The sequence below is a fragment of the Oryzias latipes genome, chromosome 1, assembly GCF_053564925.1.
Source record: "Oryzias latipes strain Hd-rR chromosome 1, Olatipes_Hd-rR_3.1".
NCBI classification, from domain to species: domain Eukaryota; kingdom Metazoa; phylum Chordata; class Actinopteri; order Beloniformes; family Adrianichthyidae; genus Oryzias; species Oryzias latipes.
Genome location: NC_136237.1, coordinates 20,234,683 through 20,304,950, shown reverse-complemented (window position 1 = coordinate 20,304,950; position 70,268 = coordinate 20,234,683). Strand labels below are relative to the sequence as shown.

Below are 70,268 nucleotides of genomic sequence, written 5' to 3'. Positions count from 1 at the left end.
CTTTGCAGCTTCTTTGTCCTAGAAAAATACCACAAAAACATGTTAAACAAAAACAAAATACAATTTTCATCGCAATGGCTCTTTAATGTCTGAAAATTTTGAGAAGTGCAAGCCTGCTTTTGGCTGGTAGAACGCATGAAATAAATAATTTTGCGAAGCACATGCTCACCTTTTCATTAAAAACCAAGATTTTAACAAATATAGCAACTGTAGAAAATAGCCATGGAATATTTCACATAGCACTTCTTTATAATCTCACAAGGCCTTGATGTACGTGAGCATTATATTTGTCTTGTTTCTAAGAGGATTTTGTTTCTTTTAACAAAGTTTTTCCCAGTGTTTGTGCTGGCTGCCAACCTTTTCCATGTCAGAGTCATTCAAACATAAATCATTAAAACAACTTTAATCAACAAAGTGTGTAAAGCCTCCTTTCACTATGCTGCAAATTATTTGTTACTGTAGTCACAGGTCTTTTCAAATAGTGTGGACCATTTTGTAGAATTGCCCTTAACTGCAAAACTAAAAAGCTGGAACAACCTTTAGTGTTTCCATTTACACTTAGTCACATAAACACACAAATAACCAAACACACACACACACACACACACACACATAAGCAAGCCTGGAGCCCTTTAGCGAGACCAGTTGGGAGAGAGGAATGGAGCTTTGTTGGTGGAGGGCAAACATGCTTTGGATGTATAAAGGACCCTCAAGCATCACATTTGGGTTCAATCATTGATGTTTGTTTGGTTGGGGGGGGCACAATATATAAAACAGATGGACAAAAAATGGAAGGCGTATCATTCTCTTGGACTAAATCTGCCTGACAGAGTTGAATAATATTTTTCTCTTTAACCGCTAACCATAATCTCTCAACTTTTTTCCCCCAATTTAGGATGTAAAAAAAATCCTTTTTTTATATTCACTTTTTTTTCTAACATTGTTTTTGTTGAGTTTTTTCTTCATACGCGACAAACTTTATTTTGACATTTAAAATGTTCCCGTGTTTTTTCTCGTCTGTGTTACCTTCTGCTCAAATGAATAACATGCCAACCTCTAACCTGTCTGTAATTTTACTCTTAATGGACTTTACCACACACTAGAGTGTGAACGTCACATTAAACGAGTGTCTGAGGACATGCAAACAGAGTTAGGTTGTGAGCAAACCCTCAGTTGTCTCGCACCCTTTGTGACCTTTAACCTGTCAGGGAAACGGTGGAGCGAGAAGGCCTTATGGGGGGTATTGTTTCACCACAAAGTGAAAACACAAGGGCAGGTGCTCCCTACAGAGCCCAGTGTTAGGCGCCTGGTTCTGCTTTGATGGATGGGTTTCTCTGGGATGCCAGGCTTCTTTGGGGCAGAGTCCACAGCAGGGGAGGCACCATCTGGGAAAAGAATGCTAGGGCTGGCCTGAAAGGGGAAGATATATGCTGCAGCCACTGGTTCAAATGTCTGCATCTGACACCACACAGACAAGGTGCCAATGGTAGCTTTTCCCCCTCCTGTCTAAAAAGAGCTCATCCATTTTTGGTTAGGTAGGATCAAAAAGTTTAAAGGGTTACGTTTTTTCAATCTGGCCATCTTTCTTCTTTTCGTTGCATGTCCTTCAGCAAAAAAAAAAAAAAAAAAAAACTTCAGGGAGTAAATTGCACAGACTATCAATCTTTCAGTGGCGCCACTTTCATATACTTTGTCTTAAACAGTCACAGAGCTGATCTGTCTATACATTTTTCTATACTTGCTATGTCTGCAGGGCCTTGCCGTCTTGTCAAGCTGTTGGGCTTTGGTCTCACATACACACACACACAAACACACAGGTTTGCTTAGTGGCCGTCATTAGGACATCACAGTTACTGCTTTGAATGTTATACAGTCCAACCCTTACACTAATTCGTACCTCAATAAATAAAGTGGCCTTACAACCAGATACAGGGTGTCTGCATGCAAAAGATTAGCAAAGTTTTCGGGACAAAAATATCATGGCCGTAGACCATTCAGTGAGCTCCTAAAGCAAAGCTGTTCATGCAAGTTATTTTCTACAGGCAAGCTGCAAGTGACAGGTTGTAGTGAACACTTCTGAAATATGCAAGGATAAAGTAAGGGGGAAAATTCGGTGAGGTTCAAACCCAAAATCCTGCACAAGGGTCTCAGAAGTGGTGTTATCGCGTGGTAAGTTGTGTCCCTTGCGTAAGGCGGCATAAGGGCATCGTACAACAGCGCCACCTGCACATCACAAGTGCGCTCAACCTACATTAGCCTTACGAATTATTCCTTATAGATTTAACACTCACATAACAATTCTATCCTCTATTTTCAACAAGCCTTAAAAGAATTGCAGGACACACCTGGCTTCCATGTAAGATGCGTCTGGTCTTCTGCACAACCGTCAACAGACCCAGACAACCCAAAAACCTTTAAGCAGCTAAAGGCAAACGCTAAACCTTTAGAAGCTTTACCATTCACAATTAGTGCCTTCTTAGAGTTTTTGAGAGGATTCCTTTGATTTTGTAGAAGCCCATCATCAAACTTTCTTTTTATTCATGATGAAAAGTTTGCCTATCTACAAAATGTGTTTTTGTTTATTTATTAATTGAAGGGGCAGTGGATCCTGGGTGGGCCACAACCTCCCTGCTCCAAGCTCTCAGCAACTGGGAGGGGAAGGGGCGGAGGGGTTTGCTCTATGCCAACAGTCCCTCCGACAATTTAGAAGCGCAATTCTAACCCTTGTGCTATCTTATGACCCCACTCTTACATTGATGTGTTCTCCCTACCATGACAAAGGTGGATAAAGGTGGAAAGATTTCATGTAATCCATGGACACCAGTGAGGTTCACAAATTATTGAAGAAAAAAGGTTCAGAACACTGTCTAGTGGGTCTGATTGACCCAAATCCCAACGTTAAAGTGCCTAGGATAGCACAAGGGTTAATAAAATTACACACAAATTAGAACTTTGATAAGGCCATGAAAAAGGTTTTGGATTAAATTATAATTTATGCTACACAGCACCAGCAAGCAGCACTGTCTGTGTGTCATAACTGATTTGATGCTAGCACGTGCAGATTGTTGAATTCACTTCACAGCAAATAAAATGAAATGTCATAAAGAAAGTGAATATTTGCACGGAATTTTCCATATACATACGGCCAGTGCTGACCTATTTTCTTGGCCGCACAGACCCAGAGGAATAATTAAGTTTAGGATTACAGGAATACGGGTTAGGGTTAAGCTGCATTCACACAGAACCCAATTTGCGCAGCAGAGGCGGCCAGTTTCAATATCAGTCAATGGTAAAGACATGCTCTAAGGTTCAGCAGTGCAATTTGAACAACGGGCGTGGCACAGAGGCCTGGCAGCAGCGCGATTAGAGCAGCGCAGCGCAATTTGGTACCCATCTGAACAAAACTGCCCAAGAGTTCCGGAAGTTCCAGGCCAAACGGTTATGGTACCTACACCGGCTCCCAGGAGGCGAGCTGGCAGCCAGACAGACATCCGCTGCAGGATGGGGAGCCAGCCTGCTCAGGCCTCCTGAACTTTATGATATTTTTCTTATTTTCATCGAGGCATTAATAAAAAAGTTCCCCTGATTTTACTTTTGTTTTTTCTTTTTACCTTCTCTGGTTAATTTGGGACAGCAAGCCTTCACACTCGGTCGGAGAGAACACAAACAAGTAGAACACATTTGGGACTTTAACTTTAAGGTTAATATTAAATGTGTGCGGCCAACAACAAAATCCAGCCTTGGAAGCACTTAACCCTTGTGCTATCTTAGATGACCCCACTCTTACATTGATGTGTTCTCCCTAGCATGACAAAGGTGGATAAAGGTTGAAAAGATTTCATGTAATCCATGGACAGCAGTAAAGATCACAAATCATTGAAGAAAAAAGGTTCAGCGCATTGTCTAGTGGGTCTAGATGACCCAACGCCCAATGTTAAAGTGCCTAGGATAGCACAAGGGTTACAATGCATACAGGCAATGCAGCAACGTGCCCTCTTCTCTTCTTCCACACCTGAGCTGATGTGCACGCTTGACGGAGCACACCAGGGAGCTTGTGCAATGTGCATGCACTCCCGTGCCGTTGTGACTTTATAATGGAGCATCTTTGCAATGATTGACAGTGATTTAAAAGGAAAATTTCTCAGAAATGCAAAAATGAAATGATTGTTTTTTTACTACATCTTTCACAAGAAAAAAGCCACATGTTCATGTCAAGAAATCTAAAAACATTATTTTAGTCAGAGGGGGACTTTAAAGGTATTTCAATTTTCTTTCTTTTCAAACTTGAAAAAATACATACACACTATAAACTATTAGCTTCATTAGTTATGTTATAATGATATTAGTTTAAAAAGGTATTTACAAAGAAACAAACATGTTCTCCACTGGCCAAGGCCAGTAGTACAATGTTTCAGTTTTTGGATGACTGTGGTTACTGTAAGTTTGAAATGAAGCAACAACCACAGATGCAGATATGAGCAGGAAGAGCTGTGTGTGTGTACATGTGCATGTGTGAGTGATGTGTGTATCCAATCCCAAGAAAGTGGCAGAAGAAAAGACAGCACCACCCCATGTGGAGCTCATTTTGCCCCTCCGCTTTGTGGATAATATGAAAGCTTCGAAACATGTTGCATCAGAACCATTTTTCAAAATCTAGTTTACTGGTACAAGCAGGAATGTGAGCGACAGCTTGTGTTTTCACATGTACTGTACACAGACTGGAACACTGTAGCCCTTCTAGAGTAAAATGTGGTCAATTGAGAAAATGTTTATTGGGTTTATTGGTTTTATTGAATTCATGGAAAATAAACATGTTACAATGGCTGAAATTAAATATGGTCATGTAACAAAAGTACGGTACTTGGAGAAAAAGTTTGCTTTAAAATAATAAAGCTTTTTCAGATGAAATGTTTTCCCCATCAGTTTTAAAAACGGATGTGTGATTGAATTAATTATTTTAGAAGATTGTTGGGAGTATTCCCTAATATCACATATTTTCTGCACTATTGGTCTCACTGGATTATAAGGCGCTCCATTAATGATTAGTCCATTTTTTAATTTGTCATATGTATTGGTCGCAACTACAAGCCACATTAGGCGAGACAAAAGAGTCAGAGGCAAATCCGTCAGTCAGGCTTTATTAACTGCGTTTACAGTAACTCTAGAACTATTTTTTTACATGCTACACATTTGCCATGTTAGAAGCATTAGCCGCATTAGCCATGTTCGCGTACTCACAATACCGCTAACTCCCAACTTTGTTTGCAACATCTAAAAAAACAGACTGATATTGCTAAAAAAAAATATTACTACGACCACGCAAACCCCCAACTTTGTTGGTAACACATAAGAAAACAGTCTGAAACGCTACATGCTGCGTAAGAGTATTCACAAAAACAGCCAACCTTGTTTGCATCAGAATTAACCCACATAGCCTATGAGGCTCTCTGGAATATCAGGCACACTGTTGTTTTTGAAAGAAACTAAAGGCTTCTAAGTGAGCCTTAAGGCCCGTACACACCAGGACGAATATTCGCCAGGCGTTATTCGCCAGCGTTTTTCGCCACGTTTTTTGTGTTCACACCCAGGCGATTTTCGCTGACGATGAGCCGAGCGAACATGCAATTTCATTCCCTGACATTAGATGGCGCTTAATGTAAAACAGAAATACTCCTGTACACGAGGTGGCGCTGCGCAACTTTACGCTTCTTAAAGTTGTTTTTCACTCAGAAGAAGAGAGCAAGTATTGACGCGCTTCTCAGAATAATACAAAGAAAACATGAATATTTCAAGCACCAGTTGCTCCAACTGGTGCTTGGTTCGGGGATATTTTAGAATGTCCGTCATTAATTCTTCGCGGCTGTGTAGATGCAACTCGGCGTCTATCTTCTTCGCTGGTATGTGTGCTCAGCAAGGCAGTTTTGTGTTTGAGCGCCCCCAAGTTGTGTTTTACTGTAACTTCAGAGGCTCCAGATACGTGTGCAAAAGCGCCGTTCTCATTGCTCGAATAGATTTCGACGCAACGCGTCAAAAGAAAAAAACGAACCCGAGGCGGGTTTTTTTTTTGACGCTTTGACGCGTGGCGCTTTTTCCCGTCGGTGTGCACACTCTCATTGGTGCCCTTTGTTTAGTCACGAGGCGTTAAACGTCAGCGAAAATCGCACGCGAAATTCGTCCCGGTGTGTACGGGCCTTTATAGTGTGGAAATTATGATACAAAAATCTATAATGGTAATGGTAGAAAGACCATGGCTTCCTCTTACCATATAGACATGCTTCATAGGTTAATTGGTCACTCTAAATTATTAAGTGTGAATGTGAATGTGTATGGGTGTGTGATTGTGGCCTTATGTCAAACTGGCAACCTGTCCAGGGTGTACCCCGCCTTCGCCCATGAGTGGCTGGGATAGGCATCGGCAGCCCTGTGACCCCAAAAGGTACAACAACAGGTATAGAAGATGAATGAATTAATATAATGGTAAAATGGTAATTGGCGTATACTTGTATAGTGCTTTTCTCAAATTCCTCAAAGGCCCAAGGCACTTTACAGTCATTCACACACTGATGGTGACTCCGCTGCCAAACACTGGCCCCAACCTTTAACCACCAGAAGCAATGTACGGTTTAGTGTTCTTGCCCAAGGACACTTCGAGACATGGGCAGGCAGATTCTGCAATCTTCCAATCAGAGGTTGACCACCCTACCTAGCAATATTACCTATTCAACACCTTAAAGACAAAATAGACTGGGCCAAGCACAGAACCCCGTGGGATACCATGACAAACCCTGCTGTGTGAGGTAGACTCGTGTCATGTTCATGAAGGATTTCAGGTAGTACATGGGTAATCTCAAACTGAGATCTCCACAATCGCCACATCTTAATCATCAGAGTACCATAGAAAGAACGTGCAACTGCAGTTGTGATTTCAAAGGGACTAACATCTCTGAGAAATGCTTCCTGTTTCTTGTTAGATCTGTGTCACACAGAGTTCAGGTAGGCCAATGTCAAAAAAACCTCCAGTTTGGAACCACTTAATCAAGTGGCAGAGTGTGGATGCCTAGAACTCAATTTACAAAATATGCCTGATTATCCTAGTGCACAATGTTCTTCTTAAATTACATTACTTAGTCTGAATAAATTTACTCGTTCAGAACCGCAATGTTCTTCAAAAACGAAAGTAAATCCATATGTTGCTCAAGGGGTTAAGTCAATATAATTCCAGGTGTTATTTTTGGCCTTTAGCTAATCTTTTAGAAAATAACCAGGATGTTAAAATGAAACTTCTTGCATTAATCTGTATAGATTTTATAATTGTGTTAAAACGTTTGACACTTTGATAAAACATATTATTGATTTTGGAGAGAATGGCTACAAGAATGATACTGTTGTGTTGTTGTTGTTTTTTGTGTGTGTTTTTACTGCAGGGTTGCTATCTGGCTAGCCTGGAAATACTATTTTTCCAGTGCCAAACTGAATAACACATGACAAAATTTCCCAGTAATTGTGTTATTTGATGCAACTAAATTGTTATTATTAGGGATTATGTGTCATTTGATATCATGTAGGTAACTTCTGCATGTCAGGAAAGGTCTAAGGTCAGATGAACTGTCAAATCAGACTTAGATTATGATAAAACCATCCTGTAGTACATCAGAATTGATGCTCTCAAACACACAACAAGGCCTTTTAAAGCCCCTGGCGTTAAAAGGATGTTATTGTTTAGTTATTACGAGGCCACTATTTAAGTGTGTGCAGGGTTGTGTCTCCCCCAAAACATTGGGATAACTCTGGGTCTTTCTCCTCACAGTGGGGCTCTGCTGGTTTATTACACACTGCCCTGGGCTTGTTCCATCTACCTCCACCCACCATTAGATGCATAACCACAGCTAGCAAAAGCAAAAGAAAGTGACACTACTCTAAGTTGATGCCAGCATACGGTATATAAAAAATATGGGATATGTGAAAGGGTGAGGGTGTAGGGCACGATTCTGCACATAGAGGTTTGACTTTAAAACAGGAAAACAGATATGTTGTTGAATCCATTATTTCACATCTACACAGTATGTTTGTAATTAGTCATTTTACAATCCAGTGCTTTATGAGAGAGACAATGTCTCCTTTAGTAAATTATACATTAATGAACTTCCAAGTTTATTAAATGAGGAATTTACAAACAATTAAGGGTAAACTTTAACTGTAGGGAAGTAGCTGAGTAGAGCAAAAAATGTAGTCTGTGGTTTGTTTTCCCGTGCTTAAGTAGTATTTGTTTGTGGCTAGGACTCTAAAAAGTAGTTTTACTGATATAAGTAGATGTAGAGTTACTGTCAAGATTAAATCAATCCAATCACGTATGTAGCTTTTTGTTTAAACTGGATCTTTTTTATTCGACATAGTAAGTCAATTACAGTCTAATTAAAAGTGGTTAAATTTATGGCAAAAAATGTCTTGGATCAATCTTAGGTCAGATTGATCGTATCATTCTAAATTACCCAAAATCAAAAGTGAATTGAAACGGCAACCACAAATATTGAATCGAATTGTTAAAATAGAATCGTAACACCCCTATTTTATTGTGTACAATTCCATGTGGCAGACAGACACATCACAGCATGGCACTGATTTTGACATGGTTTCACTGTTGTTTGTCATCCACCGCTTCTTTAGAGCAATACTGGGTTCGTGCTTATGCACTAATTTTAATTTATTTAGCTGTGTTTTTTTTAGCTGAATCATATCAATTTTTAATAAAAGTCTAATTTTCAAAATGAAGCCATGCTAGACCCTTGATAATCATCTCATACTTTACCTCTGCAGCATACTCAATGGGATTTGCACAGTAAACAAACTTATCACTATGACTGCACATAAAGTATTCTGGTCCTTAATGGTGCTGAATTTGGTCAACAACCACAACTTTTTGGAGAAACTTAGAAAGTCAGAGAGGCTTTCAATCCCTGTATTTAGGTGGATTAAACTGAGTGTAGACTGGAGTATGGAGGATGTTTCGCAAATGGCTGGAGGGAACACTAAGTTCAGACAAGCTCCAGGAAAAGCTTGAGCTGTTTTCAATGAAAGTGACAACAATCCACTTTTTGACATTACATCCTATTGTTCAGAGCTGTGGGTGGGTCTGTTGGCGCAGGGCAAGCCCATCACCCTTCCCGTCATCCATAATTGAGAGCTCTCTGTTTACACCCTGGTAGCTTTCAGCACCTCACAACCCATACCTAACATTAGCGATGCAACAAAAATGGCGAGCTATATCAGAGCTTTCCAGCCATACAGTTTTAAACCACATTCCAGCTCAGATGAGGAAAAACAAAAGACGTAAATGGATCTATTTGTCTGTAAGTGGATTAATCAGAATAGAGTGGAGCAGGACGCTTGTGGCCCATCCTGGGTATTTTCTGCGTCACAACTACAAGCTTTTTCCAACGGCATTTTTCATCTGCACCTGATTCACAACAGTTTCAATAAAGAAATAATCAGAAACACAAGTTTGAGCCTGAGTTTCTTACTATATGTCCTCCATTATGAGTATAAAAAGCTATAAGAGCATATAAAAAAACACAATTGTCATCAGAGTGGGTCTTTAAACTATTTTATTGCGATTCCCCTATACAACGTCTAGTCAGTCTTTTTACTTAAATCTGGTAAGTCACTCTGGGCAGGGCATGGATAGGATAGGAGACTTGTGCTCCTGCCTTCAAGCAAGAACACCTCAATGATGCTTATTAGGGAGAAGCAGAAACAACAAAAGGACAGTTGGATCTTCCTTTGATTGTCCGATGAAGTCAAACCCAGTTCTGAGGTTATGTGTTGCTAATCTGAAACAGTGAAGTTAAATTCTCAGAACTTACAGTAGAGCAGGTTCTGTTTGTCGGAGCTGCTCAAACCTCAAACAGAATGTGTCCTTGCATTCTTGTTACAACTATGAGTGAATACCAAACCTTTATTTACACTTCAGTCTGTGTCTGGTATTCAAGGGTCACTGTGGGTCATTAGGGACCCTCTAAAACTGTTACTAAAATTAAAAGAGATTTTTTTTTGCTTACCTTAACTTCCTGATTGCTTTCCCTGTGCACTCATTCATCAAATTAAGCCAGCACACAGAGGAAATCTGTTTTTATGATGTATGACCAAAGATTTGACCACATTAGTAACTCAAAACAGCTTGACGGAGGCAACCTTACATTGTTAAAATGATCCAAAGTCATTAGACACATACAAAGATCTTATTTCCTACACATTTTTCATTTTTCATGTTTTAGGCTACAAAAATAGTAGTGTTACTCTACTTTCCCTTTTTTTAGGAAACAGTTTTTAAAAAGTGAAAAATGACTGAATAAGCTGCACAAATAATGTTACTTTCTTTCTGTGATAAGACTCAAGATGGAGATAGATCCTCAGTAGAAGACTCTGCTGTGTTTGCAGAAACGTATGTCAACATGGGAAGAAGTGGATGGACATCACTGCTGACTGGTTCCATGTGGGAACAAGCAGGGAAGGGTCACTCAAAAAGCACTGGTAAATGCAGAGTTGCTTGCTCTTTGCTCTGAGTTGTAAATATTCCCTGAGAACTCTTCACAGCCGAGCTTCAGGAACCATCAGGGGTCAAAGAGCAAAAGCCCATCATAAGGTCCCGCTCGCCACAATAATCCAGAGACAGACCTCAAACAGAAAACCTGTCAGACTGATTACTGTGCTGTTTCGTGATGTGTTGATATTCATCTGTAACCTGAAATACTTTATTAGTGAAGGGATTCACTTAAGAAAAGTATTGCAAAAAAAAAAAAAGAAAAATCAGAACTTTCCAAGAGTAAAATTTGGAATTGTTGCTGACAACAACCCAGGAGAATTCTGCACAAATGTACAGAAGCTTGTAGTATAAGGGGGCCCTGCATACTATAGCTTACACTGATGATTTAGTTCAATCATAGCCATACAGTCATGGCTGTATGGGCCTAAAAGCAGGTGGAGAAATGCCAACATGTGGTTTCCAGTCAAGATTTTTTTTTTGGGCAACCATTCTCTTTTTTTTTTTTTAGATTTCAAAAAAGGCAAATGCTGACTTTAAACTGAAAAAATATCCATAAATTCAGATACTGTGAATGGACTGTTTCACAGTTAAAAAACGCTTTAATGATTAGGTCTTCTGTTGATCTACATTATAACGAACAGATGGAAAATGAATGAAAAATGTTTTTGTTCAAGCATTACAAAGCACACATTTCCGATACTTGATTTCTACTTTGATGTGAGATTTGTTGCATAAACTCAATTTCAAATCCAGTCCTTGCAGGGTGTTTTTAGTTGAAAAGAACAATACTAATCAACCAAAAAAAGAAAAATCAAATAAAAGAAAACGTTTTAAAGAAAAATCCAATGATATTGGCACTAGAAATGATATTTTCTACAAAATGTAATATACAAACCACATTCATAACATGGCGTTAGTTATTTTAAAGGGTAAACCTGACCAACATCTGCTCCACAAACCCCATGCTGACTCTATTAGACCTGTGCAGCAGAACCATCAGTTATGCCAAGCAGGAACACTCAGTCTTTTGAATGCACAATTCTGACAAGTATAATTCTCCTCGAATGGAATACATTTCGGAAAATGATCATAGAAAGGAAGCATTTGAAGTTAACGAGCTCATTAGTGCACCTCGCGATGATGCTTAGAGTCATGTGAGTTATCAACTGGCTTTCCAGGGATAAAAAGGATAAAACACAACTGAGTGCTCTTAATACTACCAATATTTTAGGAGGTTTTAAAATATGTTTGGGACACAGAGCCTTTACTTGTTCCGTTGTTGCTCTGATGACATAAATTGCATAAACAGCCAAACATTTTTAAGCAAATTGTGGATTTGCAGAAAAGGAGAAATGGACTGAACTTGAATAAAATGTAGTTAAAAAAGCCAACTGGGACAATTTTTCAGAGGTTATTTGTTTGTTAAAGTCCCACTCCAATCCTCTTTTGATCTATTGGAAAAGCGTTCCCAGTGGTCTTTTAATTACGATTATGCCGTTTGAGACCAAAATGGAAAACAAAAACTGTCATTTTCTAGGACAAAGTTTCTGCACAGCGGTATGAGTTCTTTAGAAATTCACTTCAGAGATGATGTAGGCTGAACTCTTGGCATGAAGTAAGCCTGTCCCTATTTCCCATCATCCCTTTGTTGACGCTCTCTCCCTCTAGCTCACAGCCCCTCACACCCCTAACTTAACATTGCAGGTGCAACAAAAATGGGGAGCAATATTGGAGCTATGCAGTCGTACAGTTTTAAACCAGATTCCATCTAAAACGAGGAAAACAAAGACGTTCGTGGATCTATTTGTCTGCGAGTAGATGCATCAGAATGGAGCAGAGCAGGGAGATTGTGGCCCGCGACCATAGCTTCTACTTCACCCCTACAAGGCTTTTTCCAACATTATTTTTTTCATCTGCTCCTGATTCACGATTTGAATAAAGAAATACTCAGAAATGCAATTTTGAGCTTAGTTTTCTTTACACAGTATATCTCCTCCATCATCAGAAAGATGTCTTTAATGTTTAAAGGGTTCGCATTCTACTTCTCTGCTCTCACTAAGTCCCCAGCATGCACTTGTTTGCACAGATGAAGAATCTGAATCTTGAGGAAAAAAATTAAACTCCACTTGTCCTGAGGTCCAAGTCTGAGAAGAATCCTGTTGCTGCATGGAGCCTGGTGGGGTCTGGGGGCCGACAGGAGCCAGAGCAGCAGAGCAAAGGTGGGGAGCAGATTTGGTTTCCCCCCCCCCCCGGGTGTGCTGAGAGGAGGTCTGCTTCTCACACCAGGCCAAGCCATATTTCACCATGTGGTATGAACCTGCAGACCTGCCCAGAGGATTTCACCACTCCTAATGATGGAAAATTAACGCTCCATTGAACTGAGCTAAATGCCCCCACTGACATTTCCAAACTATTTACAGCACGGGTCGAAACACAGCGAGCTGAGGGATCACTCTGGCTATGTTTCTGCTGATTTAAGCCTAATGAGGAAAAGCTGTCAGACAGATTCTGTTATGATTTCATGCAGGGCTGGAGACGAAAAAGGGAGGAAGGCTGTCAGGAAAATGACTGCTGGTAAAATACTAAGAGCTACAATTAGAAAGCATTATGTCTCTCAGACCCAGAGTTTTTTTTTTTTATTTCCCTGAGAAGACAAATATGTCCACAAGGTTCACCTGACATGAGGAAACCAACTGTGCAGAATGGAGAAGAGGTCTCTGCGCAGACTCCTCCCAGTCATGTCTGGAAGAAAACCTCCCGTTAACAGTGGGTGCTGGCCAAAGGCGCGCGCTCCATCCACGAGGACCCACCAAGCTTTAGAACCCCTTCAAGGACGACCACCATGAGAGCCCTCATTTCCGCTGTGCTGCTGCTCACAACAACCCACTGCAGCCGCGCGCTTTTCAACTTCGACCAGCACGAGCTGCTGTTCAAACGGAACAGCTGCAAGCAGATCCCCGCCAGCCTGCCGCTCTGCCACGACATGGAGTACACGGAGATGCGCCTCCCGAACCTTCTGGGCCACGAGACCATGACCGAGGTTCTGCAGCAGGCGGCCTCCTGGATCCCCCTGGTGCAGAAGCAATGCCACCCGGACACCAGGAAGTTTCTCTGCTCTCTCTTCGCCCCCGTCTGTCTGGATGACCTGGACGAGCCGATCCAGCCGTGCAGGTCCTTGTGCGAGAGCGTGAAGCGCGGCTGCGCGCCCGTCATGTCCGCCTTCGGCTTCCCGTGGCCGAAGATGCTGGACTGTGAGCGCTTCCCGCCAGACGACGACCTGTGCATCCCACCTGTAGACAGCGAGAACCTGGTGCCAGTCACCGAGGAAGGTAAAAAAGCGTCCAGAAAATCACAGCAGAGGGACTTTAACAACCTGAAAAGGGGGAAATAGTTTGATGCCACACACTTTACTTTCCAAATTTCAGTAAATTATATTAAACTTGATCTGATTTATATTGTGTTTGTGTTTAGCACCTAGGGTGTGTGACGCATGCAAGGAAACTGATGAGAAGGACAACGAAATTGTGGACAGTTTGTGCAAGAATGACTTTGGTAAGTTAATCACTGAAGCATGACAATTTTATTCTAACAGGTTATAAAGACAGGAAAGAGAAAAGTTTATTTAAAAAACAAACATGTATCATAAACTTCAAAAAGTGATTTTCTTTAAGTTGAAAAAAATAACATCTAATATGAAAAATACACGCTTGATATTTTCACCCCTTACGTCTATTGATGCAAATATGAACCAAACCCCATTTGGTTCCAAAATTAGCTTAATTTACCATCAACTTGAAAGCAAAAACATAAGCGGATCTTTAATTCAGTCGCTGGAAATAAATTCAGATGTGAAGGGGTTAACATCAAACCTTGTGGACCATTACTTGGTCAAGGAAGTTGAAAACAGCATTACCTTTTAGTCATTAAAGGAAAAATCTATTTTTTAAGTACAAACTTGAGCAGGACGTCAAAGCTAAAAAGCCTATTAACGAGAAAATGGATTATTGTCTGAGCGTTTTTAGGAATTTGTGTGTGATTTGTGAGGAGGATCCCGTGTGTTCTTCTTGCCTTTCCTCCTTGTCCTGGTTTTGGCACAAACACAATTTGGCTAAGCTAAACGGCGTTTACTTATACCGTCCCCCATGCACACACACTGATGACGGCTCAGCTGCCAAACAGTGGCACTTATGACCAAAAAGAGTGATGTTGGGTTCAGTGTCTTGCCCAAGGACACTTAGACACATGGTGGGAACCGAATCTGTCATATTCCGAGCAGAGGTCAACCGCTTCTTCATCATAGCTTACTTTCTGTCAACAAAACCTGTACCTCAAACAATTCATCCATCCATCCATCCATCCATCCATCCATCCATAATCAGAACCTGCTGTATCCCTTTTGAGGTCACAAGAATAGTGGCGCAGACCCAGCCATTGTTGGGCGAAGGCAGGTACACCCTGAACAGTTCACTTGTCTGTTGCAGGGCCACACTCACACACATGCACAACTAGGGGCAATTTCAAGACACCTGTTAGGCAAGCTTTGGGACTGTGGGAGGAAAACAGAGAAAACCCACACATGTACAAGGAAAACATGCAAATTCAGAAGCGCAGAAAGGTCCCAGCTGGGTTTCAAACCAGCGCTGTGAGACAAGAGCACCAACCACTACTCTAGCCCAAATTAAATAAATGCCATTTTATTCAGGAATATGAGGTAGAGTCATGCTCTTATAGTCCAGAAATGTGGCCATAATATGTTATTCATGGTGTCTAACCTAACATCAAACTTTTCCATCTCTCCATGTTCGTGTCAAGCTATGAAAATCAAGGTCAAAGACATCTCGTACATCAACAGAGATACCAAAATAGTCCCAGAGACAAAGAGCAAGATCATATACATGGTGAACGGTGTGACCGAGCGCGACCTTAGGAAGATGCCGCTGTTGCTGCGGGATGGGATGCAGTGCATCTGTGAGGAGATGAACGACATCAACACTGCCTATCTGGTCATGGGCCAGAAGACAGAGAGCCACCTGGTCATCACCTCGCTGAAGCGCTGGCAGAAAGGACAGCGCGAGTTCAAGAGGATTTCCAGGAGTGTTCGTAAGATGCAGTGCTAGGAGTATGAGAAGAGATCATAAAATCTGCATGTCAGTGTTGATAATTAGGTTTTAGTTGTACCCTTTCCATTTTTTTTTTTGCTGCACATATTGCAGCTATGGGCCAGGTGTGTAGCCTTTGAGCACATCTGGATTGCTTCTCAAACTTAAGAAGATGCATATAAAACTTGTGATCAAAGTAAGGAAGCCTGTGGATTTGAAATTGTTGTAAAATGCAGAAAAAAGGTGAAATTCCTGTGGCGTTTTTCCAAGTTCAGCTATTTTTGTTGCACCAATGACCCCTAGTGGGCATTTCTTAAATAGCACGTCTTTTTATGAGTTGTGTTTGTCAATTTCATTTTCAAGTTAGTGTCTGTCTTATTCAGTTGGGGGGGGGGGCACAGAAATACTAAAACACATGGCTGGGGTAAAAAAAAAAAAAAAAGAAAGAAAAAAAGCAGTTACAGCTTTGGGATACATGGGATAATGGATTGTCACTACTGGCAGATGCAATTCCTGCATAAAAACAGTTTGTAAAACCCCAAAAGACACACTTTTGTCCTTTCTGGTGGTTCAAACAAGGTTTTTTTTACTTTAAATGTTCAGCAAACATATCTTACAGTAAAATGTACAAATGCTGAAACAGCTTCAGATGAGAGTCTGTGAAAAACCTTCTTTCCATCCTGTCTTCTCAAGCTAAAATGAGAGATAGCTGGCTATATGCTCTTTCTGTAAAATTTACTTATTTTTATCTCTGTTGTTTTTTACGTGCATATTTTTTTTATTACACATTTTGTTAATGCTTTTGATTTGCTGTGTTGACCAATAGGTTCTGTTTTTTAGGTATGAACTCTAAAAGTTGGACGTTTGGACGGTGGTGTTTTATAAAGCCGTATCTAGGCAAACTACAGAGAGATTGTGTGTATGTTTTACCATGTAAAGTATCTTTACATTACAATGTAAATATCAAATACTCTCATTAATTCTTTTTATTTGTTTTCAGCAAATAAAAGCTGCCGACCAAAAATGTGTAAATGTGGTCATATGAGACAAATAAGGAGGCTCTGAATGATTTTAATACTGATTTTCTAATAATCTCTCAAAACATCTGATTCCCAAGTTTAAATACTTAATTACAAAGGGAAAGAAAGTAAATAAAAATTCCTAAGTTACTCATTTACCAAATACTTAAATTACTTTAGAGTCTCACAAAGTGACCTAAAAAGGCAAAATTGAAGAAAAAAAAGTTTCAATTTTTGTACAAAAAAATGTCTTTTGAGAATAGTGCCATGTTTTTCAGTCCAAAATGACTTTCGAGAAGGTTCACCACTGGCTGCCTGTTAAAATTTGTCAGACATCATCAGAAAAAGCCTTAAGATATTAGTCAAATAAACTGAGTTATGAATAAATGTGAAAGTAAATCAGGTTAGGGTGTAAGGACAGGTGGGAAAACACACTTCCACCTAAAACAAACAAACTTCCTCTTCAGTGTTCCTCATAGAAACAAGTATTTGGGCTTAAATACAATCTCCATTAAGTTAAAAGAAAATATATTTCTTCTAGATGTCATCTTTACACTATAGGTCTGCATTGCTCCTGTTCAAAGATGCATGACAACCATGTGATCTCAGTTTATCACCCACATTTGCTTGTGTCACATTGAGTTTGACCTAAAAAATACCTGGGACTCTCCACTGGCCAGTACACACAGTGATCGTTTTATAAGAATGAAAATGTAGTGAACTCTACTCCTACAGTCTAGACAGTAGTTTCAGTTTGATCCCAAATGTTAAGAGGTTTATTGTAGTTTGAAAGTCAAATTTGATCATATCAAATAACTTTTTAAAAAATTGTAAGGCAAAGAGGATTCAAATGTCCATCAATGGAATAAAGATGGAATAAAGACTGTTACTGTAGCTCTGTGCATTCCGGAGAAGATTGGCTGTGCTGTTAGCCGTATTTTTTATGTGTGTGTGTGTGTTTGTGTATATGCTGTTAGTCGTACTTTTTATGTGTGTGTATATATATATATATATATATATATATATATATATATATATATATATACACACACACACACACACACAACATCAACAGGACTCTAGGAGCCTTCATAGGAAACTCAATGAAGCTGTTGAAAACCACCATTAAAGCCAATGGCAAGCCACTTGCACAAGTGTCCATCAAATGTGGGAAATACCAAGGTGATGCTCTGTCCCCACTGCTGTTCTGCATAGGTCTGAACTCCCTCAGCCAAATAATCAACAAGACTGGCTATGGATACCAACTCAGAAATGGGGACAACATCAGTCACCTCCTCTACATGGATGACATCAAGCTATGTGCAAAGAGCGAGCGTGACATTGACTCCCTGATCCACACCACCAGGATCTACAGTCCTGACATTGGGATGTCATTCGGGCTCGAGAAATGCAGCCGGATGGTGACAAAGAGAGGCAAGGTAGTCCATACAGGAGGGTTCTCACTCCCAGAAGGAACAATAGCAGACATTGAGGACAGTTACAAGCACCTTGGAATTCCACAGGCAAATGGCAACCTGGAGCAGGCAACAAGGAAAGCTGCAACAGCTAAATACCTCCAACAAGAAGGCAAGTCCTGAGAAGCCAGCTCAATGGCAAGAACAAGACCCGGGCAATAAACAGCTACGCATTGCCAGTTATCAGATACCCTGCAGGAATAATAAGATGGCCAAAGGAAGAGATACAGACAACGGATGTTAAGACACGAAAGCTCCTCACCATGCATGGAGGGTTCCATCCCAAATCTAGCACCCTGAGACTGTATGCTAGCCGCAAGGAAGGAGGCTGAGGACTAGTGAGTGTAGAAGCCACTATCCAAGATGAAACATCCGAGATGCATGATTACATCAAACTCAAGGCCCCAGCTGACAGTGTGCTCAGTGAATGTCTCAGGCAATGGAGAGCAGAGGATTCAGTGCTGGAGGACAGATCCTCATGGGAGGACAAACCCCTGCATGGGATGTACCACCGGACCATAACTGAAGTGGCTGATATCAATAAATCTTACCAATGGTTAGAAAGGGCTGGCCTACAGGACAGTACTGAAGCGCTCATCCTGGCAGCTCAGGAACAAGCCCTGAGCACCAGAGCAATAGAGGCTTAGATCTACCACACCAGACAAGACCCAAGGTGTAATCTTTGCAAAAGGATATATATATATACACATATATACACACACACACACACCCGCACACACACACACAAACTAACAGCACCCCCATATATATACTGTGGGAAGTCCCACTGGCCACAAGTTTCAAACACAAACAGATCTTTGGTGCTATAAAAACTTTGGCCATATCTAAGATAAATTGCAAAAAATAGTGTAGGCATTGGCTTGAAAAACAGAATACATAGTCTTTGCTTTGCACGATTGTACTGTTATGCATGTATTTTTAACTTTATATTTTTGGGCAATTGTATATTGCAATTTTATATATATAATTGCAATTATTAGTGATAAACCTCTGCAATTACTATTTTCCTCACTTTTAATTATTAACCTTTTTGCATTTTAACTATGATGAATAAAAAGAATTGAAACATTAAACCTAATGTAGGACTGATAACAGTATACATTTCAGTAGAAATGTGAGGCCAGGGTCATAAAACTACAACACTTCTCTTATATATTTTAACAACCTTTTGATTTAATGCTTAAATAGGTCTATTACACTACCAGCACATTTAGACGGTAAAATCACTTAAGTGAACACAGCAGTCAGTCTTTGTTGCCTGAACTAGAATCTGTCAGAACCTAACTGCACGAGAAAGGGAAGGTGCGTTTAATGTTAGTTAGGGAAAGTAAATACCAAACCCAGAAAGATCCTTCAATTCTTTGATGTTTCCTCGTGTCAGGTGTGTTGGAAACTGTGAGAAGTCCTCCGGGAAATTAATATTGTTTTGAAGTCACATGTGGTGCCAATCAGGCTAACAGCGCCCCCACGAAGGGTCGGATAACGCAATAAAACCAAAAAAGTAGGATTACAGTGTAATTCACAGGCGGAATATAAAACACAAACAGTTAAGCTAGTAAAAATTGTATTTATGCTGGAGAAAAATTAATCTTTTTTCTTTAAACTGCGCTCTCTTCCTTGAACAGCTCAAATGAGCGATGAACTTGAACGCAGCAGTTGCGTTCCTTTTCAGAGCCGTAATTGGGACCACTTATAGAGTTTTATAGTTTGTCAAATCTCTGCCCCCCAAAAAGCGTGTAAACCCATTTTTTTTCCCCCACCAATGGCGCTCGTCAAAAACGTTTGTGAGATGGCAGGCATGGCTCCGTTTTGACGAAGCTGAAAAAAGTCCGCGGGGAAGTTCCCTTTAGGAAATCCCCGACACTGAAATACCAAAATCTCCGACAGAATTTACCCTCACAGAGTATTTCTGAACACCAGCGAGCACAGGCAGAACAGAAGGCGTCAAATGCTGGATTTTTAAAAGCGGCTTCTGTCAAACCGAACCGAGCCGAGCCCGAAAATGGATAAGGGCAGCCTGAAATCTGACTACGACTCAGCCAGGGAGAAAACGCGGAGCTACAGTGTGCTGAATACGCTGTACCACGAGAAGCGCCAGGAAATCGAGCTTCTCCACAAGCAAATCAACGTCAAGGACAACATCATCGCAGATTTAAAAGCCCGGCTGGGGCGGTACGAGAGGATCTACATGACGGTGGGGGATAACGAGTCCGTGCTCGTCGGTCCGTCCAACTCTTTAGTGGAAAGTCTAGTGAAGGAAATCGTCAAAGCGAAGCAGAAGAGGAAAGACGCGGATGTGAGGGCAGCGCGACAGGCTGAGGTGAGACATGCAACTCTGGGTACCTGAACGCACCATCAACACGATGGCAATTATGAAGTGGAAAATGACCTTTCGAGGTCATTTTCATGGAGTAAAAAGTTATTTCATATTTTACAATATATTTGTTCACTTCATTAAACAAATAAGTAATCATAAAAGTATATATATATATATTTCTATTTACAGTAAATGTCAACCAATAAATGATTTCCAACATTTGCTTTACACTCCTTTTGGCTGATTCTCTAGGAGATCCAAAGGCTGAATGTGCTGCTCAGGGAAAAAGAGCTGGAGCTGGAAAGAGTCCGGTGTCAGCCGGACCATGAGAAAGACCAGGAGATCCAAAGACTCCGGACGGCCCTGGCAGAAAAGGAGCGGACCGAGGCCACCAGATCCGTTCTCTGCACATCCCTGGCTGAGGAGGCCGACCAGCTCCGGGGCCAGCTGGGGGCAACGGTTAAGGTGTGCCAGGAGCTGCTGAGCAGACTGGAAGAGAAGAAGGGAGCTGGAGAAAGAGGAGGAGAGGTGGTGGAGATGCCCCAGCAGCAAAAGGTGAAAGAGGTGTGTGATATGGTGGAAGGTCAAAAGCCGACCAGGGTGTCCTTGTCTTCAATCAAAATTTGATGTTTTTGTGGAGGCCAGCTCTGTTATAAGTTCTCCACTTTCCTCTCCTTAGCCATCAGAGTTGTCAGACTCAGCTTCGATCAAATCTCAAATTCGTCAGCTACAGGAAGAGAATCAACAGCTAAAGCAACGTGTTGAATATGTAAGTCTGTAAGAAGTCCATGACTTTCGTCTTGAATGGTACAAAGAGGATTTTGATGAAAGCGTCTAACATGGAGTCCGGTTGGTTGGTTTTAAGGTGCAGGGCCTGAACTCTCAGTGGCAAAAGTACGACTCCAGCAGAGAGGACTACATCCGGGGTTTGTGTCAGAGGCTGAAGGAGAGCAGCGGGCAGGGGCTCGTGCCGCTTGTGGGCCCTGTCAGCTCGGGGCTGCTTCAGCAGGAGATTTGTCGCCTCAACACCTCACTGGAGGAGAAGATACAGGAGTGCACCCAGCTGGAAAGGGAGGTTGAGGAGGTCAGGAATCGAAGCCACGAGCGAATCCAAACATTGGAGCAGCAGGTTGGCATTGATTCTTATATTTATAGCAGAATCTTAAATACATTTAAGGTGTATTTTACCTTTTTTGTTAATTAATTTTGGAGTTTTAAACTGAAGGTGTTTTCTTTTCCTTTAAAGGTTCTCATCTACGCAGAGGACTTTAAGTCAGAGCGTGCTGACAGGGAGCGAGCACAAGGTCAAATTGAAGATCTAAAGGAGAAGATTTCCCAGTTAAAACAGCAGCTACACAAGCAGGTGACATCACCTTCCTATTTGTCAGATAAGCATTTTCTAGATGCTCCATTCAGTCAACGACACAGATCCTGAACGCTGTTTTCATTTTACAGCAAGGTGCAATCAGGGACAGCAGAGACGTGGTCCCCTTGTGTCGTGTACACATAGGACACCGGATCTCCTCCAAGCGGAGTAAAGACTCTCCGGAGCCGCTGTTGAGGAGCTCTGCTGAGAGACAGCAGGCGCCTGCAGCTGCAGCTGCAGCTGCTGCAGCGACGCCAAGCGCGGCCTGGATGAGCCCGGGCCTGTCGGAGCTGCAGTGCCCACAGTGCCTCGCCAGGTTCAACGACACAGAAGCTGCGGAGTATCTGAACCATTGTGAGGAGTGCGCTCGACTATAAGCGGAACTGCACTGGCTCAAGAATGCCTTCTGACTCTTTTTGAACACTGAATAGCTGCACTACAATGCAAACAAATGTATCTGGATGGGGATTCCAATTCAGAGACGTTTGACTGTAAAGGAACCAACGGAATCAGTCAACTTCCTTGAAAGGGTTTTTATTCTTAATGACGTAAAATCCAACTGTGTTTCTTGGGAAGTCTGTTCATTTCAGTTGGGGGAGTGTGTACACCCCACGCCGTATTCTGATTTCTCTTACTGCAAACATTTTTGGCAGTAGGAGGAGATTTTATGTCAATGCAATATCCAATCCAATGAGATATACATATACCTCAGTATCTCCAATTACATAAAAAAAACATCGCACTTTTTTTGACATTCAGCCCAAAAACCAAATGTTGGATTGTAAGATTTAGGGAATTCGTGCATAAGCTTCTCTTAATAATTATATTTTTGAATCTAGACACCTAATTGTTCATGTGGTGCTATTTTATTGTGTTGCTCTTTTAAATTAAACAACTTCTCTTTAAATAATTACTAAAAAATGTATTTTTTAATAGTTTCAAAGTATATAAGTAAATTGGTATTTATTCTGAGTATATAACTGGAAGATGGGAATACTGCAATCTTTTGCATTTTTGATCCCATCAAAGCCCTATAAATATACATAAATATTCAAATTATTTGTAAAAATACGTGTGTACATATTTTATTCAAACTGACTACAGTCCCATATTTTAAGATGTGCATTATTTTTGTAATAAAAGACTGACAAACCTTTCTTTTGGTGGTGGTTTTGGTTTTTTTTGGATTTGGTCGTGCAATGTATTTTTCTTCTTTCTTTCAAAGGTCTGCAAGCCTCCAGCTGCAACCAGAGAGCATGCCCTTGCCACAAAAACGTTGGCGCTACTTAATCGGCGCCCCTGTGCACGTCTCTTTAGTGTGTCATGTGCGTCTCACAGTGTGGAAAACCCCCTTTCCCAGTGTTGCTTGAATGGGCTCGCTGTACTGTGACAAGCCAGATTCCCAGCTGTTGTGTGTAGCTGAGGTAAACAGCATGAGGGCACAAAGAGGGGTCAGTTCAAGTTGCACCCAAGGCTCCACGGCTGCCAGATCGGTGACTAAACGGTGGATGACTAAAACACCATGCAGTCAGACGCTGAAGCATCATTTTGACGGAAATGTTGTTTGCTCGTTCGTTGTCATGGGTTTGGTGTAGTAAGTGCAGGAAGTTGGACATCCCCTGTTCAAACAGGAAGTAAGTAGTTGCAGCTCTGAGAACGCCAAATAACAGCACTAGTTTTTTTGGTTCATCACATACCTGCCACACTTTTTGCTTTGACTTATTTTGACCTCATCAAAAGCATTTTTTTATTTTATTCAAGCGCAGAACAGACGGAATGACGTAAACAAAAATCTTAAGGCCAATCTTAAAATGTGTTTCTGTCTCTACTTTAACATTGAACTTGAGTGAAATTGGGCTCAAATGACTGATTTGTCAGAATATGAAAATGTCATCTGAGAAATTCCTGGATTTGTCGTCACAATGGCCTGAACATCAAACCTGCAGTCTTTAGAAACTATGAATGTCTGTGCTGTAACACTGACTTCACTCGTACAGATATGACTCACCTATCAAAAGGTTTGTTTTTATCATTCAGGTACAAAATGTGTTCATCCTCTCTGGTTTAGAAAGCAGAAGGGCTTTAAAAGAACTTTTATTTTTCCTGTGGTGATTCTTCTTACATCTGCTTATGTCAGAATGACCTTATTCTGGGAAATGTCTCTTGCCATAACTTAAAAAATATTTAAAATCAACCTCCCCACCCCTTAAAAAAAACAGTATCACATGATAACTCAGTAATCAGGGAACAGGGGAAATTATTTGTGGCTAAATCAGTTTCCACTGTTAACATGTAGTTTACATGACAAACTGATGATGCAGCCTAATTTTCCCACAGATGAATTTTTACACCTTTTGGCTTTTTTGAGGTTAATTTTAGTGCCTTTAAGCAAACCACAGACACTAAGGTCTAAAAAAGGGCAAGAGCTGTCTTCTTGGGATTCTCCCCCCCACATCCCCCGCCAGCTCACACCTACTCATTACAACAGGGTCTAAAAGTGACTGAAGTTCCACACACAGACACACACAAGAGCTCTACCCACCCATCTCAGAGTGGAAAAAAAATAGGTCACGAGTCCCCCCACCCGAGTGTCTGGGAACTTTTCTAAGAAATAATTAAAAAGAAATATGGCAGCAGAACATCAGTTCCTGTTGGAATCTTGCTTTCAAAGCATCAGGATGTACCAAAGAGGTACATATACTTAAAAAAAAAAGACAGGGAGAACTTTAAGTATCCAGACAAATACAGAAAGGATATCGAACGACCTTTAATCTTCTGTGTATTCCTAAAAGAATGGGAATTTCCCTCCATGCGAGGGAATTCCCAAAAAAGCAGACAAGTTTATTTGAACTGGATTGTTGTAGATTCGAGCAGATCATTTCAGTTTAACTGACTGATGAAATCAGTTAGGACATCTTTATTTTTCTACATTGCTTGGTAAAAAAAAAGAAAAAAAAAAGAAGAGTCAATAGTTTTTATCCATCAAAATGAGCACTGTGGCAAATGTGTGCAGCTAAAAGAGAAGGGGGATTCCCTTCCTTAAAATTGTTTGTGATCCTGGGGGGCTTCAGGCAGTTTTTGATGAAAAGAACGGCGTTCTGATTACAGGCTCAAGGCATCAGCAACATCTTTAGATGATCCGCTGCCAAAGCTGTGCGCACATCTCTTTTTTTCACCTTTAAGTCATTTTTTTCCCTATTATTTTTGCCAACTTAAGGTGGACTTTGTTAGTTCATTATAACTCCATCACTTTTATGGAATTATACCATCTATTATCAGTTTAGCTGACTTATTTAACCCAAACGTATGATGTGAGGACAAACTATTTTAATATTTATCTCAAGTCTTACGTGGATGTTTCACATCTCTTAGGGTGTTTTTATATAAACCCCATTTGCCTACTTTGATGGGGCATTTGCCTAAACACAGCAGATCCGATATTACATCAGCACTGACTGAAGGCAAACACACGGCTCATAAAGCCAGTTATTCATACCTGAAACAAATGATGATTCACAGCCGGTGGCTTTTATAAACCAAAACCTTTGTCCTCATACCAAGAAAATTCATCATAGTAACCCCATTCCTCGTGCAAAGAGCTCATACTGAAATCCTAAAGTTAAAAATAAAATTAAGAGTTTTGGAAAAAAGACCCCTTCCTTACTTCCTCTTCCTCATTAAGAACAAGTTTAGTTCTCTACAAATTCTGAGTTTTACTGTAACAGAAGCGCCCTACCTCTTTTGTGGCGTTTCGTTTGAATTAAAGAATGTGGCTTGTCTTCTGAAGCGTTTATAGGTGGGTATGAAGTGCATTTGAAACTTCTTTAATCAGATTTTAGTGACGCACTAAGATAAGAACTGTTTTAGTGCCAAGCGAAGGTTACTGCTCACAGAAAGCATTAAACTGCATAAAAATACATTTAATCTATATATATAAAAAATATTGTCATTACAAGACTGTACACCTACTATAAAGGGGCATGCAGCATCAACCATGCAGACAGTGCTGCTCATTTAACTGTGAGAAGATCAATGAATTTTCTGCTGGAGTTCTATGGTAATTGTACACAAAGTAGAGCAATGTGTAGAATGTAAGGGCAGCAGTCCAAAGGCTGCCGTCTACTGTTTGACGTACTTCGCAACTGAAACTGAACCTCAGAATCTCCTTGACTCAGTTACTGAGCCACCTTTTTACTGAATATGACTGTTACTTAATTTCCCAAAAAGGGCTTGTACATTAGAATGTGACTCAACTTTCTAGCTTGTTTGAAGCCAGACGCTCACAGAAGCATGTGCAGCAACTTGTATAAACCCTGCCTCTACTTTCAATTTTGATAAACTCCCTTTTTTGCATGATGCCTGTTAGCTTGCTCAACAGCACTGGCAGTGTGAGCAGTCAGCTCAGTTAACATTATCTAAATGTACTTAAGTATTTACATCTTAAGCTACCGGTACTTTGTGTGATTTTCTTCCCCAACAAATGAAAAATGTCTGGATATTGCGTAAGAATCGTGTCCAAATTTCTTCACTAACCCAGTACGCCATTTTGTTGGGGGTGTCCCACTCTACAATTCCAAAATCCAGTAGCTTGGAAATTTCCCAGATGTCTCAGAGAAAAACCAGTAAGCACTAATGCTCATTAGATTAGCAAATAGGCTATAGACTACAACGTATTGTGTTTGAAACATTTATTTTAAGAAAATCTATTTCTAAAAATCACTGAAGTTTTCATCTTCAGAACACAGTGGATCAAAGTTTTCATATTTATAAGGTTTTTACTATGCGTGACATCATATTTGCCCTGTAAAAATAAATAATAGAAAGTAGCAAATGTCTGAATTGCATTGGATAGGTTGTGTCCAAATTTCCTCATTACCATCTAGCTACCAAAAGACTATGTAGTGCAGGACAATGGTGCCCTGAATTTTAAAAGCAATTCAGACACTATGCTCACTACTTTTTTATAAACACCAAAAACGACGTCACAGATTTCCCAAAGTAAAAGATGAATAAGAATGAGCCTTGTTTTTATATACCCACTGTGTTCTGGTCATAAAAACTTGGATGGTTTACAAAAATAAAAAAAACTCCTTTTTTTTCAAAAATGATAAATCATTAAAATGCAATGCATTATGGTCTAAAACAAGTGAGCATATCTCAATTACGGAGACTTGTGGGAAATTTTTAGAGCACTGAATTTTGGAATTGTAGACTATGTCTATTCCCTCCCTACTCCCTAACTACTAAAAACTGATCTGGTGCTCCAAGTAGTGGGAAGTAAAGGAATTTGGACACAACCGGAGATCCGGACAGCCCTACAAAATGGCTAACACACTATATAGGATACTAAGTATTGAAGGAAATCGGACACAACCATAGTCTTTTAGGGGGTAAGGTGAGCGAATTCAGGCATAGCAAAGGTTGGCATGAAGCTACTAGCTACACACAGCTTCCTCAATTCTTAACCAAAGAAAATACCTGCTTTAATCAATGCAATAAATAAATATTCCTTTGTTTTTATTTACGTAGAACAGAGAATTATGGGGTTTACTTTATAGCTTAGTTTGAAAAATGTCAGTGAAAAGGAGATCAATCTATGTGTGAAGGCACTGTTCTGCACCAGGCCAAAGAGCGGCTGTTGCTAGCCTAAAGACAAAAGCTTAATATGTTTTGTGAAAAAGTCATTTTCCATCTCATTTGGTTCTTTTAGTAAAATTCTAACTGCTGGATAGAGAAAAATAAATAATCACATAGTGAACTATTGATTTAAATGTATATTTCTTAGAAAGCGTAAATGCCTCTTGACATTTTCTTTCTGCATATAGAAAAAAAAATAGGATTTAACACAAGACACATAATTCCTGCCATACTATTCCATCTTTCAAAAAAGAAAGACAAGATTTAATATTACTTAACAATATGTTAAAAAGTAGCCAGTTTGGCTTCAGTGTTAATACAATATACACTCTATGACAGACTGATGGAGAAAGGATAGTTGTTTTCAACTTCATTCTGAAAGGATTCTGATACAAGCCGGCTACAGATCAAAAATAAAGGGAAAAAAAAACGCGACTGATACACTTTTACTCAACAGTTTGTTAAACAGCTTAAAACCAAACAACATTGTCAAGTATCGGGGCTTCCTCCCTTTTATAAAACGGGGTGAAGGGTGTCAGTGACGGGTGTTGGGAAGGTATGGGATTCCCTTGTAAATTGTGTGGATCAGATGTTGTGCTAAGAACGACGGGATAGTAAGCCACAATATCTCAAATAAATCTTTTAATTCAATATATTCTTTTAATTTTTTTTGCAGTCTCCATTATTTTTTCCTCTCTTTTCATTTTCTTTTTTGTTACCCAGAAGGAACTCATCCAGACACAGTATCTTTTGAATGAAGATGAGAATTCTTTTAGACAATGGCTTCTTCTTTTTTTGTTTTGAGTCAAGAGCTCAAATTAGACTAAAAGCACACAAGCACGCAAGGGAATTTGATCAGGTTTAAAGAAGGTTTTTTGTGATTCCTTTTGTGTCATTTCACTTTTTGCACGTGGATCAGTCCAGTGGATCTGTGTCATAACCACATAGGGAGAAGAACAAAGCAAGGCAGCGTGGGTGTTTGAGCAGAGCGGGAGCAAGAGTTCTGGGATAACAGGTGGGAGGTGAAGCGACGGGGATGAACAGTCGAGGGACACGAGTCTGTATAGCATTTAAGGTACTGATGTGAGCCCTGATGGTAGCAGACTCCTTCAATGTGCAGCAAATGTAGCTTTCTTCAAACTGAAGTTGGACCAGTTGATGGAGAGTCTTTGACGCGTCTGCCGGGCAGAGTCCAAGCAGAACCTAAAACAGAGAAGGCAACATCATAGAAATTATCCTTCGATATATCTGCTACGCTCCATTTCTGTTGCTTTAAGTTCAAATCGATATCTTTGGCATTTCTAAAGCCATAAAAACCTTTTTTTTTTGTCATCAAATAGTACTTGTAAAGCAAAATGTGCCAAAAGAATTAGGAGAAAGTTTGTTCTACACACCGTTTAAAATACTCCACCTCCCTCTCTGTTTCGTCCATTTCAGTGCTGTCCAGGTCAATGTCTTTGGGCAAGAATACATCGTCTTGAAAAAAGAAAAACAGAAAAGTTGGATTTCCCTTGATGGAGTTTCATAAAGTTAATCACTCATGCATGGCTCATGTCAGTGGCTGAGGTTGTCAATTTTGGAAATATTTCCTGAATCTAGACCAGTTCCTCATTGCGTGTGCAGTATCACCACTCAGTAGGTTTACCAAAAATGCCCAAGACAGCAGCAAGAAAGCGGATGTGATGGTGGCCTGGTAAGCCAGTACCAAGGTTAGCATGTTCTTGTCTAAATTCCTTAACAAGTAGAAACAAGAGGGGCAATTTGCATGCCATAGTATACTGATCAATGAATGCCAATCATACCAACCTATTGAGCTGTTCATTTTGTCTCCCTTTTTCTTCTTGCCTTTCTTAGACTTTCCCTTGGGCTGCGGTGACTCTGCATTGGGGGCCTTCCCGTTCTGCTGTGTCTGCTCTACGTGAGAAGCTGGAGGGGGAGAAGGTGAAGGGTTCGAAACTGGGGGACTTGCCCTGCCTTCCTTTGTTTGGGGTTGTTGTTGCTGCCTTTTTCCACTGGCACTCCTGTTACTTTTTTCCTCCTTTTGAGCCTGAATGCTTGGAAGAGAAGCAAGAGTCTCGGTGGGCCTTATGCGCTTCGCTTTGGTGTCCGACATTGTGGCTATACCATTTTCTAACTTTGCCGTCTCATCGCAGGACTTGGGTAACTCTGAGGCTCTCTTTAAAGCCGCCTCACAAGGAGGGCCTTTCAAAGACTGTTTGACCTTCATTTTACAGCTGATTTCAAGAGAAGACGTGCCATTGTGGAGGGAAACTGCGGACTTGGGGAGGTTGGTCTCATTGGAAAGGCTCTTTTCGATGGGCCGTCTTGGGTTGTGCTGCATGTTGGGTTGGGATAAGGGGTCTAACCTGGGTTCCTTCTGGTCTGGGAGACGTATAAGGGTTTTAAGCAGCTGAGACTTTCCGTTCTGAAGATTATCTAGGACATTCTGAGCCGTCTGTTTGAGGGGTTGGGGGTTGTTGGGAGGAGGAGCAGTGTTTTCCTTTGCTTTCTCTTTCTTTTTCTTCTTGGCAGCGCGGTGATGCTGCAGCTCCTGCAGCCGTAGCAGTTCTTTTTGAAGTGCTGCCTCTTCCTCTTCCTGCCGCCGCCGCCGCTCTTCCAGCAGCTGTTGCTCCTCCCTCTCACGGGCCTCTGCCTCTAGACGAGCCTTTTCCTCCATCTTAGACAAAAAAATATATATAAATATATATATTAAAAAAGTCTTTCACAGCTGTTTTGAGCTCATTTAAACTGACGTGGTGATGAGGAGAAAGTTTAGGTAAATGTACCTTTTTTTGTTTATGCCGTGCTCTTTTGGCTGCCTTCGAACTGGAAGCAGGTTTACTATCAGCACTGTTAATGAACTGCAACAGGTCCTCCACCCGCCTGTGGTCCTCCACCCCTCCATCTCTTTCTATTGTTGGTTGCTGCTCTTCCCGTTTGGGCTGCTCCTCCTTACGCTTGGTCAGGCGCAAGCGTAGCTTTTCCCGCATCTCTGCATAGTTCCGACTAGTTGGAGCGGCTGGTGGCTGTAGAAATACAGTGAATACAAGTGTGTCACTATCAGGAGATGTATGCGTTGACATACCAGTTTTCCCGTGCTCTGGATTATAAGGCGCACAGTTGCTTTTAGGAAAAATTAAGGCTCTTATGGAGGGGAAACTACGGTAATACTTGGAGCAAGTTTTACCCCTCCATGTCCAAAGAACTCGCAGTAGCAGCAGTCGCAGTACTTTCCCTCCTTCTGGTTGGTTGAGGTGGAGGTGGATGAGCTGTGCTCAGAGCAGCTGTCTTCATCCTGACTCTCCTCTCCATCATACGGCCGGTGCTCATAGGAGCCGTTTCCTTCACAGCGATGACCCTCACAGTCAGGATCACTAAAAAAGTAACAAAAAAAACAAAAAAAAACTTTAAAGCAGCCCTTACTGTAGCTCCTTCAACTCACTCTCACACACAAAATAAAGCAAACTCTCCCACTAAGAGTTGGTCTACTTGGTACCTGCAGATACTAGGAGCAGCGCTGACAGAGCCATCCACTGAGGGTGCAGTGGGCTCCATAGGTGGGTGGCAGAGGTCCTGACCAGGCTCCACAAAATCTGGAGCGGCCATCTTAGGGAAAGGCTGCAGGCCCATGGTGGGGAGGTGTGCAGTGGGTGCTGGAGGTAAGGAGGGGCCGGAGAGAGGAGGAAGAGAGGTCAGTCCTGCAGACCCACTTCTGGGAGAGGCTGGAGGGAGTTGCCTATGGTCCTCTTTAGCCAAACTGTGAAAAATGTCATCTGTAGAAGACAAAAATGGTAAAAATTACTTATTTTTAAACGTATATTTTAGATTTATTTACAAAGCTCAAACGTGACATTCGTCTATTTGCAGAAATTTCCCCAGTTGAATACAATTTTCGGTCTTGAATAATAACCGTGCAGCAACCGGAGCTAAAGGATACATTTCTGTAAATGTGACATTTTTATTTCCAAAAATAATTTTAGAAAAAAAAACATATTGACCTGAATTTGATACTGATGTTCTGAAAAATCAGTCACTCTTGAAGAGTAAAGTTATTGGCTTTTATTGGATGTTTTACTTTAATACACTTTGAGTACAAACCTAAGCAGGACTACCACTTCCTATATTACCTATAGAGTTGGTTCTTTTAGATGCTACGTTGGTGGGTGGGTTATTACTTGACTGGACAGTGGTGGCAGTGCAGGACACAGACGACGTGGCAGCAGAAGTAGCCATTACTACTCTGTTGGTTTCCATGAAGGCATCCTGGAAGTTGTAGAGACACTTCTTCTTGGCGGCAGTCTTCTTCAGTTCTTTGGCTTCTGAAGAGGAGCAGGACGATGATGAAGACGAGGACGACGAAGACGAAGAGGAGGATGAGAGCGATGAAGAGAAGGATGAAGAAGATGGGGGTAATGGTGTGGGCAGTGAGAGGTGCTCCCCTTGGGGGCCAACACATGACGTGGAGGGGAGGGGCGTGTCGGTGTGGGGTTGTCCAAGCATGTCACCTGTTGATGGTAGCAGAAATTGAATGCAGACGATGCAAGTGTAAACAGAGAAGTGGCCCCGGTTTGGCTTCGGGAGGCAGCTCACCCTGAAAACATTCGGGCAGCAGCGTGGATGGATTCCAGCTCTTCATCACAGCAGCATCCCACAAATTCTCAAACTTGAGAGACAGGCACTGAAGTGAGCTGTTCCAGTCGCCCGTCCCGCCAGAGCCACTGAAGCAGTTCTGGTAGACGTGCTCTGGTAACGACGTGCTGAAGGCGGGCTGCTTGGACGCAGTGTGGTTTGATGAAGGGTTTGGAGACAGAGGCTTCAACAGGAAAATGTCACAATTTAGTTTTTATGTGGGAAAAATACAAACAAATACAATAAAAGCAACATTACAATTTTAGATGCGTTTAAAAAACTTGTAGAAATAATTTTTCACAATAATATGATTTTAAAAAAAAGTAATAACCCAACTTATTATGCATAAAGAGTGACACTTACCTTAGTGTGTGTGAGAGGTGGACTGGATGGATACAGTGTGGGGTGAATTAGGGGCCGGGAGAAGTTGTGCAGGGGCATGTGGCCGTGAATGTGTGGGTAAAGGTGGAGGGCGGGGTGTGCTGGGGCAGTTTTGCCATCGGGGAAGAACTGGTGTCCGACAGCGGGTGGAGGGATTGCATGGAGTCTGCTGGGGGGCAAACAAGACGCAGAGTCCAGGGGAGAGGCGCTGGGGTCCTGGTTGCACACGTGACACTCACAGGCATGCTGTAGCTCTTCTACCTGATGAGGATCATACGTGTTATTAAGAACAATGTGGTTTTACAAACACCCTAAAGAAACAATTGAACGAAAACTGTGGTTTGGGTGTTTTTAACATGCTAATGTCGCACTTTTCTGTTGATGGAGGAGATATTTAAAGAAAGTTAGGCTTACATTTGCATTTCTTTATTCAAATAGTTGTGAATCAGGGGCAGACGAGAAAATGCCGTTTGAAAAAGCTTTTAGTTCTCATGTAGAAAATAAACTAGGCGGGCCACAAGCTCCACTCCATTCTGATGCTGCCCACAACTCAGGTGGATTTCTAATGAACTACTGCTGCTGCTCTGCAGAAATTATGTCCTGGAAAATGACAATTTAAAAAGAAATTGCCTAAAGGCAGCATAATTATAATCAAAGACCCCCGGGTAGGCTTTTAAAATAGATCAAAAGATGATCAAAATGAAACTTTAAAGATTAGACAATGTATTTTTTGTTGTTAGGACATGAATAAAGAGGGTAACTTTTTTATTTGACCCTAAAAAGAACTTGTTTTGATTTCAAGGCTAGCATGTTTTCAGTTGGGCTTTTCTGCTTAATGTGTATTTTTGGAATAGTAAAAACAAGAACTCTGACAATTTTTGGATGTCACTCACTTCAAAAGTTCAGAGATGATCAAACTAAAACCAAAAGGAAAGTTCAACATTGGATACCTGCTGATGGTTATAAGACAGAGGAGAGCAGTCAGATTTTCCAGGGCAATGTTCGTCCTGCTGCCCCGGGGGCTCCTCTCGACCATCACAGTTCGTTTCCTCCTCGTCACCCTCTGAAGAGCTGCTGCTGCAGGTAATGTGCTGCGACTGTGATGCCAACGCATAGGGGGGAAAAAAAAGGGAATTAAAAAATTAGCAGGGCTTCCTCAAACTAACAGTAAACTGCTCTCAATGAATGTAAAGTCTGTTTAATCATCCAGAAACTCAGCAGGGGAAATTCACAGGCAGTCTCGGTCGATTTTTGCAACTCACCACGGCCTTCAGCGCCACGCTTTGGCCATCTCCGTTGATGGTTTTAAGGCCATTCACAGCAGCTGTGACAATGCCGTTTCCCTCATAACTGCCCATGGGGTAGATGTCCCCAAACTTATTAGACAATGGAGGCACTTCGTCATCGTCGCTAATGCTGTAACAAATCAAATGAACACAGTAAACGGATTTCCCCCCTTTTTTTTAGTAAAAATTATTCTAAAGCCGACTGCGGTGGTGATGTAACAGCTTACAAAGTGCTGACATCCCCTTCAGGGAGAATGAGGCGTGGATGCTGCTGGATGGTGATGGGAGAGCTGGAGTTGGACCCAGATGCTGAACTTTCAGAGGAAAGGCTGGGGGGGTGCACCTCTGCCAGGTAGTTCCGTGGGGACTCCCCTTTCAAGGGAAGCTTAATATGCAGGTCTTCGGAGATGGGCGAGTCCATGATGCCACATGTTAGGATGTGGGAGAGACTGCAGTCATCACATGTGCACCTAGTGAAAGAAAAACCACCAACAATAAAGAAATCAACACTAAATATTCGTTCAAATTCCCATAATAACATTTAAAATAAAGTTTTAGAAAATGTTTACAGGAATAGAATTATTCCAAATTTATCCAGATAAACCTTTTATTCTGAACTCCTGCCTAATCTAATAATCTTTGTTTATAGTTTGCAGAACTGGAAAGAGTTTGTCACTTTATGATGTTTTGCTGTGATTGATGTGAGAGGAACACATAGGAAAAAGGAATTTGGAAGTCTATATATCCATCTATTTCATCCATTAAAAGTTTGTTGCACCTGCTTAACGATCAATAAAAGATCTAACTTAATCATAAAAAGCGTAAATGACTCAGGAGAGGGAACCTAAAGCTTTAGAATGACTTCTGAGAGTGAGGACATCCTACCTCCTTCTGTAGTTGCAGTTCGGACAGTCTGGAATATTTAGACGAGATGACAGCATTCTCATTGTGTCCGTGAAGTTACTGTCGGCAGCTGCTGGCCTCTTACTGTTGAGTGACTGGAGAAAAAAGCAGATGTTACAAAAGTCCAAAGCCAACGTAGGGGTGCTTTTACTTTAGAATACTCTATAGGCCCGGGTTTAAGGAACCCAAAAAATAAAAGGCTTCCACGCAGAGAAAACACCAGGAAACAACCAACAGTTCCTCCCAACAGCTATTTGTTTATAATCATAAGCAGGTAAAGCGGCTTCTCTCACTTAAAGCTTTTCATTAGGCGAGATTGTTTGGATTTACGGCGTAAAATGTTTTTTGTTTTGTTTATTTCGACCAAGTTCGCTTAATTTGGTCCGGATTGAGTTCAAAACCTTGTTTGGTCTTTATTCAGACTGCAGTCCACCGGAGTTTTCTGTTACGAACCAACGCTTGTAAACAAAACCATGTGACTAAAGATCTCCTCAACCATTGGCCCAGTATTACAAGGGTGGGGCAAAAAACAAGCAAAGGAATAATGGAAGTCCTGGGCTATGCAATCCTTGTCGATAAAGTTCCTATATTCAAACGTTATATTTCGATGACCATTCTTGAATGTCTGTATCAAAGTCAGCTGCAGCACCTGAGGAGACGACAGCTAAGAAGTGTTTATGACATATAGATTGTTGGGAAAACAATGAGAAGCAATGTGTAACATGTTAAAAGTTCTTTTAATGAGCCTGCATTCATCCGACCAGATTTCATTGAGTTGCCGTGTCTCATCGTCATGGTTACTTCATTCCTACTCTGTTTACATCCTCGTTATTTCGTACCTGCTCCTCCGTGGACCTTCGATGCTTGAAGAACTCCCAGTCTTCCTTTAATATTCGCTGCTTTGACTTCAAAGTCTAGAGATGAATCAATACAGTCTTAAAAAACTTCAAACAGAAAGCGAGGTAAAAATGTCCAGATGGAGCATTAAACGCTCACGTTTTTGCTGATCAAAGACTTGTGTGGCTCTGTTCTTTGGTTGGAGACACCCTGACCGTCCACCTTGAAAAGCAGCTGCAAAACAGATAGTAACTATAGCAGGACGCACCTCTATTCACAGAAACCTTTGTTTGGCTCATCAATTAAAAAATAACTATAGATACCTGTTGATCTACATAGTCATCAATCCGCTTTTCACATTCCTGCCATTCAGCAGCAACAGAGGACATCTCACGCTGCAGCTGGTCGTAGTTCTCTAACAAGGTCCGATACGTGTCTTCATTGTAGGAATCGTGAGAGGCTGTACCAAGTCTGGGGGGAAAAAATTCGAAGGGATGAGAAGTTTAACTACAGGTGTATTAATAACTATTGGATAAAAAACAGAAGACAACTCAGGGATAGAAATCTGCCTTACTTCAGCTGTGCAATGAGTGCGGGTAAACTGCTGTGTAAGACGGGATCCGAAAACACTAGACTCTCAAAAAGGTGCTTGTTGTGCAGCTCCCATGTCACCTGAAATTTCTGGAGATGCTCATTCTCCTGAGGTAAAAAAAAAACAGAGAATAGAAGAAAAATTAACTATATGCACAGACGATTTCTTTAGATTAAAATAGCTAAACTAACCAGGGTAAGTAGGAAGCTGCTGATGGTTCGTGCAGCTTGGCAAAGGGCACTGTATTCTTCTAGAAGCAGCGAAATGAACTGATGGGCTTGAGGGGGACCCTGAGCGGCAACCACGATCCCAGACAGTCCTGCAGATTTAGAACCTGCGGAAAGGTGCTTCAGTAGCCTCATCTTCACTTCCAAGACATACTCTCGAGCCTGCTGCTCCAACCGCTGGTAGAGCTGATATGGATCTTTTAAGCACAGTCTACAACAGGAAAAAAAAAACATAGATAAAAAAGAAAAGAAGACAATGAGAAAATTCTGACAACACAAAAAGTTTGATGGCTCATTTTCAACATTAGTCAGCGAGTGACTAAAGAAGTTCTGATTTGACACTTTATCACTTGTTTTCCTCTAAAACTTGAAAAAGAGCTGCTGCATGAAGTCAAAGCTTCTCCATTCACACTCATCTGATTGCTGTAAACATTTCGTTAAGTTCCACTGGTGACATTACCGGTCCACAAGTTCTTTCATGCCTTCTTTGTCTCTCTCTAGTGGCTGGTCGTGGTCATCTGCGAGCGGCGTTCCCGTCTGACGGTAGATGCAGCGTACCAGGTATCGAACTTCTGACCAGTGGTTCTGCAGTTGCTGTGACTCCCTCTCCGACTCCACTGAGATTTCCCTGTGTTTTTCACCAACCCACAAGATTCCAAATCAACACAAATTTGAGGTAAATGCAGCTTTGCTTCCATCGAAGGAACCTAGGCTGACCGTCTCTCGTTGCAGGCTTCACAGCTACAAACGGTGTCAGAAGGCATTTGTGCGCTGAGGTCCGAGGCAGGGAGCATGGGTAGTGTAGGTGCACCAGTGGTCAGTCTGTCTGCTGCTCCCACCTCTTGGCCCAAGTTTCCATTACCCACAGGCATGTGCAGAGGAAAGTCCTGGCCCTGCGGAGAACAGAAAGAAAACAGCTGATGAGACCATTTGACTAGAGTATCTGCAAAAAAATAAATGTAAATAAGTGAAGTATAACTTTAACAAATGATAAATTTTTGATTTTCTCATTATCCTAGATCATTTTTAAAAATTCAGTTGAAGTAGTTTTGACTCTGTAGTCTGATTGGGGAAAAGGATTTTTTGGGTGGCTAATTTAAAAAAAAAAAAGCCAATGAATTAAAATATTTTTAATAAACTGTTTTTTTTAATTTTGCAATTAAAAAAAATGAATCTTAGGTTTTTGAGGTAACAATGCTTTATTTTGATATCTAAGAACAGCAAATGCCATCATTTTATTCAGAGAGAAAGCTCTGCAGCTTTATATGAACTGGATTTCATTAGATAAAAATAATATTTTTGCCTAAAAGCTCTTTTTATTTATTTGAGTCAACCAATAAATAAAGAATTGAGCAATTGAAATCATTTCTTCTGTACTAGATGAGGATTTCTTTTACTAACAAAAGTGATACATCTAACACATGCATATATATATATAATACATATAACTGACTTTATATTAAGTGATGTGTTGATTTTTTTTTAAAGTTTAATTAATTTAATGAATATATTTACACAAGTTCAGTAAAGTAAAAGTTAATTGTTGCATCCCTACTGTATGCCAGTAAGTTTATGTTGAAAGTGTCAAACAGGCGTGTCGTGATAAGCTTGACAAATGATGGGATTGATAGGATTTATTACATTACATCAGGCTTAGTATGACTAGTATAGTCAATTGAAAGTGTTTTCTGTATTGCTATTTGCTTATTAGCAAATTAAAAAAAAGATTTTTCTGAATTTGTATTTTTTTGTTGTTGTTTTGTAAAACACAAGTTACCGAAACAAAATCATTCATTCATTCCTCTTCTAAACCGGTTTTATCCCTTTCAGGGTCATGGGGCTGCTGGAGCCTATCCCGGCCACTCATGCGAAGACAAAGGACGTCTTGGACAGGTCACCAGTCTGTCATAGGGCCACATATTGCACACCCATGGAAACTCACATTCACACTTGGGGACAGGTTAGAGTAGGCAATTAACCTATGAAGCATGATTTTGGACGGTGGGGAAAACCCATGAACGGGGGAGAACAGAAAGGTCCCCATTGGTGTTCTGTTTTAGGTCCCCCAGCCAGGCCTGGAACCGGGGGCATTGTTGCTCCATCTCAACAGGCTTTTCTAGTTGTAGCAGCTCTACTACATGAAAGAAGTCTCTAGCCACAAATCAAACACTCATTTTAGCTGCTTTATTTGCAATATCATACTTTTACTCATAACTGAGGATAGGAAACAGAGAAAAAAGTAGATGGAAAATTTGCCGTTTGACCACAATCACTCCTTTGCTTCTAAACAAACCTTCCAAGATATTCTGCCAGGTGGAGAAAAGACTCACTTCTAACCCAAAGACAAGTCAGGACCTTCAGTCATGTTGCTAAACATGAAGAATTTATAAACACTGATTACTATATGACAACAATCATTTATAGTAGTAGTGCTGTCGATACTAAATACATTTATTTTATGTGACTCATTAATTCCTTCATTACAGTTGTATTGGTGCTGAATATCCATGAGACTCACATAAAACACTAACAGCAGCTTCAGTCCATCATGCCTTTCATGATGACAAAGTTTGAATTTCACCAGGTTGTGATAAAGGAGCTCCACTCAATACTGCCACCTTTTGGCAGTAGTCACAAACTGATAACATTTACAGACAAAAAGTTGTTATTAATGCAATCAAAACCAAAATTTTCTATTGAAATATTAATCTTTTCTTTGAATTGTTGTCCAACAACACATTCATCCCCCATCGAATTCCTGCTGAACCACCAAGTTCTTTCAAAGCTAATTTTGTTGACATTCAGAAGTTGCCTTCCAACTGCATCAAACAAGGACAGAACAACAATGTAATGAGGATCTGTTCTTTACACCTTGACAGCATGGCCAGAAACTGAACATCATTGTAATGACACCAGTAAAATGAACTCATCAGCAATCCCTCTCTGGTGGAAAATCACTGAAACTACAGAATTTTGACCAGTAGAACTGCACGATGAGGAAAACTTGCGATTAGCGATATTAGTGATCAATACTGCGTTGACCATGTAACTTGCGATACATAAACAAAGACCAAAACATATAAATACACGATTTCCATTTCACTGGAACAGTATGATTCAAATAAGAGTCAACATAACTTCAATTACACTCCAAATGACCCTCGTCTACATAGGAGGCAGGCATCTAACATCAAAAGGGTCCACCCGATCGGTCAAGTGCATAAAGGGGTTTATTTGATTCCTTAAATACTTCAAGCTGCCATAATATTGTTTTAGCACATTTAAGGTAACCATTTATAGCAATTTTTACAGACTTTAGCAATATACGTATTGCACAGCTTGATATCGCGAAAACGATAAATTTGAATTTATTGTGCAGGCCTGTTGACCAGGAAACGTTAAAAGGTGGAGAGAGAGAAAAAAACACTAGGTTTTACTTTGTAGGTGTTGAAATGTCTTATTTACAAAATATCACTTTAAACCTCTTAAGAATAAAGAACTAGGCACATAGCATTTGTTCAACTGAACCCATCATTTATGAGAGACTGGAGCAACTGGTCCAGAGGCAGTTATTTAGTTTGGGAAACCAAAAACTATGTGTGTGTGTGTGTGCTCAGCTGTTGGATCAAAAATCCAACAGCTGAGCGTTTGGCGGTCACAGCCATATTTCTTTACCAGCTCCACACATCTTCATACACCGCAGACTTACAGGTAGTGACTGCTCCAGCGTGTTCCGTCTGTCCTCCTTCTCCACAGTGCGCCTACAGTCGGTGCACACCCACAAAGGCAGCTGGAGAGCGCTGGGCGTGTTGGAGAGCTGGGCTGTGCCGTTCTGGCCCAAGATGCCTGGCTCTGAAGGCACAACAGAGTCTTTCCGCTCACACCTGCACAAGAGGCAGCGATCGCCGGCTGTGTACGGCGCCCTCTGGTTCAGGCCAAACGTGAAAGGAGTCTGTGGTGAAGCATAAAATAAAGAAATTAATTAGTGAGGTACAATTTCCATTTAATAAAGGAAGTTTGTTTTAAAGCAAAAACATTTATTTTTGTACATTGATATACATTTCTAAAATGTAATATTTGTAAAGGATTTTGTCCAAAATACCATTCATCTGCCAACACCATTTTCCACATTTGAATTTTTCTGCTTTGTCAACTGAAGTCAGACTCCAAGAACAAGCAGCTGTCTAAACAAGCCAGATTCACATTATTAAAGTTACTGCAACACACTTCCTTCAGACACAAACAAGAAAGCAACTTGCACACATTTAACATAGGCTGTATTCAGAGAATTTCATAGAAATGTGTCAAGAAATCACTCAAGGTTTTTCTGACTAAATCAATGCTTTGCAACAGCCTTTGCAGCCATTCAGGACTGCATGGGTTTGTGCTGCTCCAAACCACATTAAGCATCAACGCCATGAAAGTCTGTTTAGTAGAGACAATTCAATATTTCCACTAGTATTTACCTCTTTTATATTTTTTTAAGATTAATTTAATATAATCAGCTCTATTCGCTTTATTTTATTCTATGCAATGACACAACCGTTTTGGCAATATACTGCATTTTCCGCATCTTATTAAATAAATACTGTTATGATAATAAACATGCAAAATAGCTCGTCAAATTAAATTACCTAATAAATTAATAAACTGCAAAACACTATGAAACACACAAATAAGTTGGGCAGACTTTAGCCATGGACCCTAATATCGAGTTATTTGAAGGGTCACTCTATTATAGTTACAATTTTGTTCCATACTTTAGCAGGAGTAGCGATTACATTAAAGGTTATCCTGGAATTAGGGAAAATGTTTAATAGAGCAAATTTTGACCATTTTTTTTTAACAAAATGTATATTTAAGTCTATTTCTATATTAAAAAAAGGACCATTAACTTATATTTCGGATGACATTACCGGTACTTCTTATAAACAAAATAAAACAGTACAACATGATCGTGTAGAACAATTTACACATTTAATCTCAGGTAAGAATCTATAACTAGGATACTTAAACATTAGCAACAGATATCATTCTATTTATTGTTACTGTGCTTTCAAAAAAGTCAAAATTGCTTGAAAAGAGTTAGGCTAGGAAGATAATGAAATAAAAATACGTTTTTCAAAAATGATCTTCATATAGTTTCAGGTGTTTCCTTAACGTTAAAACAAATCATGCAAAGTTATTTCACTAGCAAAAACGGTGATGAATAATAGCAAACAAAAGGAGACAAAAGGATAATCATAACCATTCGCACTTTTTGAAAATCAGCTTTTCTGAGCACTGCTCTCCCTTTATTCAATGGTTTCTATACATGCTGATGACAGTAGCTGGAAGTATTTTGGGGATCCTCTAAATTAAATAAAAATGATGACAGATTATATTGGCCGACATAAATTCTGGGTATTTGATTTAATCTAACTATGTTAATTTTTAGCACAAAATACTAGACTGACAAAATCCTGAAACATTCGGCAAAGATTTACTTTGTTTATATTCACTTGTTCTCTGCTTTAAAAGCAGTTGTTGGTTCTGTCAGACAGCCTGTGTGTAACTCTTTTGTGCTATAACGCTGTTCTGTGTAGCAGCCAATGCCGTTGCATTCTGTACCACCTTAGTACGGTCCGAGCGGTGGTCACACAGCAGTTACACAAAGTTCAGATCTATCTCAGTGGGTGCACTTGAATCATGGAATGAAGGCCTAATTTTTGGAAGTAAAGACCTGATGAAGTAAGATCTCAAACTGAAAACATTGCACAATAAACATTGAGGCTAACATGTTAATCCCCCTGCTGGCAATGATAAAAGGCTGCAAGTTCAAGTTCATTTTGCTCTTTTGAAGGCCAACCTGATCGTTTGAATCTGCTATAATTGTGTTTCTTGAAGAAAAGACGAGCCGAATAACAGCACAGTAAAGAAAAAAGAAACACACCACCAGGAAACAGACTTTGATAGAGTGTTTCGCAAAAACAATGAATGGGATTTTTTATTTTTCCTCATGCTCATAATTCCCACTGATTCAGCATTAACCTGCTGTAGTTATTTTCCTACAATTCTTTAAGCTTGTAATTTATTTTTTAGCATTGCCAAGCTCTAAGTGCATTTCTCTTTAAACAAACAAAGGTGTGCATGGGTCTGCAATATCTTAGAGACACAAAGTATGCCTAGAGCAGCAAAGCGTACACTTAAGTGTACCAAGTAAAATCAGGAAAAAGATTGGAAAAGTAAAAATTGTCAATGTTGTGCACTGAAAACACTTAAGCTCCAATCCGTTTATAGCATTTTTCCCCATTTTTACCGATTAGTGCTCATATTAGACAAGACCGCCTCAAACTGGCAGCTGTGTGAGTAATTTGATTTATTTTTCCCCATTCATATAAAATTGCTTTTACAGAGATTTCAAACTAAAACACTTTGACCAAAGTAACATGAAGAACTTTAAAGTATAAAATGAAGTTTTATTTTGACAGCTAATCATCTGTAGAATGATTGGCTCTTTGGAATAAAAGCCAAACTTAATTTTAGCACAAAAACTTTTAATAGATGTGTGTTTTTCCACAACTTAATTTAGAAACAACCTTTTGGGAAAATCTAAAGTTTTGACACCACATCCACCTTTTTTGTGCAGACCAGCTTGTATCAGTGACACTACTCTCCTTTGCTGAATGCAGCATAAGTGAAGCAGATCAAAATGAGACAAGATGACATCGTGTCAGACACAGTCTTTCACAAAAAGTTTGTTTAAAAAGAATATTTCTGCTAATGACATCATCTTGGGAAAAAAAATCTAGCACAAAGCAGATTTAAGATTACCTGGAGGACTCCGGAGAAGTCAGCATTGACGGGCCCTTCTGTAAACTGTGGAGTGACGTTGTTGTTCACTTTGATCTGAAGAATAAAAAAATGAAAAATCTCTGTGATTACACTGACAAAAAACTAAACCAAAGTTCTATTTTTATGTTGAAATAACACAAAAAAATGTATGTAACAGAGTTAATATGTTGCCAGCAATCATAATAAACACCCATTCCAAGGAAAATGTTATCTTTGGGTGTTTTCTACAATATTCTTTTGTCATTTTTCTGAAGATGGAGGAAATATAAAATGAAAATTAATCTTTAAATTGCATTTTTGAGCATATCCTTATTAAAATCATTGTGAATCAGGAGCAGACAAAAAAAAGCAGTTTGAAAAAGCCTGAAGCAGCGACATAGAAGCTAGAATCAACAAGCCACAATCTCCCTGATCAGCTCCATTCTCACGCATATACTTGCAGACGACTAGATCCATGTACGTCTTTATTTTCCAGCTGGATAGCTCCAACATTGCTTGCCTTTTTTTTTATACCCATAAAGAGTAGGCGGGGGCTGTGAGGGTCTGTAAGCTAGCGGGAAAGCATGTAAACAGAGGAATGATGGGAAGTTAGGGGAGGCTTATTCCACACCAACATTTCAGAGGCGACTTTCTAATGAACACCTGCCGTTCTGCAGAAACTATATCTTACAAAAAAATAACACAGGTTTTTTTTTTTGCTTAAAAAAACAGCATAATCACAATTACAAGACCACTCAACACGCTTTAAAAACAGATCAAATGATGATCGGAGTGGATTTTTAATACATGCAATAACTGCCATATAAATGCCTTGATAACAAAATGCTATTATGGCACAGGAAGATAAAATTTACGTCTTAAAGGGAGGGAAAAAACGGCGATTGAGTCCATTTGTACGCCTTAAAGAAAACCGAACAATGTGTGCAATAGCTGCACATGACATTACTGATTGAACTTGACAACAACAACAAAAAACTAAACCCAAATTCAATTAGCCTATTTCATTTGAGGCCAATCTACAAAATTACTCTTGTAAAACTGTATTTTATTTCATCTATTTAAATAAAAGAAACGTACTGAAACTGTATCTGTAGGCTATTGGAGGTGTTTCATGTTTTACTTGATACACATGTTTGGAAAACATGCTAGTCATGGTTACACGGTTCGTACAGTAACAAATTATTCACCTTTATCTTCATTTGTAGTCAAATATGAACATAACTGGCAAAACAGCGCACAGACTCAGTCATATGGTCTCATATTGTGGGTGCTGTTAGCATTTGCTAGCAATAATGGTTTCTGGAAGGTAGTCTGTAAACCAATTGTGTGAATCTATTGCTACTCCTGGATAATCTTGGCTTGACCAGCGTAATCTCCACCTACACGGGCTGTATTAGCACAAAATAATGCATCCTGTTGACCAAGCTGTTGTTAAGATAGTCACAAACTCCCGAATTACACCTAATGATAGGTGAGACTGCGGAGAGTAAAGTTAGCTTAATGTTTACGACTGTTTTCCAAAGCACATCAACTAGAAAAATGCTACCTAGCTTAGCCTTAGCCGAGTCAACTTTTAATTTAAGTATAAAACTGTGCTTATGACTATTCGTAATAAGCACAGTTTAATTACTCGTTTCCCACTCAGCTAGCTTAGTTGCCTCTTCGCATGATTGTCAGGCCCGAATAAGATGGGTTATAACAGTGCTAGCTTTGACATCCACCGGTTTCCATCGTATGACAATTTACCTCTCCGTCAACAGCCGTCATGGAGCCCATGTTTCCGCCGAGCGTACTCCCAGATGTTAAAAAGCTGACGACAGAAGCAGGTGTTGGTGTTCCTGCGCAGCCCAGGGCCGGAGCGACACCGGCCTTGCCGCTGCTGGTGTTGAGGACGGCACTGCAGCTACTGCCACCGCCCCGCTTGTTCTTCCTGCGTTTAGCCCCCCGTTTAGCATCGGTTGGACTCATTTTCTCCACAAACTTAGACGAGACAACCCTCCGTTCTGATTTGCCGGAGTCTCAAGTGGAATGCTTGGTCCTCTCACTCAAAGTGTGAATCCAGGATAGCGATTTAGAAACTCCCAAAAAGACAGACACTCAGTCCCACCAAAGTGCAAACTGACTTCATAGATTCCAATATGGCCTCTATTCGGATTGCTTCAACCAGGCTCAGCTTGCGCAGACGTGCTCGCCCCACCCAAGCGGTCATGGGAAATGGTGTTTCTGGAAACAACTACAGGAAGACAATTGAATCGGTTAGTTCAAAAGGGGCCCAAGTCAACAATTCTTTTTTTTTTAACTAGAGATATAATATGTTCAGTGGCGGTTCTACCCTGAATTACTCCCCGGGCGAGACCCTCCTCTGGCGCCCCCCCAATAAAGTCACTTTGTCCGTTTATTGTAACTGAAACTAAGAAATTGATATAAAAAAAAGATGTTTATCAGAATTCTGCACTGCATTATAACAGTTATCGGAACATAAAAATAAAAAAAAAAGGCTATCAGCATGGCAAAAATACAGTTAGGAAATATTTAATCAAACACAAATAAATAATCTAAAATAAATATTATAAACTACAAATCACACTAATAATACACTAGAATAAATGTAACTGCAGCACTAAGAACAGAAAACACTAACTAAAACCTAACCTTTGTGGCCTTCCTTGATGCAAGCTTGTCAATAACGTCATCATATGAAATCTGCTCCCCCCCCTGCATGATTGATATTAACAACAGCAGGTTAGTGAGTTGCTCCTGAGACTTTGGTGACCTCAGGTATGACTTGATCAACTGGAGTTTTGAAAAGCTAACAGCAGCAGCAGCAGCAGCAGCAGCAGCAGCAGCTGCAGCTGCAGCAGCAGCAGCAGCATGCTACCATCACAGCTTATTTAACATTATGAACTAATATACAACAGTAAAACACAACAAAAACTTTGATAAGCAGAGCAGACAGACACACGAATCATAACTAATGTTACAAGTTAAGGCAGAGCAAACACTTAAGAAGAAAATCTTAAAAATGACGTTATTTACAATATGTGGGCCTACTTCAGTTTTGGTCATGATAGACCAAACAAGAGATTTTTCCTCTGCAACGTTGTTGTTGTTGGAGGGCAGGTAGCATTCGAATTTAGAAAACGTGCATCTAGCTATGCGATAATACCCTTTTCTTTGTCTCTTTTCTCCTCTTCTTCTCTTTTCTTTCTAAATTGGGCACCAGCTTTGACCTTTTTTTCTCCATATTTCAGATGTTTCTGCATTTAGCATAAATGTCCTGACATAGGTATCAAGTCTGTCGACTAAACCAACTGTCATCTTAGTGAAAACATTGTTTTGTTTTCCCATTTTTATTTGGGCATTTCACACAAAAATAACCAAAAAAGCATGATTTTTTTATACCTTTTTTATACCCGAAGCCCCCCCTTCGTCACACATTTCCAGCAGGAGCGCGTGCAGCTGCACCCAGGGGCACCAATTCGCTACATGGCGGCGCAGTTTTTATGTTTTCAGCAAGCACTGAGCCCTGGCCTGTGACCGTCGCACCCCTGGAAGAAGATCCAGCCAGGTTTTGCGCTCCCTGCTCGCCTCTCAACCTGCACCCTTCACCCCGCGCCCCCTCCCTTCTCCTTCTTCACCCCGCGCCCCCTCCCTTCTCCTTCTTCACCCCGCGCCCCCTCCCTTCTCCCTCTTCACCCCGCGCCCCCTCCCTTCTCCTTCTCACACACATTTGCGTGTACTTCTCAAAGACAGGAGGGAGCGCAGGGCGGGGCGGGGGCGCCGCCAGGTTTCAGGCTGTTACAAACTCTGTGATATAAAAAAACCAATAGTGGTGCATAAAGTATTTTACAAGGGCTGAGCCGCTGGCGCCGCCCCTCCGTCATTTTTCCGCCCCGGGCGATCGCCCGTATGGCCCGTGCCTAAAACCGCTACTGAATATGTTCTATGGTCTTGAAGGGAAAAGTTATCTGATTATGTGCAAAAAAAAGTCCCAAGTCCGTTGTTATGTATTGACTATGCTTGAAATTTAAGATGCATTAAGTGCAAAATTCCTGGACTTGGGCCTCTCTTGTATGGGTTTAGCTTTATCCCATAAATTGCAGCACTAGTTATCCAATATGGCAGCGCCCCTGTTTAATTCAAGAAGGGCCCAAGTCCAGAGACTTTGCTAGTCCTCTGAAATTATAAAAGTGAGGTGCTTCATATTAAAGCATTTGTAAGCTATGAACTGGTGCTAAATCTGGGTAAAGTATTAATCATTTGGTGTAGCCTCCCTTTAAACTATGCAATTAAAATCATTTCCTGGAAAAACAAACCTCTTGGACTTGGGCCCCTTTTGAACTAACCGATTCAATTGAATGTCAAATGGGTAAGATCTGGGAAAAACTGAACATTAATCGAACACTGTTTTTATGAATTCTCCAGAACCCAGCCACATCAAAGCCTGCTTCTTTTATTTTTATTTTTATGTATTTTTACTCCAATTGTCATGACTAGAACGCGGAGGAAGACCCAGATGCTGAAAACCCAGAAGGCAGAGGCAGGTGAGTGAAGAAGTTTTTATTTTCTTAATGTTTCTTGCGGTTGTTGATGGTGTAGTGGGTAATCGTGGCTGTGGCTCTCGAGTGCAGATCCAGAATTTCCAGAGCGGGAGCGAGACAATGTTCGTGGGCAGGATCTTGAAGCCTGGTGTGGCGTGGTGATCTTGATAAGCGTGGACGCTCGGTGGCGTAGCCGTGGTCTAGATGAGGACAGCGGCTGTGGCTCTCAGTGGCAGGAAACGTCAGCGGAGGAAGGCTGAGGCTGTAGCTGCTCCAGATGGTGAACTCAGAGGCTGAGGCTCTCAGTGGCAGGAAACGTCAGCGGTAGAAGGCTGAGGCTGTAGCTGCTCCAGATGGTGAACTCAGGTGACTCTCGTGGCGTGATAAGGTAACCTGAGTGCAGAGGACAAGACAAGGTTAACTTAGTGCAGAGACTAAGGGGCCAGACGTAGAGCTTCAGGAGACAAAGGCACCGTCAGGGTTAACGGACTGGCGATGATTGCTGGAGCTGGGTCTCCTTAAGAAGAGCAGAGGCTTGATGAGGTGAGTAGTCACAGCTGAGGGAGATGAGCAGCAGCTGCTGGAGAGGGAGGAGTCTGACAGGCCACCATGACAGTACCCCCCCCCTCAACGACCGCCTCCAGGCGGTCCAGGGCAGCGATCCGGATGATCACGGAAGAAGTCGCAGATGAGGGAAGGGTCGAGGATGAGGGAACGGGAGACCCATGAACGTTCCTCAGGACCGTACCCTTCCCAATCCACCAGGTACTGGTGACCACGGCCACGGCGACGGATATCCAGGACACGAGAAGCAGTGAACGCCGGAGCCCCATCAATGATACGGGCGGGTGGTGGGGAAGCGGAAGGCGGGCACAAAGGGCTGTCCAGAACAGGTTTAATGTGAGAGATGTGGAATGTGGGGTGCACCTTGAGTGCGGCAGGCAGACGTAGGCGGACACAGGAGGGGTTGAGAATGCGGTCAATGACGTAGGGGCCGATGAATCTAGGTGCCAGTTTACGAGATGAGACCTGCAACGGGATGTTTTTAGACGAGAGCCACACCTTTTGACCGACCTGGTACGAGGGACCCGCCACCCTGTGACGGTTGGCGATCCTGCAGTTGTCCTCCTTAGTGCGAAGCAGGGCCTCTCTAGTCTGGTTCCAGACACGCTGGCAGCGCTGGAGATGGTGCTGAACAGACGGAACGGCGAGGTCTAGCTCCTGAGCGGGGAACAGAGGAGAAAAACCCAACGAAGCTTCAAAGGGGGAGATCCCAGTAGCAGAGGACACGTGGGAATTGTGGGCATATTCTATCCAGACTAAGAAGTCAGCCCAATCGGATGGGTTCTGGGCTGCCAGGCAACGAAGAGCAGCCTCTAGCTCTTGATTCGCCCGCTCAGCTTGGCCATTGGTCTGGGGATGGTAACCGGAGGATAAACTGGCCGTGGCCCCCAGAGCAGAGCAAAAGGCCTTCCAGACGTGGGAAACAAATTGAGGGCCCCTGTCAGAAACGATATCTGTGGGGATGCCATGATGACGGAAAACATGGTGAACCAGAAGATCGGCAGTTTCAGTGGCAGAAGGTAACTGAGGTAATGGAATAAATTGGGCGGATTTGGAAAAACGATCAATGACCGTAAAAATAACAGTGTTACCCTTGGACGCGGGTAATCCAGTTACAAAATCCACTGCAATATGTGACCAGGGTCTATGAGGCGTGGGCAAAGGATGTAGGAGGCCAGCGGGAGGGGAGCTGGAGGCCTTGGACCGAGCGCAAGTAGTACAGGCAGCGACGTACTCACGAACATCCTTGTCCATTCTAGGCCAGAAGAATCTTTTACGTAGGAGGTTAAGAGTCCGGAAAACTCCGCCGTGACAAGCGACCCGTGAGCAGTGTCCCCAGGCGAGAACGTCAGACCTAAGTGAGGAGGGAACGAAGAGGACACCATCAGGACAGGAGTCGGGTTTAGGTTCCTCACCTTGGGCATTGATAACCCGGTTTTCGACATCCCAGGTAAGGTTTCCAACAATACAGGTGGATGGAAGGATGGTGGTAGGAGCCGAGGAGTCGTCAGGACTGAATTGGCGTGAGAGGGCATCAGGTTTGGTGTTCCGACTGCCAGGTCTGTAAGTAATGGTAAACTTGAATCTATCAAAAAATAAACACCACCGAGCTTGACGTGAGTTAAGGCGTTTGGCAGAGCGTAAATAGGCCAGGTTTTTATGATCCGTCCAGACTATGAACGGTAGATCAGCTCCTTCTAGCCAATGCCGCCACTCCTCCAGCGCGAGCTTGATGGCCAGCAGCTCACGATTACCCACATCGTAGTTTCTTTCCGCAGGTGACAGTTTCCGTGAATAAAATGCACAGGGTTTGAGTTTTCCAGAGGAAACTTCCTTTTGAGAGAGGACAGCGCCGACCCCGGTATCCGAGGCGTCGACCTCCACAATGAACTGCCGGGTAGTGTCGGGTTGAGTGAGGATGGGCGCAGAACTGAACAAGGACTTGAGGGTGTCAAAGGCGGCCTGGGCGTCAGGGTTCCACCGGAAAGGTTTGGTGGTGGAGGTCAGCTGAGTTAAAGGAGCGGCGATGCTACTGTAGTTCCTAATAAACCTTCTATAAAAATTTGCGAAGCCAAGGAACTGCTGTAACTTTTTGCGGGAGGCCGGTGGGTTCCACTGGGTAACGGCTTCGATTTTAGCTGGGTCGGGACGAATGCTCCCCGCCTCGAGGATGTACCCGAGAAACTGGACGGAGGAAGCGTGAAATTGGCACTTTTCGGCCTTCACAAATAATTGGTTCTCGAGCAGACGGGCTAGGACTTGACGTACGTGGTTCTCGTGTTGGACGGGATCACTAGAAAAAAATCAGAATATCATCGAGATATACAAAAACGAAACGATTAATGAAATCTCTAAGGACGTCGTTCACCAGCCTTTGAAAGACGGCTGGTGCGTTGGTTAAGCCAAAAGGCATGACCAGGTACTCATAGTGGCCCAGCGGGGTATTAAATGCGGTCTTCCATTCATCCCCTTCTTTAATGCGAACTAGATGGTAAGCATTGCGTAGATCGAGTTTGGAAAAGATCTGAGCGCCCTGGACAGAATCAAAAACCGAGCTGATGAGAGGGAGAGCGTATTTATCTTTGATGGTGATGGCGTTTAGTTCACGGTAATCAATACAAGGTCGCAGGGTTTTATCCTTTCTCTACAAAGAAAAACCCCGCACCCACAGGTGAAGAGGAAGGACGGATGTGACCGGAAGAGAGGGCCTCATGGATATAAGTCTCCATGGCGGACTTTTCGGGACCTGATAAGTTATAAAGATGACCTTTAGGCAAAGTGGACCCCTGAAGGAGCTCGATAGCGCAATCATAGGGCCGGTGGTACGGTAAAGCATTAGCTTTACATTTGCTAAAAACAGCTTTGAGATCATGATAACATGAAGGAATAGTGGAGAGATCTATGGGTTCTGTGAGAGTAAAGGTTGTGGAAGGAACCGCGGGAATAGCAGACTGAAGACAATTAGCTAGACAGTGCTTACTCCAAGAGTTAATACGCTGGTGAACCCAGTCCAACTGGGGGTTGTGAATTTTCAACCAGGAGCAGCCTAGAACGACCGGATTGCGAGGAGAGTGAGTAATGAAAAACTTAATGGACTCATGGTGATTACCGGACGAGATCAGTAGAATGGGACCGGTGCGATGAGTGATGACTGAGAGGTGTTGATCCCCTAGCCCGGCAGTCTTAATAGGGTTTTCTAACGGTTCGGTAGGTAACGAGAGTGATTTTACAAGATTTTTGTCAATAAGGCTCTGCTCGGCCCCAGAATCTATTAAAGCTAGAATCTCGGAAATGCCGGTCCTAAAACATAGCTTGACAGGAATGTAGCAAAACTCCTTAGATGTGTGTGCGACAGACTTACCCACCCGCGGCCTGTCGTCTAGCGGGGGGTTCTGGAGTTTAAACGTAGTGAACATTGGGAAACCTGATGACCGGGTTTACCGCAGTAGAAGCATAGTCCCTCCTCTCTACGTTTCTGCCGCTCTTCTTCAGACAGCTTGGCATGACCAACCTGCATAGGTTCCACTGGTGGCTCTCGCGATCTGAAAGGGGAAGATTCAACAGGATAGGCAGGAAAAGCAACCGGATTAGTAGATGGTGTCTTTCGGGTTACAGGATAACGTTCACGATTACGTTCTCTGAGGCGGGTGTCAGAACGTAACGCGGCGGACACCAATTCTTCGAACGAGGAAGCCTCAGGCTGTGAACATAAGTGATCCTTGATATTTTCATTTAAGGACTGATAAAAGACCCCTTTTAGAGCTGGGTCAGTCCATCCGGCCTCCACTGCTAAGATCCTAAAGTCTATCACGTGGTCGCTGACAGATCGATTGCGTTGCTTGAGGCTCAGCAAACGTCTGGTGGCTTCTTCCTGTTTCCTAGGTTGATCAAAAACTAACCGAAATTCGTCGATGAAGCGATTAAACGGGAGATGAGATATGGGATTAGCCGCCAGAAAAGCCTGAGCCCATTGTAGCGCTTTACTCCTGAGGGAATTGACAATGAGAATGATCTTGCTATGATCAGAGTGATAGAACCGGGGGGCCTGTTGGAAAAGGAGCTGACATTGTAGCAAAAACCCTCCGCAAGCCTCAACGTCACCATGGAACGGTTCGGGGTGTAGTCGGTAATTCTCCGGGGCGGAGGAGGAAGCGGAAGCGGTCTGGTTGTCGGAGAGCGGAGGTGAGGCAGGAGCCGTGGAACCGGGTCGTTGCCGGGTTAATTCCAACAAAGTCTGTGTCATGCTGTCCAGACGTCGAAACAAATCCTGCTGGGCGGAGGCCATCTGTCCCAAAGCGTCAGCTTGACGTCCGAGCATGATGCCCTGCTGTTGGACTGCCACACGGAGTCCTTCCGGGTCAGCTGGGTCGGGGTTCTGGCCAGTCCGTTCTGTCATGACTAGAACGCGGAGGAAGACCCAGATGCTGAAAACCCAGAAGGCAGAGGCAGGTGAGTGAAGAAGTTTTTATTTTCTTAATGTTTCTTGCGGTTGTTGATGGTGTAGTGGGTAATCGTGGCTGTGGCTCTCGAGTGCAGATCCAGAATTTCCAGAGCGGGAGCGAGACAATGTTCGTGGGCAGGATCTTGAAGCCTGGTGTGGCGTGGTGATCTTGATAAGCGTGGACGCTCGGTGGCGTAGCCGTGGTCTAGATGAGGACAGCGGCTGTGGCTCTCAGTGGCAGGAAACGTCAGCGGAGGAAGGCTGAGGCTGTAGCTGCTCCAGATGGTGAACTCAGAGGCTGAGGCTCTCAGTGGCAGGAAACGTCAGCGGTAGAAGGCTGAGGCTGTAGCTGCTCCAGATGGTGAACTCAGGTGACTCTCGTGGCGTGATAAGGTAACCTGAGTGCAGAGGACAAGACAAGGTTAACTTAGTGCAGAGACTAAGGGGCCAGACGTAGAGCTTCAGGAGACAAAGGCACCGTCAGGGTTAACGGACTGGCGATGATTGCTGGAGCTGGGTCTCCTTAAGAAGAGCAGAGGCTTGATGAGGTGAGTAGTCACAGCTGAGGGAGATGAGCAGCAGCTGCTGGAGAGGGAGGAGTCTGACAGGCCACCATGACACCAATGACTGTTCTGTTTTTTGGCTTGTTTGTTCCTTTTTCTTGTGGGGTATGCCTCTAACTTTGCATTGTGTGAGTCAGTTTTAATTGATTCCACTAAGTTCATTAGACTTTATAAACTCTAACCAAATAATGATTTGGAAGGTTGATTGCATTTGTTGAATAAAATTTCAGGAAAATATATGTTAAATGTTGCAATTAATTAAAAAAGGGTAATTAGAGTTCATCAGTGAAAGATTTTAATATAAATATATTTGTTAGTTCTTTTGTGCTAACTTAGGTGTTCCTGGGATTGAAAGTCTTGTCCTCAAACAGTAAATTAGACATAGAGATCTGTCCCTTCGGACAGAGATTTTGTCCCTTCTGGGTCACAGGGCTGCTGGAGCCTATCCCAGCCACTTGTGGGCGAAGGCAGGGTACAATCTGGGCAGGTCGCCAGTCTGACGCAGGACCACTATACATTCATACACACTTACACCTATAGAGTAAATGTAGAGTAAACAATTAACCTATGAAACATGTTTTTGGATGGTGGGAAGAAGCCGGAATCCCCAAAGAAAACCCACAGCAGCACAGGGAGAACAATCAAACTCCACATAGAAAACTCTACAACATTTCGACCAAATTTAACTGTTCGATGACATTTTATTTTGTAGAGACATAGAGATCTCTACAAAATAATATGTCATCAAATAGATAATTATGTCAAAACCAACTAAACCAAAGTGCCAATAGAGTTATAAAACATCTTTAAGCTTCAAACACTTTTTATCTTTTGATCTTCAGTTAATGAAAAACAAATTAAGAACATTTACATTGTGGTAAGAAGTTGAGCTGAATTTGCTGCTCAATCATGTAACAATGTAACAAGCTCCTCATGGTTTCCGGACACTTGTGGAAACGTGTGCTCCTAAATTTCCTGGTAGGCTTCAACTTTGACGTTAGATCTGATAATACACAATGGATTGGCACAAGTAGAAGATTTGGCTTCCCAAACCACCAGTGAATGTTTCCATGGACTTTAAGCAACTTCATTTCAGTGCCTTCCCACTTTGACATCTGATTCTGAAACCAGGATTCATTTTCAAAACAACATTCATAAAATACCTTGAGAGTAAACACATATGGGCGACCTAGGAATTTTAAAGTGCCATTTTTTACAAACGTTTTTTTACAAACCTAAACAATTGCTGTCTTGATTGGAAGCGTTGAATTGAAGCCAAGAAACAAACATCTCCTTTAATTTGAAAAGAGAAAATGTCATTTGAAACAACACTCACTGATCCAGATCCAGATATGATCTGTTGTATTGAAGTCTAGCAAGTAACAATTGTCTTTTCTCTTTCAAGACACACTTCTATTTTTTACTTTAAGAGTTTTTCTGAATCTGGTTGTTTGAAGCAATCTCAAACAGCCAAAATTTATCATCTGTTTTTTTAACCCAAAAGCAAATTCAATGTTTGACAATGTGAAAGTTTTTCTAATGTGGCTATCTTCCCATTAAAACACTTACAATGTTCTTTTCTTGCACAGCCTGGACTTTTTGATTGTTGTACCTTTCTGCTGATGCAGTAGCTGTAACTCCACAAATGCACATTCCTGATCAGTAACAGGCTAGACCAGTGCTTGGTGTCTGTTGTTCTCTCTGTTCTCATCTGTGTGTCACTCCTTCATCCTGCACTTTTGCCCCAACCGGTTCAGGCAAAAAGGTAGGGGATTGAATCTGATTCTACTTGAGGTTTCTTCAGTTAAAATGCCTATTTTTTTAACCTTTCATGTAAATTGCTTTTTGTAAGGTATTTGATTTATATGAGCCTGTACACAAATGCATTTTCATCTGTAATGAAATCATTATAATCTACTTATATTTGTTTTCAAAAAACCTGCGCGCTGTTACACAATTGTTGAAGAGATGGAGTAGCTGCTGTGTACGAATCTGGTCAGTAGGTGGCAGTAACGAAAAATAAAGCCATTTGCAACTGCAGACGAATTATAAGAGAAGAAAATGGCACTTCTGCAACTTCACCAGTAGGGGGCACTTCCATGCAGCGAATGGTGAATCCTGCCTCAGATGACATCCGAGGGCCCACCTAGATATTGGGACCGTTTTTCCGGGGTCCAGTCAGTACGTGGCGGTCTACTTGTTGCGCCTGAAGGGTCATCAAGTACTAAATGTGACCCATTAATGAGCGTTCTTGCTAATAGCGGGCTTGTGTATCTGCACGTAAAAGGTTGAATTTGCCAGAGTGCTGAGGATATCAGCCTGGGAAATAGTACTGCAACGGCTAGCAGCTCACAGCTAAATAGTTAGCAGCATCCGGATACAGCAGGTAATTCTCCAAAGTTTGACAGTTTTCCATATTGTGACGACCAATTGTACGTTTATTTATTAATTCATTAATTTCATTCGATTCATTTTTGTCAGCATTTCTAGTTTGCGTTTGTTGACATTTATCTGCTAGTTTAATGACTGGCGTGAGCGATTCTAAAACTCTCTGTTTTTAATATATATATATATATATATATATATATATATATATATATATATATATAAAATCAAGCGGACGGCTATGTTGACTGTCCGGAAAAACTAGTTGTTTATCAAAACAACTAAACAAAAGCTTGACTAAGGACAGCAAGCAGCCTTTGCGGAAGCGTTTGCAACACTTTTGGACGCCCTCCGTCCTTAGTCACGTGACCGTGCAGCAACAGGTAAAACAGCCACTGTTGCTAAATGTTTGTTTCGCAATTTGGTGCTGCCAGGAGTAAAAAACATAATCTCATCTGCTCCAAGTTCCACTGTTGAGCCCTTTTCTTTAACTAATTAACTTTGATGTAAAATAGTAAACTACATAGTATATTAAATGCGTTGCCTACTTATTACGTTTAGTTTTTCCAACAAGAACTCTGGAATGCTTATCACATTTTTAATCTTTGATGTATTTCTGCACTAGTGTAATACCCCCCCCCCCCCCTTTCACCAGCTTTTTTGACTTGTAAAGCTGAAGACGCTTTTCATATACTTCATCAACTCTACCTAGAGGAAATAAACTCCCATCAGGATAAAAACGTTTTAATAAATACACAAGGAAGCTGAACCACAGATTTAATCAGATTTAAATGATTATGCTGTAAAAACGTCCCAGAAGTAAAGAAGTTGAATCTTCTTTATTGTAAAAACAGTTTTTTAGAGTTTGACAGTAGGAACTGGCTGCACCATCTTTGCATCAGGACTCACTACTCACCAAAGCAGAACTTCATTTGCTTTGTCCTTTGCCATTTTTTGTGGTGAAGCAAAAATAATAATTAAATAAAACCACCTCCTAATAGGTAAATAGTAAACTCGGAAGTAGTTGGATGCTTTGCATGGGTGTGTTTACGAGTGGCCAGCAAAGACCTTAATGAAAAGTTTTCTAGGTTTGTCTGTCTCTTCCTATTGGCACAATAGACTAAAGTAGTATTGTTTTTTTATGGAGTCGGTCATTCAGTGACTTTGTAGCAACATTTATTTCAGGATGTTTCGCTCTTTGTGGTGTTAAGGGTGATTTTTAAACTCTATTAAATACCAGCTCTGGAGGACGTTTTCATCCCTGCCTGTCTGTCTGCTTTCAGGTATGTCTGAAGTTAGTGTCGAGGCCGAGGACCCTCGGGTGGATTTTGAGGAGGTTGAGAAAGAGGGCTTGAGTGAGGATGGGAACACACACGATAGCGGTGGGGGAAAGGACAGAGCCGATGAGATGTATGAGGTTGACATCAACAGTGATGGGGAAAATGCAGGAGTGAGGGGTTCTGGGGGTCAGGAGGACAAGGATGCTCAGAATGACAAGGTAGCGTCTGGGGGTGTAGGGAGTGGAGAACTAGAAGCAAAAGGACACCGAGAAACACCAGAGGAAAATGGAGATTCTCACTCTGATGTAAAGGTGACGTAACCTTCGCTTTAAACAATCCGCCGGCGCCTGCTCACTTCTTCTCTTTGCTGTAGCATATGACTGTCTGTTTTTAAAATCTTGATTTGCTGTGGTGGCGGTCTATCTTCTATATAATAAATTTATGAGGCCACATCTGATTTTTGTTTATGGTTGTTGGCTGTTAAAGCCTGCAGAATAGACTTAGAGGTTGAATATTTTCCTTTGTCTTACCTTTTGTGTTGGTTCGTTGTCGTGCTTTGCTGAGATTTATCAGTGATGTTGGTGGTGCGCTTTGTTTCTGTCTAATCAAGTGCAGCTTCATGATGGGCCGTTGGGTTTTCTACCCTGGTGATTAAGTCTTCTTTTCTTTTGCTCCTTTTTCCTGCAGCATATATGTATGTGTTTGACCCTACTTTTCTCTCAGGAAGGTTTACAGAGTTGAGACAATTTGGCATGATGTCAAAAAATGTTCTTAACATTTGAAAATCATCACTTGCACTGTTTGAATTCTTCATGATGAAGTCACATGCCTGGCTAAGTGGCAGACTCGGAGTCAGACAAACCCACTTTTCTTGTGTTTCTGGAATTTTTAACCCTCTCTGGCTTTTAACATATTTCTGTGAAGCACTATATTAATATTTTTGTTGTTGTTCTCCACAACTACAAACTCAAAATGGTTTTTACACTTGTGAAAGAGATTTTTTTTTTTTTAAAGGTTTAGCTGCAAATCCAGTTTTGTATGCAGGATACAGATGAGGTCAAAGCTTCTGCTAAGTGATTGTGTGACTTCTTCCCCTTTCTTTTGTATTGAGAAGCAGTGCACGAGTGTTTCCTCATCGCTTACACAGCTAATCGGACAGTGCGTTTATTGTTGGGCGTGCTGGCTTGTATCCAGGATACCAAACTGCAGGGGATTGAAACTAAACCAAACGCTTCTTTTTGAATAATTCATTTGTAGTCTCTTGATATTTATTTGTTGCCCATTCGATTAACGCTGTCATCTTTGATGTTTACATTTGTCATCAGCATGATCTGGTTTGACTGTGAAATCTTATTATTGCAAATCTATTTCCACTGAGCAGATCTCTAAATGAGCAGGAACAGGCTTCAAATAAAAAAAAAAATGTTTTACAATTCTACTAACTTAATTTTTGTAACATGTTGGTTACATTTATTTGTGGATTGAAACAAGACGTTTTCCAGTCTTTTACTTTGAAAGTGGTGTCACAGTGAAGGCTCAGACAGGTGCCAGTCTTATCTGCACTTCGTGGTTAGCTAAGCTGCCTGCATGTGGGAATCTCGTTACCATTAAATATTTAGATTTGGTCCCATGATCAGCAGTCCAGGTCAAGACTTTGTTACATTAGTCTGCATTAACAGAATGATTTTCAGGATAAGCAATTTTGTTTTTACTTTTACTTTTACGCAGCTCTGTCTTGAGTTTTTACATTGAGCAGATGTGTATTAATATAAAAAGAATACACATCAATGAATATTTTATTTTATAATTTTTTTCTGTGAGGTTAGTGTGTCAGAGAAAGGGTTTTTGGTCATTTAGGCTTTGATATAGTTTTTGAATTTGGGAGATCAGTTGTTTGAAACCACTTTTTTTGGGTTAAATAATGCATTTAGTCTTTTATTTCTTTTTATTGTGGCTTTGTATTATAGGATTTTTTTTTTCAGCATAAGTGAATGTTTCCCATAAAACAGACTGTTCTGTATGTCAGGTTAGCTATACATCAGAGTGGTTTGCTTTTATTTTGAAATCACTAAAGGTCTTAAAACCAGGATCCTCTTCCTCCCCAACTCCTATTCATTATTTAGACAGGTGAAAGATTTGCTGATGCAGGACATCACTCAGAGATACAGATTGAGTTTCAAACAAAACCAAGGCTCTGCTCTTGAACACTCAGCTATAGTTTTTAACCGGCCTAATGAAGAAGCAGCAAGAGCTTCATGCTGATGAGGTCAGTATTCCAGTTTCCAAGTCCACAGAGATTAGACTGGGAAATTGCACTGGACTATAAAAAAAGAAGCAGCTCTGCTGTCATCCTATTGCTACTTCCACGTAGTTTTTTTTTACCTTTTTTTTTACCCGTTTAAAACAAAAACAAAAAAAACACAGTCATCTCCATGACTTCCTGCATGACAGCTTCAGCTTTGTCCACATGAGTCACAGCCGGTTATCGGAGTCAAACCAGGAGGCAGGAGACCCGTGTCGAGGTCACCAAAGAGGATACAATATCTGTGGAAGGAAAGAGAATACCTTTTAACCCTTGTGCTATCTTAGATGACCCCACCCTTACTTTGACGTGTTCTCCCTACCATGACAAAGGTGGATAAAGGTGGAAAGATTTCATGTAATCCATGGACACCAGTGAAGATCACAAATCATTGAAGAAAAAAGGTTCAGAGCACTGTCTAGTGGGTCTAGATGACCCAACTCCCAATGGTAAAGTGCCTAGGATAGCACAAGGGTTATCAAATTCAGCTATTGTTGAGATCATTCCACCCTACTGTCTTTGAGATGATCGGCAAAGACAATCGAGTGGAATAATCTTATTTCAGTCTTTGCTACTCAAAAAGTCAGCATGCTAGATGAAACATGAGCAAAAGTAGCTGAGGAAACATCCTGTTGATACTGAAACAGTTCAAAAATGGGATCTTTTCTGCAGTTATTTATTTTTGTGTTTATTTCTGTTCCCTGTAGGTTTTGATCTTTTTTACCTTTTATGTGGTTTCATATCTTTTGACAGTAACTGTTATTGCCTCTTAATGTTTTTTTTTCACACTCACTGCATCCACAAGGTGGCAGTCTTTAACAGTTGTGTCCCCAGATGGGTGCCCTGACTAATCTTTTAATTTTTTTTATTTTTAAGCACTAACCGACGTATCACACACTTCATTGCAGGGGAGAACAATGGCTGAGGGGCTGCACAGAGGCTCAGCTGCTGAAATCCCAGTCACCAGCAATGGAGACCTGGACCAGAGCCCTGACACAGTATTCCACAGGGTATGACTTGATCAGAGCTCAGGTGTCTCCGATTGACGCCATAATCTGTGGCGTTGAGCATCGTCTCTGTGTGTTTAACAGTAATCAGTCAACATAAAATCACTGAGACGACTTTTATATGATTGAATAAACATTTATAGCAAAACGGTTACTATACAGAAGTTGGGTCAAAGGTCGCACTAAAACCATGCTTGTTTTGTCGCTAGGACTCTTACTCCAGTAGGCCAGCACCTCCTCCCACCAGCTTTGCCTCACCAGTAGAGGGCATTGTTGAGTCTGGATCATACAAAGGTGAGCAATCGTCTGTTCGTCTGATCATTGAATTTATATGTTCTTTAAAAAGTGTTTTTGGTTCTGACATGTCCTTATTGAGGCTTTGGGAAGCAGCAAAGCCTCAGTCTTACCAGGATCTGGCTCGACTTTACCTTGATCCAGGATTCTCTCCGTTTGCACGGTTCTGTCAGAGAGAAATGAAATGTTGAAATTTGAATTTCTAAAGGCGGACACTCATTTGAATTTAATGAGTTTTCTCTGATCTCCAAACCCTTCTGTCCTTTTCAGGGTGTTGCTTTGGTCATAAACACTAATGGAAATCTCCCTGCAGAGCAAGAGGCTGTTGTAGTCTGATCACCTGAGTGTTGCCATGGCTATTTTCCATGTTGTGCTCTCTGGCACAGGAAGGCCTTTTTTTGTTTATTCACATATTCATCCAACAAGATAAGGAGAGGCACTGTAATGGAGAAAATGTATATATTCAGTCAACCTCAAAGTGGGAAATTCCCACTTCTATTTATGTGACATAAAACAGAAAAGGTAATAACTCTGAATATCTCCAGGGTCAGCAAGCCTGCCTTCATCTCCTGTGTCACCTGTTGCTCCCAGCTCGGCTGTTGCCAGCCGCCTGGCACGTTCCTCCAGCGATAGTCAGGCAGAGGAAGGTACCTAGACAAGCTGTGTATGAATCCTGCGCCATGAAGTCATCGGGCTCTTTGCACGAACCTAACCAAGATCTGTCGGGCCTTTTCTTGGGTTTCCTTTTGTCTGTTTACCCACCACTCCTTGCTTCCTAAAGCCGCGTTTTGTCGCAAACTGAAACTCACCTCTGACCTCACTGCTAGCTAACTATAGACGCTTCAAACTGATTCCCAAGTCCCAGCCTTGTGTTGATCCTGTCAATTACATGTTAAGTTTACTGCATGAGACATCTACAGAGTCTGCAATGAAAAGAGCGGCCTTCTGACCAAAGCAGATAGATGTATGGATTCTCATCTGAGCTATAAACCTATATTTTAGGTGACGCTGGTCAAACACCAGAAAGAAATATGGAAATATTTTATTTTAGGGATTAAACACACAAAAAAATCTAGTTATTTAGTCTGTGTTCTCAGAAGTCAGCTGAACAATACCATCAATGCCTTGCTGATGCTAAGAAAGCCTTTGTGAGTTTTGTGCTTCAGGTCTCAGTGGTTGCACCTTTAGCATCATTTTATGAATTGTGTCGTAAATTGCAGACACACAACACCAACAAACACGTCAGACAAAAACAGGTTCATCCGCTGTAAACAGCTGTGCAACCTGAGAGGCAAGCAGCCATTCACTCTGTTTGTATTCACAGCACTAAGACTTTTCTAATATGAGATGAGTGAAAACAATCAGCAGTCAGCTGAGGTTTAATGCGGCTTACTGAGGTGAGCAGCATGCTCGTGTAAGGTAAGCTCATTGTAGATTTGTTTTTGTGTTTTTTTCTACTCAACTAAAAAAAAAACTTGTTTTTATTCAATCATTTTTTGTAATGTATAAAGCTGTCCGTCTTGGAAACACTCTTCTTACTTGGCTGTGCACGTAACGAAATCTTTGTTTTTATCCTAATCGTGAATGCCATCCTCTGATTAGTCTTTGTGTTGTTCTTGTTTACGTTTCTAACAATCCTAATACTGTTTAAAAATGGTAGATATGTACCTTATCGTTTGTTTGTTGATCACCCGTTAAGTCGCCTCTTGTAATTATCTAGGAACTCAACCAAATAGTGGACCTGTCGTCCTCTCGGATGATCTGAAGAACCCAGCCATGGAAAAACTGGACCTCGTGAGAAAGTGGAGCATCAACACGTATAAAGTAAACCTCACTTTCCTTCATTGATCTTTTTGCCTCTTCACTCTCGGCTTTAATCCTTTTTCTCTTAGTATTTACGACTGTTTTTGGGCTCTAAACGTGCGGCCGTTAAACGTGTGTTGCAAGTTAAACCAGGTCAAAGTTTGACCATTCAAGGACGCTGATTTGGTAGTGACTTTTGACTGTATATGAGAACTGGACTGAGTGACCCCCCCCCCCCCCCCCCCCCCCCCGCATTCCAAATAGGAAGTACCCGCTGGACCAAAAAAGCAAAATATTATATATTTGTATTGAGAAAAAAACCCTGCTATTACTCATTCTGCTGGTCAGAATAACCATTCTAGATCTACTACCTTATATGAACATGTTCTTGCTAATCCCAATGTTTTTTTATGATATTTTTGCGGTAGCGCAAGTTATTCAAGTTTTAACTTGACCAATCAGATGCCTTAAAAAAAGTAGGTGGCCTCGCGTTGAACGGTCGAAGCGTTAGATTGACAGATTCTCCTGAGCCCTCTTTCAGTGGAAGGGGTGTGGCCTTCCAACAAGCTCCTTGCCATATAAATGTAGACTCAGACCAACACGGACCAATCAAATCTTACTTAGGACGTCTGTTTCCAACATGGCGACGGACGTATCGCGGAAAAATGGCGACTGAGTTGACTCATTTGGTTGGAACCAGAAGCAAGGCATTATCTATTTGTGACATCACACGCGAACTGTTACGTTATATTTATACATTCAATGGTTATGACGTATGGATTGCGTTCCTTTTCATTTATGCAAGTGCTAACATTTGGAAAATTGATCATGGAGGAGAAATGATCAATTGTAGTGCCCAGCTGGAATGAGACGACACCAAATCGTTCATTTAACGATATAAAGCTGTGAAAGAAAAAGCCTGGAGCCAGATCCATGAGATTTGAACCGCTTCCCCATTTTACACCAAGACTCTTCCAACTGTAGGTGGCGTAAATGCGCTAGTGTCGGGTAGCGACAGTCCAATGTGAACACCACATGCTAAACATCATATCGCTGGCCACACCTAAAAAACACACGCTCTTTGATGTATTGTAACTATTCAGCCGTTTATGATCAGCATGAATCTCTTGATTCTGAGTGAGGTGGGTTTTCATGTTGGCTTTGCACCAATATGCAGCACATCACTAATGTGAAGTCTTGGATATTGGCACAAAGCGGCTTTTCTCCACTTCAGAATCCACGTTAATTACGTAAACGGGTGAAGTTATAGTAGTTAAAGAATATCAACACTGGAGCAAAAGCTCTAGTGTTAAAGGGTTAATGTTATTACTTTTATTTCCTGATTTAATAGGATTTTTGCAAAGAATTAAAAATGTAGAGGATTCGTTTGTTTCATCCTGGTTTTGAACTTTCTTATGTAATTTTTTTCTTTTTTTTTTCTACCCCCCCCCCCCACTGGTTTTCTTTTCTGTCCGCACTAGAAACTTTTGACAATCATAGAAACTGTTCTGAACTGGACTCAAGCTCTAGTTGTGTGTGTGTGTGTAAGCGTCCAGTAACTGTGCTGTCCTCTGCAGTGTACCAGACAGATCCTGTCAGAGAAGCTGGGTCGAGGCTCAAGGACCGTAGACTTGGAGTTGGAGGCCCAGATCGAACTTCTGCGCGACAACAAGAGAAAGTACCAGAACGTGATCAAGCTCACGCAGACCCTGGCCAATCAGCTGTCCCAGATTATTCAGACACAGAGGCAGCTGGGAGACGCATTCGCTGACCTCAGCCTGAAGTCACCAGAGCTCCACGTGAGTGCTGTTGTTTTCACTTAGTTTTCCCTCCATGGGGGGGGGGGCTGAACTTAATAGAATTCTGAAAGACATTTTTAGGAAGAAGAAAACATTTTTAAAACTGTTTTAATTGTTGGAGAGAAAGAAAAAAACAAATCAGAATCCCTTTAGTTGAAATTTTAAAGTAGATTTACATTTATAGCTGCATGGCTTTACATCAAAGTTTTTAGTGTTTAGAGGTTTACATTAATCTGCAGGTCTTCTCATGTCCTCTTACATAATGTTTATTATATTTCTATTCATTCTAAAAGCTAAAACATCTACACTATGACTGATGGTTCTTTGTGTCGCTGGTTTGTTGTGTTCAGGAGGAGTTTGGCTACAACGCTGACACCCAAAAGCTTTTGTCCAAAAATGGAGAGACACTGCTGGGCGCCATGAACTTCTTCATCTCCAGTGTGAACACACTTGTGGATAAAACCATCGAAGATACGATGATTAACATCAAACAGTATGAAACGGCCAGGTGAGGCGATGAACGTCAGACTCTAGACATCTGGATGGCGGGAAGAAATTTCTGCTTTTGTGTTGTCAAATTGTGTTCATGATCCATTCCGGTTTTGTCATTTTTAGAATGTGCTAGAATTGTGGCTCAAAGTTATGTTTGATGTCTGCAGGGTGGAGTATGATGCGTACCGCACTGATTTGGAGGAGCTGAATCTGGGGCCGCGAGACGCCAACACTATGCCAAAGATTGAGCAATCCCAGCAGCAGTTCCAGATCCACCGGGAGAAGTACGAGAGGATGAGAGCAGACGTGTCTGTGAAGCTGAAGTTCCTGGAGGAGAACAAGGTTTGCGCACTGCTCGTTTTGCTCTACACATTCACCAGCTTTATTTCACTTGGATGATCCTCATCTCCATTTTTTTTCTTCTTTCTTTCAACCAGGTGAAGGTATTGCATAATCAGCTCATCCTGTTCCACAATGCCATAGCTGCATACTATGCTGGAAACCAGCAGCAACTGGAAGAGACACTCAAACAGTTTCACATCAAGTTAAAAATGCCCGGAGGGGAAAGTCCGTCTTGGTTGGAAGAGCACTAAACACTTTTTCTGAAACATTGGAGGCTCAGTTTGACATGAAACACCTGGTTAGAACTACAGGAACCTGCTTCTTTTGTATTGTTGACGTTTTTCAAGCCTTCAAAGTTGTAAATGTTCTAACTAGATGCACAAACTAAATGGAAAAAAAAAACACCTCCATATAGATCACTCCTATTAAAACTTCTCTCATTCTTGTCATAGTTTTGAATCATAAGAAATGCACTTTTATACTGTTGGGTGTCTTTCCAATGAGTGTTGCTGCAGTAAAGACTTTTTACATTCTGAATGGCCTTTTGTATTCAAGCATATGAATGTCTGCTGCATCCAGGCTGCTGCAGAATCAAAGTAAAAATTACTTCCAAATCATGCATGTGAATGTTTTTGGGGGAGAGATATATATATATATATATATATATATATATATATATATATATATATATATATATATATATATATATATATATATATATATATATATATATATATATATATTTTTTTTTTTTTTTTAAGATTAAGGGTCAAAGATCCGTTTGGTTGTGTGGGTTTATCCTGTGTTCTGCAGGCACCTGACTCAAAAAACCTGGAAATGCAAGAAATCAAAGAGAAGCAGGTTCAGTCCACCAGCTGCAATAAAAAAAGATAATAAAATTCTCCTTTGTTTAATAAATAATCAAAGTTCACACAAAGAGTTGCTTTACAGAATAAAGGTTGTGTGACTTTGCGCATAGTCGGGTTTTCTTATTTTTATCTGTTGGTGGTGAGTTTAAATTGACCTTGCAATCCGACTTAAGCCAATTTAATTCTTGCAAAACCAAAACATATCAGTTCCCTCCTCTATCATTTGCTTGTGCATCCTTTTGATGCACAAATGAAATGAGTAAAAGAGCTCATTATGAAACAAAAAAAAGATACACCAGCCTTATGGGACTAAATGTGCCTTAGTTTGTCTGGTTTTTTTTTCCTCCCTAGTGCTAATTATTGTTTTTTCGGGTGTAACTCTTGGTGCAACCAAATTTTTGAAATGCTAAAAAGAAGCTCAGATAATTGTTTTGAAGGCAAGATTTTTATTGCAAAAATGCACATGAATGCATTTAAGACCTTGAACAGCTTGTAAAAACCTGTACATGTAACACTATTAAACCAAAAGGAACACCTTTCTTATCAGCATGATTTTATGTTTCTGAGTTGCTAACAGTTTACATCCTGGGACTGCGTGAAAGTGTGATTTGTCATTTTCTTTTGTTCTCTATAGCGGTTTGAGAGCAAATCTTGTACACCATTCCGTTGCTTTCTTAAAATAGATGAATTATACATAAATATATATTTGTACTCTATTTTATTCCTCGATTGACAAGTTAAGCCACTTGGTTTTATTTTCCTGAAGATTTGCAGGATATAATTCTGGCACTTGGATGTACCAGTGGATGTTTTGTAACCAAGATTCATTAACAAATGTTTGACTTAAAAGACTTCTGAATGTTATTTAACCCTTTTTGAGGGCTGAAATAAATATTCTCTTTCTGTTTTGGAGTTTTATTTTTCTTGAGGTTTGGACTGACCGCCTGCATGAGACAGCTATTAAAGAAAGTAGAGAAAGTTGAAGTTATTGCGATGTCTACAGCTAAACAAAAGGGGAGGGAAAAGACATGCCTCTGGGAGACTTTAATGTGTTTTTAGGTAACCTAACCCCATCTCCATGCTCTTCCGGTAGACGGCACTGGTTCATTGTCCTCCTCGTCACGGTGTTGACAAATGGATTTGAGCTGCTGCAGTTTGTCAGGGAACTTGTCTTGTCATTGATTGTGGAGCTGTTTCATTTGAGTTTACTTAACTCCAGGTGCTTTCAGGTTCCCCATTTAGGTCTGTAAAAGCCCACCACACCCCGCTGCTCCACATTTTGACAGGGATTTGGTTAATCCTCAGGAAAAAGCTCTGACAAAGTTTGACCGTAGAACCAGTGGCGTGTTTTATCTGGAAATATAATGTCTGAGGGAAAATTGGCGTGTCAGAACAGCAAACTGTCTGCAGAAAACAGTCTGCTGGAGAACAAAAAGGGGATAAATATTTGATCATTAAAAGCTTTTTTATCCCTCAATCATTTCTATGAAGTGATAGACTTATGAGAATTTAAGATGTGCATATTTTTAGGAAATGTAAAATGGATTTTAGCGCAGATTTTTTCTAACTATTAACTGTTAGTTATATTAAAACAGTAGTTATTGTATCTGAGGTGCCAGTACTAATGCATAAAGAAGATTTAAATAAAAAAAATTCTGTCAATACTGATATTGACTCAAAGATTGGGGTAGCAAGTGGGAGGTGGAGGGCATAAATCTGCCCCTGGTCTTATTTTTGTGGAATAAATGGTCTAATAGAAAATTAGTAACTATTTTAGACATATTTATGAGTGATTGTAAAATGAAAAAGGTTATAGTTTCTTTGTTGCTTGTTTCAGGAATTTCTAAAAGAAGAAAAGTTCAATCGTTTACCATCATAAGAAAACTTCATCAACAAACAAGTCCGTTTGTTCACCTTTTCTTCAGGGGGCGCCACAGCAAATCAGCTTTCACCGATCTGCACATTTGGTTTGGCAAAAGAGTTTTTACAATGGATGACCTTCCTGATACAACCCTGTATTTTAATCGGGCTGCGGACCGGTATAGGGGGACTCAGACCAAGGTCCCTTTGTCCCTTTATATGTAGGCAGCAGAGTAAAGGGTCTTAAGGACCCACACTGGATTCAGCTCATCATGAACCCTGGTTTCCCATGCACCAGTCATGTACAGTCATCCAGCTGAAAATGTACTTTAACAAATTAGACAGGTTATCTGCTTCGCTGTCAGATGTTTTCTGTTTTCAGTGCATTAGGTCACTAGAGCCCAAACATCCTATGACGTCGAGTTCATGTTATGGAAACTATAACATACAAACAATTTTGTGTAATATTGATTTTGTGTGGGGTATATTTGTTAAACTAGTAAGCAACTTATTTATTCTTTTTTATTATTATTTAGGTGGCAGAGATGATATTTGCACATCCAAACTCTTTTTCTTTCACAGCTCTATATCGATAAATGAAAGATTTGGTGTCGTCTCATTCCAGCTGGGCACTACAATTGATCATATTTTTTTTTAAATTTATTTTTAGTTATATGCATACATTTACTGTTCATTCATTTGTGTTCGATTTTGTTTTCTTTCTTCTTTTTTAATTTTCTTTTTTTGACAGTATTTTGTGCTTTTTGTCCTTTAATATAAATATTAAAATTGTTTGTTTTTTGTTACTTTTTCGATCAAACACTAATAAAGTAATTGTAACTAGTCTTTTTACATAAATACATACACATATATTTTTTTATTTAACACATCTGCACATTAACAAACCCCGTTTACTGACCTATTTATGTAAAGATACACAGACATTTACCCTTAAATATTGATTTAAAAAAAAAAAAAGTCACTTCAGTTCCTCTCACTGCTGCTTGTGTTTGGCTGCTGCCAGAGCGCGCACGTGGGGCCACGTGAACGCGCGTTTCCCACCTGGCCCAATCACGGGCGCCGAAGCTCCAAACCCCTCCGCCGTCTGCCGCTGTCCGTGTGACTGTCGCCACTTTAGGTGCTGCTCCTCAGCCGGGACGCTGGCGGCTGACCTCCGCCACACTTAACCTCAAACTAGAGGCTTTTCTCCTCTGAGCACTACTAACTCTAGACATTTTTTCTAAAAATTTTTCTTCGGAACGAAATAGGCGCCAGGACAAGTCCTCTCATCTGGCCGGTAAGTGAGTGAGTCAGGACAGGACCGCCGCATCCTGCTGCGCGCTGGATGCGCTGTCTGTGTCTGCACCTTCCTGTAGGAAGCCGCCGTGGCGTGACGGCGCATTCGAGCACACGAGTGGGCATCCTGTCCTTTCCACACCTGTTTATCCTTCCGGTTTGACCCGCCACAGCGGGACAGACACGAGCTGTCCTGCAATGCAGTCCGGGTTCAAAATGACATCATGGTGTTTCCAGCCTGAAAGCTGAATCTGTTGCTGTGCATCAACACATGATGAGCAAACTTTCATCTTAGTTAGTTCTATCTGAAGAATGCAGCTAAAAAAACAAGTCACGTGGGAAAAGATGAAGTAGTGACTGTCATTTTATGTTATTACCTGAGTTTATAAACACTACTGACAGCAATTTCATGTAATATTCATGATGATCTCTGTTAAAATTACCTGACTAATACTTCTATTTTTGTTTGAGAAACTTAATTGAAATTCTTGATTTAACATGTCACCTCTATCTAAACAATCTGGACATGGTTTTCATTTGCTAAATGTATTTTTGGAACTAAATATTATAATAATAATGGAATTAATCATGATTTTAGAAACTAAGAGGATTTAGGAAAAGAAAGCTCCAAATCTAAAGTGAATACAGGTAATATTAACTTTTAAGGCAGATAAGGGTGTCAGATTTTTCTTTTTTAATTAAAAAATGGTGTTTCTCAGTTAAGATTAGGGTTAGGGATCACTCACCAAGTGAGTGAAATCCTTTCAATTTTGATTAATTTAAAATTCACAATTCAATCAAATACTTCATAATTTTTATTCCAAAACCAGTTTGTTTAGATATGAAATAAACCATTGATCTAACTAGTGATTTAAAATGAGCAAATATGGAACTTGCTTTAACCTCTTGACTTCTGAGCTCCTGTTTGATTTGCCTTTTTTAATTTCATAGTGGCCCCTGGTAATAAAACCCACAATGTGACGTCCTCGTATGTGGACGCCAGATCTCAAGAGGTTAGTAAAATGAGGAGTTCGAAAGTTACAAAAAAAGTGAAAAGAAACTTTTTTCAGTGGAAATTGTCTTTTAGGAAAATGAATCACAGATTTGCCTTGTTGGTATTATATTTTCTATGTAGAAATCAGCTTGATTAAAATCCAGAAAGGACTGGTCAAGGTTTTTTTTACTTATTGTAATTCACTGATCACAGAAAGAAATGATCTGTGTTTAGAATAAATGATTAAAATTTTTGTGTGGCTAATTTAGTCTG

General features: G+C 41.1%; 4 protein-coding genes and 1 long non-coding RNA gene across 10 annotated transcripts; 3 read left to right on the top strand and 2 right to left on the bottom strand.

Annotated features, from left to right (window-relative positions):
* The first annotated feature begins 13,292 nt into the window (after window positions 1–13,292).
* Window positions 13,293–16,051, top strand: LOC144990976 (secreted frizzled-related protein 2-like). The gene is made up of 3 exons (XM_078944497.1): window positions 13,293–13,869; window positions 14,012–14,092; window positions 15,353–16,051. Exons 1-3 carry the CDS (start codon window positions 13,383–13,385, stop codon window positions 15,655–15,657), a joined length of 873 nt encoding a protein of 290 aa, XP_078800623.1. The 5' UTR covers window positions 13,293–13,382; the 3' UTR covers window positions 15,658–16,051.
* A 3,964-nt stretch (window positions 16,052–20,015) lies between these two features.
* LOC144990975 (TNFAIP3-interacting protein 2-like) lies at window positions 20,016–22,428 on the top strand. Of its 2 annotated transcripts, none has more exons than XM_078944490.1 (6): window positions 20,016–20,474; window positions 20,724–21,026; window positions 21,151–21,240; window positions 21,337–21,600; window positions 21,718–21,834; window positions 21,927–22,428. In XM_078944490.1, exons 1-6 carry the CDS (start codon window positions 20,157–20,159, stop codon window positions 22,212–22,214), a joined length of 1,380 nt encoding a protein of 459 aa, XP_078800616.1. In that variant the 5' UTR covers window positions 20,016–20,156; the 3' UTR covers window positions 22,215–22,428. The 2 variants fall into 2 exon arrangements, with proteins under 2 accessions (XP_078800616.1, XP_078800612.1); XM_078944486.1 differs by having other exon boundaries at window positions 20,724–21,035.
* A 5,170-nt stretch (window positions 22,429–27,598) lies between these two features.
* LOC101159726 (protein FAM193A) lies at window positions 27,599–45,319 on the bottom strand. 2 transcript variants are annotated; one of them, XM_023958136.2, is made up of 23 exons: window positions 44,910–45,319; window positions 43,143–43,217; window positions 40,039–40,281; window positions 37,047–37,222; window positions 36,790–36,957; window positions 36,294–36,540; window positions 36,085–36,209; window positions 35,834–35,981; window positions 35,670–35,744; window positions 35,513–35,587; window positions 34,656–34,768; window positions 33,998–34,240; window positions 33,747–33,900; window positions 33,435–33,581; window positions 32,467–32,745; window positions 32,065–32,287; window positions 31,602–31,979; window positions 30,971–31,247; window positions 30,662–30,848; window positions 30,261–30,500; window positions 29,281–30,151; window positions 28,869–28,950; window positions 27,599–28,677 (listed from the first exon to the last, which is right to left on the bottom strand). In XM_023958136.2, the coding sequence occupies exons 1-23, from the start codon at window positions 45,129–45,131 to the stop codon at window positions 28,584–28,586; spliced, it is 4,842 nt and encodes a 1,613-aa protein (XP_023813904.1). In that variant the 5' UTR covers window positions 45,132–45,319; the 3' UTR covers window positions 27,599–28,583. The 2 variants fall into 2 exon arrangements, with proteins under 2 accessions (XP_023813904.1, XP_023813909.1); XM_023958141.2 differs by having other exon boundaries at window positions 31,650–31,979.
* A 7,399-nt stretch (window positions 45,320–52,718) lies between these two features.
* Window positions 52,719–53,418, bottom strand: LOC144994147 (uncharacterized). The gene is made up of 2 exons (XR_013657576.1): window positions 53,188–53,418; window positions 52,719–53,107 (listed from the first exon to the last, which is right to left on the bottom strand). It is a non-coding gene; the product is annotated as an uncharacterized LOC144994147 (long non-coding RNA).
* Window positions 53,419–55,379: 1,961 nt separating this feature from the next.
* Window positions 55,380–65,513, top strand: LOC144981249 (arfaptin-1-like). Of its 4 annotated transcripts, XM_078944444.1 has the most exons (10): window positions 55,463–55,658; window positions 56,941–57,248; window positions 60,148–60,249; window positions 60,456–60,540; window positions 61,086–61,187; window positions 62,261–62,364; window positions 63,921–64,142; window positions 64,493–64,650; window positions 64,802–64,976; window positions 65,072–65,513. In XM_078944444.1, exons 2-10 carry the CDS (start codon window positions 56,943–56,945, stop codon window positions 65,225–65,227), a joined length of 1,410 nt encoding a protein of 469 aa, XP_078800570.1. In that variant the 5' UTR covers window positions 55,463–55,658; window positions 56,941–56,942; the 3' UTR covers window positions 65,228–65,513. The 4 variants fall into 4 exon arrangements, with proteins under 4 accessions (XP_078800578.1, XP_078800576.1, XP_078800570.1 ...); XM_078944450.1 differs by lacking the exon at window positions 56,941–57,248 and having other exon boundaries at window positions 55,391–55,658; XM_078944448.1 differs by lacking the exon at window positions 61,086–61,187.
* The last annotated feature ends 4,755 nt before the right edge of the window (window positions 65,514–70,268 follow it).

Coding starts and splice junctions, on each gene's coding strand:
- LOC101159726 (XM_023958136.2), bottom strand. CDS start 45,131: ATGAGTCCAACCGATGCTAAACGGGGGGCTAAACGCAGGAAGAACAAG. Junction 34,769..35,512: donor GAAGGTCCACGGAGGAGCAG/GTACGAAATAAC, acceptor TTTTTTCTCCAG/TCACTCAACAGTAAGAGGCC. Junction 33,582..33,746: donor GCGTGGCGCTGAAGGCCGTG/GTGAGTTGCAAA, acceptor TTGGCATCACAG/TCGCAGCACATTACCTGCAG.
- LOC144981249 (XM_078944444.1), top strand. CDS start 56,943: ATGTCTGAAGTTAGTGTCGAGGCCGAGGACCCTCGGGTGGATTTTGAG. Junction 60,541..61,085: donor TGAGTCTGGATCATACAAAG/GTGAGCAATCGT, acceptor GAATATCTCCAG/GGTCAGCAAGCCTGCCTTCA. Junction 64,977..65,071: donor AGTTCCTGGAGGAGAACAAG/GTTTGCGCACTG, acceptor TCTTTCAACCAG/GTGAAGGTATTGCATAATCA.
- LOC144990975 (XM_078944486.1), top strand. CDS start 20,157: ATGGATAAGGGCAGCCTGAAATCTGACTACGACTCAGCCAGGGAGAAA. Junction 21,241..21,336: donor TAAAGCAACGTGTTGAATAT/GTAAGTCTGTAA, acceptor GTTGGTTTTAAG/GTGCAGGGCCTGAACTCTCA. Junction 21,835..21,926: donor AACAGCAGCTACACAAGCAG/GTGACATCACCT, acceptor TTCATTTTACAG/CAAGGTGCAATCAGGGACAG.
- LOC144990976 (XM_078944497.1), top strand. CDS start 13,383: ATGAGAGCCCTCATTTCCGCTGTGCTGCTGCTCACAACAACCCACTGC. Junction 13,870..14,011: donor GGTGCCAGTCACCGAGGAAG/GTAAAAAAGCGT, acceptor GTTTGTGTTTAG/CACCTAGGGTGTGTGACGCA. Junction 14,093..15,352: donor TTTGTGCAAGAATGACTTTG/GTAAGTTAATCA, acceptor GTTCGTGTCAAG/CTATGAAAATCAAGGTCAAA.